The sequence below is a fragment of the Oryzias latipes genome, chromosome 24 (genome assembly GCF_002234675.1).
Source record: "Oryzias latipes chromosome 24, ASM223467v1".
Classification (NCBI taxonomy): Eukaryota; Metazoa; Chordata; class Actinopteri; order Beloniformes; family Adrianichthyidae; genus Oryzias; species Oryzias latipes.
In genome coordinates this window covers 15,484,913-15,557,001 of record NC_019882.2, presented here as the reverse complement: position 1 = coordinate 15,557,001, position 72,089 = coordinate 15,484,913, and the positions used below count along the sequence as shown (strand labels likewise).

Here is a 72,089-nt window from a genome sequence, read left to right as displayed (position 1 = left end):
TAGTAAAATGCAATTGCTGTATCATTGGTAATCTCCTCAAATTAAAAATTTCTAATATTTGATTGGAAACATCACGATAACATAGGACTCAGTTATCCCTTGTGCTATCCTAGGCACTTTAACATTGAGGGTCGGGTCATCTAGACCCTACAAGACAGTGCACTGAACCTTTTTTCTTCAATGATTTGTGATCTTCACTGGTGTCCATGGATTACATGAAATCCTCTTCACCTTTATCCACCTTTGTCATGGTAGGAATAGCACGTCAATGTAAGGGTGGGGTCATAGGATAGCACAAGGGTTAAGTCCGAATGCCATATATGTGATGCTTCTTTTTTTCCAGGAAAACAAGGACTTACTTTTAAAACCTGTTTTTAGTATTTGCACAAACCTCTCCAAACATTAACTGGTGTCTCTTGTCTTTTATATATTTTCTTGAACCTGAATAATAAAGCAATCAATGAAACAGTGGTTTAAAACTGGTGAAACTTTGGAATTAAGTTTTGAATTAAGTTTTTAGGATGATAAGTGGCATCTGGATAAATGAAAGGAACATTTGATGTTGAGTTGCCAAAATAATAGCCCCATGAGGGGGGGTGGGGGAAAATGTAATAATGAGGAATTACTTCTACGACATATATTCATAAAATATTTTTAAAAGACATCTGTTACTAAATATGTCCTGATAAAGAAATCACATTCATGGGATACCTTAATGTTCTCGTATCCAAGTTGGCAAAAGCTCACATAAAAAAGAATGCCAACGTCTAGATTCTGCATAAAAATGTTTATTTTTGTATTCCTGTTTCGTATCAGTTCATGAAAAATCATTGCATTACTGATCACATGTCTCAAAATAAATATATGCATTAGTCCATCCATCCATCCATCTGTGCAGGGTTGCAATGATTAAAATTGCACTTTTCACTTTTTACCACAAAACAGGTGCTGCTATGTTCCAAGTAGACTCTTACTGTTTTACATCTTTGAGAGTAATAGTACTTTAGCAAAATAAAAAATTAAAGTCTTTGAATGTTTATAAACTTTCATGCTTGCACAGGCTAATAAATCCTTATTTCTGATGTAGATCCATGCTACACTGTTGTTTCTGTACACATGCGTCACCCAGAGGCTTTACTAAAGGCATGCACTTTATGGCACGTAAAAATCATCACAACGTAGTTTGTTAAAAAATAAAACATTTAAACAAAAATATTTTATATGAAACTGTGTTGGCAAAAAGCAAGTCTTAGTTGCACTAGCTGTGTTGCATTTATGGACTAAATGTTTGTGGGAAATTCTGAACTATTAAAAAAAAACAGTGTAATGCTTATTGGTTGTTTATAGATTGTGATCTAACTCAAAAGTAAGAGCTTTGTGGTGGCCACTCCACTGCCTTAACTTTACTTTCAAAAAACTAACATAAAACAAAGTTGTAGGGTGGCCTTTGGTCACTGTTGCTTGAAGATGGTCTCTCCAATTGAAGAAGTTGAATCGTAGATATTTACACAACCACATTTTTCCTGAGTATTTTAATTTGGTGAAGTGCACCAATCACTCCTGTACAGTTCTTCCAAACATGATAATCCTTCCACCAGGCCTTACTCCTGAGTTTTTCTTCGGGCTATGAGCATCTTCTTTTAGATAAATTATGAAGAGTTATTGTTCTTGAGAAGGATATTAGTTGTCTTTAAAGTCTACACTATGTGAAATACTCACATTTTAAATATCAGCAGGTTTCTTGAAACTTCCTGACACACTTTATTAGTTTGTAAAGTCTGTTAAGACGTTCAGTAACACACTTCACATGTTTCACAGGGTCTATGTTAATAGGTTAGTGCTTTTCCTGGTTATGCAACCACTCTGATGGCCTAAATCCCTTGTTCCTATTTCCTTCTAAGTCTTTGATAAGGAAGTGGTCAGATTGCTTCCTCTTTTTTTCATCCCTGCAAGAGTGGCATAAAAAATGGTGGGAGGTTGGACAGGTATGTGTTACAGGACAATAGCTGGTAAATCTCTGCACGGCAACTACACCAGAGCTTTGAGTGTATGCTAGTAGAAAAAAGCTAATCAGCTTTTGGCAGATGGGCTAATGTCTTTACACTGGCTGAGAGAAGGACCTATATTTAGCGTCACACTCTCCCTCTTAACAAGGGATAACAGTTCTCCCCTCTGAGGCTACTTTGTCTCCCGTTTCATCTAGAAACCCACAGTGGCAGAGGTAACGAGAACATGCAAAGACAAACGATCTTGATTAGTACTAAAGATGCAATCTCAACAAAATTGGTAAATTATTGGTTAAAATATGTGGTGTAACCCTTGTGCTATCCTAGGCACTTTAACATTGAGGGTCGGGTCATCTAGACCCACTAGACAGTGCTCTGAACCTTTTTTCTTCAATGATTTGTGATCTTCACTGGTGTCTATGGATTACATGACATCTTTCCACCTTTATCCACCTTTGTCATGGTAGGGAGAACACGTCAATGTAAGGGTGGGGTCATCTAAAATAGCACAAGGGATAAGGTGGGACAAAGTCAAGAACATGATGGAGGCACAGACTCCATGAAGGGACAAGATTGAGAGAAACAGATTTAGTGGTTAAACTTTTTCTCAATGTCAGCAGGGAAAGTGCCATCTGGAGGCCAAGGCTTCAGGGCATTAGAGCCACGCAGACCTGGAGCCAATCCACTCAGCAAAATACCAATACTTCCAGGAGACCAAGGCTCTGCTGGACGTTCGGCCTGCGCGGATCCGTGACATCTACCTGCTGTTTGAGATTCATTCAAAGCTAATAGGGTTGGCAAACGACACTGTGACGCCTGCAGACGCTCTTCTGTGACGTCTTATGGAGGGGAAATCCTTCACGTTCAGCTGTCACTTGCTGGCAGAGAAAGGGCTGCCCACTGGGATTGTACGGTCATCCAAGAGCATTGACCGAGTATAGACTCCCTTTCTGTCAGGACTTACAAATTCTGACAAAAAAAGGCATTTTGGTTTTCAGTGTGACTGTTAGTCTAATCATTTGCAGCCAAAGATGACAAAAACTCTTTACTGATAATCTTTTGCTTTTTATTATCAAGTCAGTTCACTTGAAACAATTTTCTAACCTTTTTTTTATCTCACCAGGGAACAATCATTCAGTCTTATCAGAGCAACAGAAATCCACAAGAAACAGCTCAGAGCACAGATAGTGAACACAATAAACACTCAACATAGTTGATGCATCCACTTGCACTGCCAGTCATCATTATTAATAATATTAATAATAAAAAAAAACTATTTTGCAAATGCCACAAAAAGAAATCCACATACAGCTTTATAAATCTGCCAGCTAGCCGAGCTCGACACAACCTGTACAAAAATAAAGACTGAAATATAGAAAAATAGGATATTTGAAAGAGTAGAATCAGGGAGTTTACAACAGAAACCTGTCTTATTGCCGTTTGTGTATTCACAATATGTTCAACATTTCACACTCTAAATGATTTTCTCACTGAGAAATTACCTCAAAAGCTTTGTGGTTTGATGCAATAACTGTGATCCCCCCCCCCCCACACACACACACCATTTACTTCTTTAGTGCACTGCTCAATCAGATACGCAGATGTTTAAAGCTTTTATGGGTAAAACAGCAAATACATTTAATTAATTTTTGTATGCGTATTACTACTTTACAGCATACAGACAAATATCTGATTTATAAAAAAATAAAATAAAATCAAGGATACTTCAGAGATTGTGTGATTCTGGTCAGCAACCGACGTCCATTTAAGAAAAAAATGTTTTTGCTTTTTTTTCTAAAAACTCTTGATTGTCCTTTATTTGGATCCATTTTGAAATCATTTTTACCCTGACAGGCATTTTGACTTCAACTCTCCCTCCCCACCCCCATCTCAACCCACTTCTACTTGTAATGACATGGAGTCATTGCTTCCTCTTTGGTGGTCAACATGTGCTTGTGCAGCAGAGTTGCTGATAAAAACAGAGCCTTCAGCTAAACAACATTCAGCAGACCACTTGGTTCAGTTCCTGGCTCGGTGTAAGAGACCTTCCTCAGCACTGAGGGACTCCTATGTGCTTCATACATTCATTATTATCTTGGAAATTTTCAATGAGACATTAACTCTTGTCTAGGATAAAGAATCACAAATAGCTCTTCCCTTTAGGCTTAGTCTAGGCACTTCAAAGTTATTCCTGTATAGAAATAAATCATGCATTGTTTTGTTGTTTCTTGGTCTGCTTTCAGTTCAGAAAAACTTCAGTATCAAAAGCAATTGTTTGGACTTGTAAACAGTATTCAGTTCCCCTTTCTTTGCATTCTGTGAAAAGACTATGTTCAGTCTCTGACCCACACATACACATATTTAAGCATTAATACTATCAGGATCCTCTGCTACTCTTTAGCAGGAGTGTCAGCATTTTTTAAATAATCCTGGATTTTGCTCTGATTTGTTTGGTCAAATGGAAATTCTTGTGATACAAAATTCAGAACACTCATCTGAGATGGTAAAGCGCTGCAGCTCGGATGCAGTTTGAGCTACCAAAACGCCTCGTCAGTATCTCTCTGGCACAATGTGCTCAGCTCTTCCTGCTGTGGTACCAAAATCCAGGAAGGATCTTCCCTCAGTCTCACACTCCCTGATCCAGATTCTTTGTCTTGGCTATTTTTCCTCAGGAAACATTCCTTCATGTGGCCACGAGTTCCACCAGTTCCACAAAGGTGCATGGGCAGACAGATAATTTAGCTACAGGGCAACCAGGTGGCATACATGGGATGCTGCAATGTAGAAAGGTAGTGCTGAAAATGTGAAGGTGGGCATGAGTAGACAGGCTGTACCTGGGCTATGTAATAGTTGCTAAAGTTGCCATCTGAGACAAAAGGGGCTGGCTGGTAGAAGCAGGTGACATTAGCGGCATTGGGGATGGCATTCTGCTCCGCCAGGACACGAAGTGCCAAAGAGGAGATGAGGCTAAGCGTCTGCCGCCTCTCGTGTCCCATCAGGCACACAGTACTCTCTTGCACCACCTCGTACAGCGTTGCCAGATAGTCGTATTTTCTGTCCTCCAAGTCCACAAAATGGTTGTGAAGATATGACTCCAGCTTTCTCCTCTGCTCGTTGACGTCAGGGAAATCTATGAAGAAGCGCGAGCACATGTAGCGCTGCAAAAGTTTCATTTCAGTGTCCGACGCTGCGCGAAAACCTCGAACCAGCAGGTGGCAGTATTTCAGCAGACCGCCACCGCGAATCTCCTCTGGGCTGCGAGTACAGATGAGGCGCTTGCGCAGGTGATCTAAGGCGGTCGGAAAGTCACCGTAGACGCTTTCTCCGAGAATGGTTGGGTGGAACGTGGCTGCCATGGAGTGCTCAGAGCATTCGTAGAAGAGTAGAAGGGAGTCGAGACGGATCTGGAAAGAATCGACGCTGAACTCAAACTGCCGCCGAAGTGAGTCCACGAACTTTAGCTCTACGTTCTTGCCACGATTGTTGGAGAGCGAGATGAGACTCCAGCGGTCAGAGTCATTGCACACCTTCACCATTTTCTGCACGTAGGCCTCCTGTAGAGAAAAGATTGGGAGCATTTATAAGTGCATCCAGAAAGCTTCAATGAAGCCTTTAAACCATCATTCCTCCTAAAATCAGTCCCACACAAGACTCCTCCTCCTCCGCCTCTCCTGTAACAGCTGCACTATAAGGTCTGCATTGAAAAAAAAAAAAAAACAACATGACAAATATGTTCTACTCATCAGATAAGCTGAAACAAGGTTGAACCCTTTTGCAATGTCAGCCTACCTTTGTTTAGGGAAGCTCTGTATTCTTCCATTCACTCTAGATAAAATCATCATGAGGTCTGTTAGTTCTTAGGTTTTCTTGATCACATCTGTCATTGGTGGGTCATTTGTAGCCTGGATCGGCCTTGGTATCCAGGTAACTCAGAGCCAAATGATTAATGAGAATCTAGCTCGATTGGATTAGACAGAATCCTCTCTGAACTGAAAATCAACCTAATTTCTCAACATTTTTCATATCTTATCTTCATCTTTTACTTCCCCTTTTTGGATTCATTTGGAGGCTTACCGATGACATCTGAAAGTTTAAGGCATAGAAGTTTAGTTTCAGACTGTGTGTAACATATTTCTGCATTACCTTTAAGGTCACTGGTGTGATCTTTTCTTTATTCACCCCCTCAGGGAAGAAGTCCAGAAGTGAGTCAAGAACTAACTCCTTGACTATCTGAAACTCCATCTCTCCTTTGAGCTCAGCGCAGAATATTAGGTCCAGATCTTTCCATCCCAGACCGCTGTCCTCGTGCAGGACGTAGCTGGCCGCAGATCCGTTGAGTCGCACCTCCCGGACGTGGATCCGCTTCTCCTCCATGCGGCTCCGGACCACCTTGACGATATCCCGCGGTTTCACTTCCAGGGTCGGGAAGCTCCATCGCCCGTGGATGGGAATGGAGCTGGTCAGGATGGTGTCCAATCTCTGCACTTGCTCCCAGTTGAGAACGCTGAGGCTGATGCTGTCCCCGTCCGGCCCGCTGTCGGTCGAAGCGCATTCAACACTCTCGTCCATGATAAGAGGTAGACAGTGGGGTGTAAACGAGAATTAAGCGAAATTATTTCGGGGCATCAGAGAGCTGCAGCGCCCCGAAAAGTAACACTTTGGTGCACGCCGCTGAGATGCAGGACGCCAACGTCTCCAAGCATGACGACAGGATCTAGCAGGGCGGCGTTCGACTTCTTATATAAAGTCTGCACAGCAGAAAAAACAGCTCAAACGTTTGTCCCAAAACAGCAGTTTTCCAGTCTCTCACCGCATCCAGGACTTTGTTGCTCCTCAGTCCGCTTTAAAAAAAAAACCTTTGGCTCACTTTTACGCACAGGCTTGTGCGCGCCGCGCCGCGCAATTCACAACGCGAAGCATAGTTTTAAGGCTCCACTTGAACTTTTTTTTGCACACCTACTTTTTGGAAGCGGTGTATAGTCGCTTAGCCTTCACATTTTGGCCGAATTCTTGATTGCTGGTTCTGCGTCATACCGCAGACGACCCACTCCACAGCTGCCAGGGAGGCTGTGAACAACGCGCTTCCCGTCTGAGAAGGGTTGGGGCGGGTCAGTTTGACTGACAGCTCACAATTGCTAATAGCTTTCTAAAGCTTCTCTGAGTGGCTGGAAGCCTGAATATTAAGGCGGGTCGGAAAATTGATGAATAAATAAAGAATAAAGATCAAAATAATGTCTGAGTATAGGCATTTCTCCCCCCACAGTTTTTTTCTTTTCTCCTGCAGTGAACTTTATCAAAACCTACAAGAAAAGGCTGCTTTTGGCACGTTTTTATCATTTGTTAATATTTTATTTGGCTTCAGTTCTCATCTACTTAGCTTAATCAGCTGTGGAATAACTTTTTTCTAAAAGAAGTTGCTTAGAATGACGAAAAAAGATGTAATAGATGTTCTTTAAGTCTGTATTGATCATCACAACGATCAAATGCATAAGAACAGCCCTAATCTTCCTCTATTCAGTAAATATGTCATATATATTGCATAAATTATTAGTAGATACATTGAAATTCAATTTAAAAGTACATTTATTAAAGTTCCATATTTTCAACTAACATTTCTTGGACACGAGATGTAAGTTGGCATCCAATATGTGGAGTAAGGGCCATGGTTGTCATGGAGAATCTATCAGCTCAAAGCTTGGCGCCCATATCTGCGTCACTGCAGAGGAGCCCATTAACCAGCTTATCACAGATTACCCTCAATGAGCGCTGACACACATGCGTTGCTACATGGAGACTCACATGCATCCTCACAGTGTTAGAAGTGTGATTGTCTAAAGCTGATATTCTTTTGAAGTTTTTATGTCGAGCAGGGAAAAGACTCTCTAAAAACGTTTTTTTTATGTTCCTTTTGAAGGACTTTCTCAATGCAACTGTCAAAACCCTTATTAATTGAGTATAGAAGCTATAATAACACAAGTCATTTAATAATCCTTGTCATTTCTCAATACAGCTTAAACATTCAGGTTGTGTTTGCTGTGGATTGGTTAAATATCAGAAGCATTTATTTGTTCAGTCCTGGGTTCACCTCTTGGTTCTGCTTCTTTCTGAATTTCCAGTGAGCCGAACTCACGTTAGATGACAGCGAAGCTCTACACAGGACAGCGGGTCAGCCTCTCTGCTCATTCATCCACTGGCTCAGTGTCAGTGTTCCTGCCTAGGAGACTTACAACAAAGCAGCTCGTTATCTGACCTTTGACATGCCAAGTGGATGACACCAGCTTGGTTCTAGATGTCTCAGGACATCGGGATTAAGATTTCTGTCAAACCCCAGTGCAGTTGCCAGATAAACTATATTAAAAATGAATATGTCTCTATATAATTATTGCTTTTACTGTGTTGAACATCTCTCTAACTAACCATTTTTGGCCACCTGCTTTTTTCCCTGTGGACATGCAGTTTTAGTGCCCAAATGTGGTATTTTCCTTTCTAAATAAACAAGATTTACAAAGTGGCCATGTTCAGTTGTGCTTACATTTTTGCTTTTAGCCCTCCTTCCTTCTCATTTCACTTGTCTGCCTATTTATGCTCATCCTCTTTCCAACCCCGTTTCACTATCACTAGCCATGAAAGTTCATTAAGAGATTATTGTAAAACCCCTCAGGTGAAATATCTTCCATCCCTCCTTTTTTGTCTGACTTCCTCAGGACTCTACTTTAATCTGGATTCTAGTCAATATGAAGTTGCATTAACCCAGAACGGATCTGTCTGTTCTTCAATGAAGCTGCACTTTTCTTGCAGAACTAATTTCTAAAGCATGATGGTGCATGACTCGTAAGTGTACGTGGTATCTTAGTGCTGCAGATTTAAGTGGTTCTTTTTACTGCCAGGTGCAACTTAATATCCAGTGTTTTATAGGAAAAACAGTTTCCATTGTCAGCTCAGCATGTTTTTATGTACACGGTTCTCGAACTTTTTGTATCTGGAAAGACAAATTTAATTGGTTTCAAATTGTGGGGCTGATCTAATTTCAGATCACAAGAAAAGGTAAAGAACAGCTTTACTTAGAGGTTTAAGTACATCATTCATGTTTATAGTGGTTTGTAGATAGATGTAAAAGCAGCTCCATGTTTTTACTTAGGTAGCTCAATGGAGAAATTTGTGTTTTTCTTTACTGGAAGTACTACAGCCATGCATCTACTACAACCAATCTTAAAAAATGAATTATGACATTTAGATGATGCACCTTCTGGCCCATTTAAAAGGTGGCCCATTCTAAAGCTGGAAACAAAGCTTCAGTCATCTAGAAGGTTTCTTGATTTAGAACTCCAACTGCTATGCAGAACCAGGACATGGATCTGCTGCTCATTGAAAGAAAATCCAAGTTTACCGTGAAAGAAATGATCACAAATGTTAAACAAATGTTGCAAAAAGAAAGGGAACATGGCATTTAGGTGGACAGAAAGCAACACTCAACAGAATGTTTGGTGACGTGATCCTTTGAATAAAAATAAAATCAAGAAATGTAGAAATTTAGAACCACAACAAAAGCTGTAAAGGTATGCTTCATCATTTTGAAGAGTGTGTTGTTAATTTTGATACCAAGTCCAGAGCCAGATTTGATAAACAGAGCTTAAGTTTCACAGACGTTTTTCTACCCGACAGGTTCCCGCTGGCTTGTTACAAACACTTTAGCAACAACCGTTTGCTTTGCAAGACAGGAAGTGTTTGTTTTGGCTCGGAAATGGCACAGATGGTTTTTCAGGCCGGCTCAACTGGACACGTTGTTGCTGTTCCCCTTCAAAACCTGAGTGAAAGCTGATTTCTGCTTTTGCCCAATAAAAACAAATCAATTTGATCACCATCTCCTGCCATCCATCATCAGGCACAAGTTTCTTTAACCTTAAACCCAAATTTTACATCTAAAGACATAAAGCTTCCATTAACTATCATAAGCCTTTTAACGTTGACATAAAATCAGCTAAGAACTTGGATACATGTATTTGATTTGAGTTTAGGTTAACAAAAATGAAAATTAGCATTTTACAACAATAAATAAGCTAACTGCATATACTTTCTTGACATAAAGCAACTGACAAATAGATATTGGCAGTACCATGGCAAGGAAAATAGAAAACAGCCTAACAATTGGTTTTGGGGATTTTTTGGCCTCTCAAATTCCACTGGTGCATCCAGGCTGTGAGTTGTATTTGACCAGTGTGCATTAGATAATGTGGAGGGTAAAGTTAGGAGCAAAGACTGACCTCAGCAGTAATTCCAATCAGTTTTAACCTCAGTAGGTGACCTTCCGTTTGCCTTCGTTAACCTTGAAGACCACGCTCAGCACTGTAAGCCCCCAACTTACTGTGCCGCTAATGAGATTCCTCAATATGCTGAGCAGCGTAAGCCACGCCGCATCCATCCTGGAAAGTCCTGTGCCTGGAAGTACGCTATTCACATGTCAACCATAAAGTTGGAATACCATTCTTAAAAATTGCTCTAAGAACATTTCAGGACCAGCTAAATGCTTGCTATTGGTTACGCGTGCTACTTTGTGCATCACTTGTAGACAAAACTCATTTCTTTTGTAAAATGATGTACAATCAGTTGTAAAAGTGAATTTTAAAAACGTCTATGCCCACCATCATACATGTATGAAAAACATTTCCACTACTGTTCTGTTACTACTCTTTTTTGAGATGCTGAGAAACAAACTGCAATAGCAAAAATAAACAGGAAGTCAATCGCTCTATCTGTGAGTCAGTTTCCTGTGTGGTATTTTGGTGGGCCTTGTCAGTATCACCCTAATGACAGTTTTTGTCTGACAAACACAAGTGACTGTGCAGTTTGACATACGGAAAAACCATGCATCATTTTTGTAAAATGAAACATATGAAGGGATTTGCCTTGGCAGAACTGAAACGTTTCTTCACAACATGTTTTAAAGCAGAGCAGAACTTGATCTTGTATTTACAATCAATACTTTTGACAAGACGCTAGAGAGTAGACTTGAAATCTAAGGAATTTTGGACACTAATTGTGCTTTTCTTAAACTCTTTGCTGTATATAACTGAGTGAGAAGAGATTTTTAGGCCTAAGCTTGTACACATACAAAAAAATAAACCAACATTTTTTGGGGCAGTTGCTCCTTTATGCTCTTACTGCTTTTTTTTTAAATTATGGGCAGTTTAAAAAAAAGATTATTATGATTTTCCACATCCAAAAGATTTTCCATCTTTAGAGGTTTTGGGGTTTGCATATTTCATACATGAGTTGTGCACCGGGATTTTCTAATCCTATCTAATTCATCTATTTTTGACAGTAGTGGGTGGGGGCTTCCTTTGTGCTTTCATGCAGGTTACTAAACACTTTTTGTAATACCGTAATAAAAGTGATAATAATAGAAGGAATAAAATTAATATTAATTTTTTAATATCTTTTTATGAAACACTGAGTCTGTTTCTTGTCTTTTTTATATTATATAAATTTACTTCTTATGATTAATTACACGTTTTATATTATATGAGCTGTTTTAGCTTGTATGTACGTGTCATGTTAATTCTTAGTCCTTGGTTATTTTCTTCAAACACTTTAAAGGTCACGTCACTCAACTTTTATTAGTTTGCTCTGTCCTCAAATCTCCTTTTTTCTACTTTCATGGGGAAGCTGGAAAACCCCAGACAAGTGCCAGAGGAACTCTTCCTCTCACAGCATGAACGAGCTAAAGCGCCACCTGCTGACTCTCAGGGAACATGCCAGGGAAAAAAAAATAATATCAGAAAAAGGCTGTTTGAATCTGCAGGTGGCGCTCTCTTCAAATTGGTGGATTTCCAAAGACATCAGAATGCACTAAAATGTCAGCAAGTATTTGCACAGCTGGGGTGGGTAAACAATGAAATTCTAGAGCAGAGTTTGGTCATTTTATCTTCTTCTGGTGTATCACGATTCTGTTTTTAGAAGTGAATAAAAAAGCTCAAAGACATGCAAGTAAAGCCAAAGTCTGAGATCAATCTGTTTTCTCACAGTCTCAGTAGTTGGCACATGTTTTGAGTTAATATGCTTTAAGTTCTGCTGAAATTACAGATCATGTCAGTGTCTGCTGTGGGAAAACTGCTCTTGCTTTCAGCTCCTGCATCTCACTGAGTGATCCTCTTTCTCTGCAGTTTCCTGAACTTCGTTTCCGTCCCCCATGTCAGCATTGTTGTGCTGTAAGAGCTTCCAATGTGTATCTTCACTCTGTTAAACAGATGACTTAGTGCTGCAGAGGCAAATTCTTCAGCTCTGCTTCATTCTGCAAAATAATTTATGAGCACAGATGAGGTCAAAGTAGAAACAAATGCTTTCTGCACATCTGTCACCACTGCCTATTTGTGTGTTAATGAAAACATGTTTATAAGATACGGATTACCCCCCTTTTTTATTTTTTTTTATTTCCATGTGTCTTTTGTGACAGTTAGATAAGCAGCCTGATCCGTACCAAATTCTCCCATAAAATGTGAAAGCATGTAAAACAAACTTTTCAGAGAAAGGTTCAACATGTATAAAAAAGAAATTTCTTTATTGGATTTCTGAGAAATCATGGGTTAATTGGTGAAATCTTGAAGGAAATCCACTATCCTTCTGTAGCTAAAGGTGAATTTTTGGATGAAAAGGTCTATAGATCTGTAACATAACATTTTTGTTAAATTCATCTGGAATAAAAAAGTTCTTTCTTTGCTAAATAGAGGGGGAGGGATGTTCAAAGTGGGAGGTAAAAGCTGGTCTGGATGGAAAGTGAGAAAAAGGTGGGGGAAAACGATTATCAATAAGAGAGAGAAGATGTTTGTTTTTGAACAAAGTGTTAGGAGCAAAAGGTGGATAGACAATGACACCTCAGAGGTTCAGGTGCAACTTCCAGCACGTTTTTCCACATCCACGTTTTCACCACATTTAAACTCTCTCAGCGTTTGTATTTGAATTCTCATCCATGTGAATTACATGGCAACTTTGAGAAAATTGAAGCTGTCTTTTTTTTTTTTAATTAATTTTCCTTTATAGTTATGGTTACTCCCATACTTCTGAAATGAAATTGGTAAAAAAAAATGCATGTTTTATGTGTTAAAATGTAATAAAACCCTCTAACATCAATACTCTTGGGTTTTATTGTAATACTTTAAAGGAAGCTAACTGAACATATTTTTTTTTTTTTTTTTTTTTTTTTTTTTTTTTTTAACTTGTCCTGTCCAACAGCTAGGCAAACAGATGAGAGCTGAGGGCCTCTTGTGTTGGACATATTTTATTCTAACAAGAGGGGTTATTCATCTTCAGACAAACCAAAGGTATGTCTGAATAAACCCCTTTTGTAATTGAGGCCAAACTTTATTAATTTCAATCATGTTTGAAAATCTTTGGTGTTGGACCGGACGGAAAAGGAAAGAGGGGAACAAGAGAGAGGGACGTTAGAGAGAGGGGGGGGTAGGAGGGTGATAATAGGAGGGGAAGGGGGGTAAGACCATGAAGCAGCATAGAGCAGGCAGGTTTACTGGTTGTTTATCGTTACGGTACGGTTCAAATGTAGTACAAAAAGGGCGGGGCCTGTTCACACACACTCAAATATTATCAACACACCTGCTAGCCGCAGAAATGTCCACATGTCAACATGCACACAAAACAGATAGTGTTCACGAACGCATACTTATGCCTTTAAACCAACTAGTGTGAAATCTTTCATTCATTCAATCATGCAAACTATTAGTGCAAAGGTGAGCTAACACCTGTGCTCAGGTGAGTGTTTATGTTCTTCTAAAATGGATGGTGGAATGTGAAAAGAAGGAGGAGGAGCGCCCAGCCACCCCCACACCCATACCCCCGCCGCAGCAGCAGCGGCAGCCGGAATTCCCCCAGCGCCACACGGGAACAGGCAGGGAACAACCGCCCCCCGGGCGACCAAGACCGCCACCCAGGCCAGGGCCAGCAGGACCGCCGCGAGGCCCCCAGAGCCAGAGAGCAGGGAGGCGCAGAGGGAAAGAGAGCGCCGCCCCAGCCCAGCCAGGAAAGCAGCCCCCCGCCGCGCCGGAAGAGCCCAACGCAGGGCCCCACCGGAGAGGGACGCCCACAGCCCCAGACGAGCACCCCACCACCACCCAGGAGTTCCGGGCATCCCCCCGCCCCGACCCCAGGTACGAGCCAGGACCCCCCAAGGGAGACCCGCTCCGCACTCCAGGCAGCCACCCACCCGGCCCACGGTTGGTCCAGGTAGGAGCAAGGCAGGGGCCCGCCGCCCCCGCCCAGGAGGGGGGAACCCCGGGGAAAAAAGGGCGGCCCATAAGGGATGTTATAAATATGGCCCGACCAGGCTCGGCCATGTTGGAAGTTTGGCGGGGCCCAGCGTCCAGGGGCAAGGACCAGGACCCACCCCCCAGGGACACGAACACCCCCGGCTCAGGTGTAATATGAACCCCCCCACCGTGCGGAGAGAGCACCGCCGGGCCCAGGGAGCCGGCACCCAAGGGACACGGCCGCCATCGCCAAGGGGCCCACACCCCCCACCAGGGACGGGGTAGGGGACAGATGGACCCAGGTCCCACCTTCCTTGTAAAATGTGTGTGCGTGTATGGGTGTTTGAGAGGGTGTTTGTGTGCATGTGTGTGTGTTTATGTTTGAATGTATATATTGAAGGGGGAGGGGTGTGTGTACTAAGGGGGGTGCAGTTAAAATTGGCGAGTAGGGCACTAAGGGGACATCTCCTGATTACTCACAGTGATGTCCCCTCACCCTCCACACCAAGGGGCCCTAAATGTCTAAGGTGCGGTTAAAATTGGCGGGAAGGGTGCCAGGAGGACATCTGCTGCTTGCTGGCAGTGATGTCCAAGCACCCCCCTACCAAGGACCCTACGTGTCTAAGGTGCAAATAAAACCGAAAGAGGGGGGGCCCACTCCATACGGCAACCATAGGAGGGGGGCCACTCCCAAGTAGCCCCCCCCCAAGGCGCATCGCAGGCTAAACCCCCCACCCCCTCACCCTAATATGAGGTTATATAAGGAAGGGGGTAAGTTGGGGACAGCTGGTAGACTGTCCCCCGGTGGTCAAACAGCCGTCCCCCAGCCCACCCCCAGCAAAGGGGCCAGGGCCACCCAGCCCAGGGGCCCACCCCCTGAGGCGCCGACACCCCAGGCCCGGCACCACCCACCCCACACAGAGAGAGAGGAGCCAGAAAGCGTCGCCCCCCCCCGGAGCAAGCCCAGGCCCCCACCCCCAGACGCCGGCCCTAGAAGAGCTCTGGTCAGGCCTCGACGGGACCGAGGAGGCCAACCGGCCGAGGCAACCACTGATTGCCTCAGCGGAGACCCCGACCCGCTAGCCCCCCCGACCCGTACTAATAATGGGCCCCCCCTCCCCCCCAGAACGCCCCCCCACAGGACAGGGCCGACAAGCCCCCCACCCCACCCCACCCCAGACCCCGCAGCCGAAGCGGGTGACACCCAGAGCGACCGGGGGCCCCGAGAGGGTTGTCCCGTCCCGTCCCAGAGCCAGGGAAGGGCCGATCCCAGCCCCAGGTGCAGATGGGCAGCCCATCCGGCGCCGCTGGGCCCCCCCCACCCGAGCAGGGCCCCCCGCCAACCCCCCCCAGCACAGGCAAAGGGACCACCCCCCCAAGCCAAGCCAGACCACCACCCCACCCCCCCACCACGCACCCCCACACCCAAGCCCAGAGGACCACGCAGCGCCCCAGCCCGCCCCACCCAGGCACCGGACCCGACCCCCCGACCAACGGAGCCCCCCACCGCCCCCGCCAGGCACCGGAAGCCCCGACCCCCACCCCAAACCACGGCAGAAGGGCAAGGAGCAGCGACGACCAGGCCCTCCACCCCCTAAGTCATGGAGTCAACCACAGGAGACCAGAGAGACTGAATTCTTTCAAAGTTACTTGAGCTTTGGGCTCAACTGAACATATTTTTAAAAATGCAATGTTCAAGGTTGTGGTTTCAAATTAGGTTACTTTTAATTTTTTCCAGCGAAAGTCCTACCTGCTATCAGTGTCCTCAAGTTTTTCTCACAGCATTACTTCTAAAAGTACAGTGTCCTCATACTATTTGGTCTCAGCCTTTTATTGTGTACTGCAACTAAAAAACAAGGAGCAACTTTTATTCAAAACCAGAGTAAATGTGCAAAAAATCCAACAAACAAGTTGACTTGATAAGTGATTCAGTCACAGCCACAATTCACACACAATTTAAAGCCACAATTTAAAATTCTTACAAGCATAGAACAGATAACATTTCACTTTACATTTTAGACTATTACTGGTTGAAATTAGATAAAATCATTTTGATTTTCCACATTTTTGATATTTTTTATTTCTATTTTTAGCATGCTGGCGCAGTGGTTAGCACTCTTGTCTCACAGTGAGAATGTTTTGGTTTTGAATCCAGTAGCTAAATTGGCTGAAGCAATCAGTGACCCCGAGACTTCCGGTGTTATAGAAAATGGATGGAAAAATTAACTGCAGCTTAATCCAATGACAATATATTATCAAAAAGGTAGCGATAGAACACACTGAGTCTAGTGCACGGAGCACAGACAAAAGGGAATCCACAAAAATGTAAGTGTGGAATGAAGGACCAGCATGCAACATTGTGCACAAAGACAAATTATTGTAGAAACTTTAAAAAAACGACTTTCTATTCTTAACCTACAAACCAATTTAATCCTTGTGCTATCCTATGACCCCATCCTTACATATTGATGTGTTATCTATACCATGACAAAGGTGGATAAAGGTGAAGATCACAAATCATTGGAGAAAAAAGGTTCAGAGCACTGTCTAGTGGGTCTAGATGACCCAACTCCCAATGTTAAAGTGCCTAGAATAGCAGAAGGGTTACGGCAGGATCACTTCCCCTCTATGCCCGCCAACTCTTCCCTGTCTGATAAAAATCACATCAATGAACAAAAATAGGATGATTACACTGAATTCCCAAGTTCCTTCTGCACTGAATGTTGAAATTCCTTCAGTTGATCTTTTTTATACATTTGTGCAGTGATCCTATAAAATTCTCATCTTAACTCCAAAACATGCTTCATAGGTTAATTGGCAACTCTAAATTGTCCCTAGGTGTGAGTGCGGGAGTGAATGGGTGTGTGAGTGAGGACATTCTACCCTGCAACAAACTGGCGACTTGTTCAGGGTGTCCCCCCTGCCTTCGCCCACAAGTGGCCGGGATAGGCTCCGGCAGCCCCGTGACCCCGAAAGGGATAAAACGGTTAAGAAAATGAATGAATGAATGAATGAATGAATGAATGAATGAATGAATGAATGAATAACTCCAAAATTAAGGTTTTTAAATGTCTCCCTTAGGCATAAATGGAGGGGAAGCAGTCTTTGCTTACCTTAATAATATGCAGTTTAGAGGTGCCTACTGCACAAAATGAAGACACAAACTCTATATGATTTGCTGACTATCAGGGAATACAAGGGGTCTTATGGACCAGAATGCCAAACACACTGAAACAAAGTCTAAAGCAAGTCTGTATCACCTCCCACATTAACAAGCCTGCACAGACACACATCTGTTCTGATTTGGAATGAGGGAAAAACAAAATCCCCCTCTTCCTCCTGCTGGAGTGATAACACGAGTTAGCCACCTCACAGACATCAGCTTTGTTTATCAGGGGTTTTCTCAGTACAGCAAAAAGACGGGAATGCTTCACTTGTGTGGTCAACGTCAACTTTTTGAGCCAAAAGCAAACATTTTGAGCATTTATTTTCTTCACATCACTGTTTCTTTTTTACTGCCAATTCCTTCATCCAGATGAAGGAAAACTGTTTGGGAAGAGTTTTTCCTCCATCTGCAGCCAGCAGATGTATCTATTTGCACTGATATAGTCTAATACCTGAGTGTAACCTGCCTTTTTCCAAATTTGAGCTGGGTTGTATACATTATTCATAAACCAGCCCAATATTTCACTGAATCTAACTTCATTTGTCAGTTAATACTAAAGGTTGTTTATTTTTAGCTTTATGTCTTAAATCTTGACTAAATCATGTTAATAAAGTAGTTATAACAGTGACTAACCAGGTCGCAAGTTCTAAACAAAAGGAAGGGTCTCAGGATGCTTTATTGATGTTGGAATAACGATTAAAAAATGTTTTAAAGTGGTAAGCCAAGACAAACCCTCTCCTCCTCCTCCACTGTTTTTCCCACCCTCATCTTTACACTGTATCTGGTTCCTCAGAGAGCTGCTGCAGCCAGGTTCTTGTCAGCAGAAAGGAAATGGTTGTTTGTATTTTTGCTGATTGTAGAAAAAATAGCAAAGGAGGAAGAAAAAAAACAGGATTTGATGAAAGGACAGAAAGTGTTTTGGAAATCCAATATTCGTGAGAAGCCAGGATTGAACAGAAAAGGATCAACCTTCTTGAAGCAGTAACAGTGTTATCTGCTACTCTCCAAAGACCAAAAAAGTATATTTTTATTATGTTACGTATTATTCTCCTTATAATTCTAAAGGAACCAGGAGGTCATAATGAAGCCCGGAAATGAAAAGGAACAAAAAAGCTTTTTGTGGGCTCATTTCTTCCAAAGCCTTTATATTGATTGTGACAGAGACTTTGTTTTTCTCAATTTTATGTTTTGTCATACTGCATTGTGTGCAAATTGGTCAAGAACAAATGTAACTGCAAAATTTACTGAACGCTACTATGGCCTCATTATATTTGCATTTAAACTTGGAGGATTTGCTGACATTCAGAACATTTTGATCTCTTTGGATTTTTGACTTCATGTCTGGAGAGTTTTTTATTTCCGCACAGTCAACTTGACAGTCTTTAGAAAATGAAGCGATCACTAATCTTTGTTTATGTATATTAGCAAGCCAATTAACTGCAGACAGAAGTGGCAGGACTGCAACAAAATAGTTTAAATAAAACAAGTAAAAAAAGGGAATGTACAAAAAGTCAAAAAGGAAATGATTTAGTCAAATTTTTAAAAGGAAAAACAAGTCAAACTTAACTCTAAAGTTTAAAAAATAACTTAAGAATCTAGTTTGAGATGCATAAAGTTACAGACCTCTAATAAATGTGGTTAGGGTTAGGCTGAGATGTATTTAAAGACAATAAGATGTTAATTTGCAAAAGAGATGAACTCAGAACTTTTAGGCCTATTTAACTGGTTTTCTAGGCTTTCTAATTAATTTATTATCTATTATGATCATCGCTCCAGCAGTCAAAACAAATGTTTCCCTTTCCCCTGACTCTGAAAGTGCAATTTTTAAGGAAGAACCAAATTTCCGCCCCAACAGTTTAGTTTTTCTGCACACTTCCAATAGCTACAGGACGTACAAGAGTGGATTCAGGCTGCTTTTCAAAACGACGAGTGTTCCAACAATGTGTGGAGTTGTTGCAAAACTCCACTTTGGTATAGAGAAACCCTTGTACCCATGTCACCTGTCTCTAATATCCCTTTCTCTCTCTCTCTTTAGTCTTGTCTGAAAAGAGATGTATGCAAATGTAATACTGCATAAATAAAGTTTAGTTTAAAATGCCAAAGAGGTTTATACAAATATATACCTGGTACGTCCAAAGATTCATGACCACCTTATGGAACTGTAACATCTGTGCAACCCAAGAGGCCTTCAGCTTTCATTCCTTTGCACAGCTGCTGGATAGGGCAAATGTAAACAAATATACCAATAAATAAATAGTAACTGGTGAATTTCATGTGAAGCTTTGGTTATGCAGACCCAGACACTCATAAACAAAAGCAAGTGGAACTTTCAGTAAGGCTACCAAAAAAAAAACAAAAGCTAGGCTTTAAAAGCTTTAAAATTACTTCTTAAAATATAAAATTGTGAAAAAAATAAATACCGTAAAATTCATGACTACAAGAGCACTGGCTACAGCATGCTTCCTCGTCATGTGAGCAAAAGCTCTTTTTCTTGGGCTGGTTCAAACTCGTGGACAGATTTTTTTTTTTTTTTTTGTCTGTGTGAAGATGCAGCTGTGCTTCTCTGAAGAACATCCACGCAGCCTCTTGTAAGAGTTTGTTCCACCTAGTTTTTTTGTTTGTTTGTCTGTTTACCCTGGGAACTGTAACATTCAAGTTTTTTTAAGAGGATGAACATTTACTAAAGGCTTGAAAGTCTCCCTGAGTGCAGGTAGGTTTTTCTTTTTTTTTAAACTTAATTCATTTATTCTTTTTTTCCTTAAGGCAGGGCTAGAAAAACATAAAGTTAACAGTATTTTCATTTCTATTTCTTTCTGGATTCTTCAGAATTTGTCAATTGTGAAGTAGAAATAAGAATTACACATATTTTAAATAATTATATTAATTATATTGTTTTTGTTATCATATTTAAGTAGCATTCTTCTTGTTTGTTTACGTTAATTGGCATTATTAAAAAATCAAAAATATGTAATTTGTTGTTTCATCATTTAAGTGTTTTAAGTATTCTATGGATTATTAAATAATTGGCCAAAGAAATCTGCTAATTGTCAGTAGATATTCTCCTTATAACTTTTAACAATATTATGGAATTAAAAAAAAATTTTTTTCCTGCTTTTTAGTTCTGGTTTTGGTTGTTAGGCGAGCTTGTGCGCCCTCTGCTGGTCATTGTCAGTCTCTGCATCCCTGAGAATTTAACTTCTCATGTTTCTGTCTCCATAGGATGGACCTTGAACATTTGATGATTATGCTGCTCTGTGCAGCTGCTATGACAGTTTCTGCAGATTTAATGATGAACGAGAGCAGCCAAGCCAGCATGTGGAGCAGACAGAACCTGCCAAAGCTGCTTTTGACACAAACTAAACACTTAAGCACACCTTTGTTTAAAGGGAGGCAGGCAAATGAAAGCAGTGGGGGGTCTGAGGTGTTTTGTGGAATTGAGTGTCAGAGCACCTTACCACCATTAGACCAAACCACTCAGGAGAGGATTCTGGGATATGAGACTCTGCATGAAAGTGGTACTTGCACACATACTGATGTCAGTCTGCAGTGGATCAAAACGACTTTTGCACAACCAATGACTCCCTTGCCTGCTCACACTCGCAAAAAGCGGCAAGTTTACGGGGAGGATGGACGATTTGTTATCTCGGATTCTCAGTTTATCACCACCTACCCTTTCTCCACCGCTGTTCGCATCTCTGCAGGTTGTTCTGGAGTCCTGGTTTCCCCAAAACATGTGTTGACAGCAGCACATTGCATCCATGATGGTATGGACTATTTAGAAGGAGCCAGAAAGCTTAAAGTTGGGCTGTTAAAGCTCAAGAAAAAGAGGGGGAAAAGAAAAAGAAGAGGGGGACGACGGAGGTATGGGAAACATGTAGAGAGCATGAGAGTTGAGTTGAATGGGAAGAATAAACACTTTGAAAAGATCAAGAGAAGGAGGGATGAAAGCAGAAGCCACAGAGGAAGAAAACGTGCTGGAAGGAGGGCAGCTGATGGACCAAGGAATAGTTTTGCAAACAGAGAAAAAGGGAACCAAAATGGTTTTAACCGTGTGCCACGCAGTGTAGGATCCAGATCACGACTGCAGCCTGTTTTCCGTTGGACTCCCATAGAAAAAATCCACATCCCTCAGGGGTGGATTCACACCAACAGCTCCCCAGTTTTTGTCTTCTCTGACTATGATTACGCTCTCCTGGAGCTGAAACGGCCAGTCAAGCAGAAGCACATGGAGCTTGGAGTGGCACCCTCTTCTGCATCTCTGGGACGAATCCACTTCTCCAGCCACGACATCGACAAAAGCCTCCTGGACGGATTCGGAGAGAAGAACGTGGTTTATCGTTTTTGCTCAGTGACAAAGGAGTCGGATGATTTGATATATCAACACTGTGATGCTCAGCTAGGAGCCACAGGAGCAGGGATTTACATCCGCCTGAGACAAGAAGAGGATGGAAATGGAAGGAAAGCTAAGTGGCAGAGGAGGGTGATCGGGGTGTTTTCAGGCCATCGGTGGGTGCAGGTGGAGGAAGGTAAGAATAGGGATTACAATGTGGCAGTGAGGATTACACCTCTCAAATATGCCCAGATCTGCCTCTGGATTCATGGAGATTCAAGTTTTTGTCAAAATATTTAAACCAAGGAGATGAAAGAAGGAAAATATAAACATTTGTGGAAACGTTAAGTAATTCTTTATAAACTCGAGTCAACGTTGAGCATTTAGTAAAAAGGGAATTTTTTGTAAAACTATATTTCCATTTTTTTTATCATGAATGATTTTTTTAGGTGGATTATCTTCTATCCTCATCAACAAAAGAGAAAAGTATGTATTATCCCTTAAAGTACAATAATAGTAATGTTGTTTGATGTTAGATATGATGGAACATGTTTTTATTGCAACACATACATTTCATGTTCTGTACGCCATTTGCATGCTTGTAAAATCTTTTCATATCTTCAAAATAAAGTCTCTCTATTGAAAAAGAGTCTGACCCCTTATGGAATAAAAAAATAATGATTTCCCACAATGAACCTTTGTTAGAAACATCTTTAAAGTTTAGGGCAGTTGTGCTGATACATCACCATATGTGAGCATTTGCCCACACAAGTCAGTCACAAGGATGAACTGGAGTGAGATTGAGACCCGGATGAGAACAATGAGTATGCAGATGAGACCTCCTGAGACGATTTCTGACAGTATGTGCAGAAATTCTTTAGCTATGCAAACTGAATGTTTCAGCAGCTGTCAGAGTGGCTGTTCTCAGACCATCTTAGAGGTGAACATACTGGATGTGAAGGTCCTGGGATGATGTGGTTGCATGTGCCCTACAGTTCTAAGACTGACTGAAAATACTGGAAAATTCTCTGAAACGCCTTTGGAGACGGCTTATGGTAGAGTAACGAACATTCAGTTCATGAGCAACAGCTGTAGTGGACATTCCTGCTGTCAGCATGCCAATTGCACACCACAGATTTGTGAACATAATTGAGCAAAATTATTGTGGGTTAGTTTTGTAGAAAATATTTCAATCTTTGAGTTCATTTCATAAAAGATGGGAGCAAAAGCTCAAGTGTTGCATATATTTATAATTCAGTCAGACAACTCGTGCAGTAAAATATTTATTTTCCAAATTATTTTAAGGCTCAGTTCAGATACAATAAAACCAAGATCTCCATAGAAAACTTTGGGTATTAAACTACCCCCCCAAAACCAAATGGAGATTAGCATGAGTTTGATGAGAATGTGACAATGTTAAGATTATCATTAATGTGCGTTTAAGTCTGATGAAGTATGTTTTGAAGCTGCTTGTTTTTGGAGCCATTCTATATTTGACAGACTTACCCAGTAGAACTGCTATGTGTGACCCGGCACCATTGACTGTAGGGCCGCTCCCGTTCGAGCACAGCGCCACGTAGGGAACACATAATCTAATGGAAGAGTTATGTGTGCCAGGTATAATTGAACATAGAGCCGATCCAGTTCGAGACTGCGCCACAAAGGAAATATATATATAAAACCGCCATGAAACAAGACCTGTAAGAATGACACAAAGCTTAACATCCATAAATTTGAGGCTTCCACCTGGCATAATATAATATTAAAACATTCATAATGCAAGAAATTATTTTCCTTTGTGCTGCTAACATGTTGGTCGGTTTAATTGTGATGCCTCTTTGGAACGCGGAGGAGGGCCACTGCCCCCATCACTGTCAGTGCAGAAATTGTGCAGCCGTCGTTGCGGCACCAATTCTCAAGGAGTGCAGGGGGCGTGATCTGCAGGGAAGCCGCAGGACAAGCAGAGACTTTGTAACTTGGAAGCCAGCCAACCCCCTGTCAAGGAGAAACAGAAACAGAGGTGCTAACCATGGAGGGGTCGCAGGCTCAGGAATCAATGCATGGATAAAAGGCAAAAAGAAGTATCAGTCTTGGCAATGAATATCTAATGAATATCTAATATCTAATATCTTGAAGCACTGATCAGTTTTTATTTTTACAATGCTTGAAATCAAGGGAATAAATGTGCTTGTTAACCCTTGTGCTAACTCAGATGACCCCAACCTTACATTGACTAGTTATTCCTACCATGACAAAGGTGGATAAAGGTGGAAAGATTTCATGTAATCCATGGACACCAGTGAAGATCACAAATCATTGAAGAAAAAAGGTTCAGCGCACTAATGGGTCTAGATGACCCAACTCCCAATGTTGAAGTGCCTAGGATAGCACAAGGGTTAAACAAAAAATTGGAGAAAGTGAAATCCAGTAGTAAGTTGAAAGAGAGGGTTCTATTTGTGTATTCACCCCATCTTAGAAAGCCATCAGAAGCACGGCTTCCAACAGAGAATCGACATAGTGAGATTTGAAACCTGCAAGTAATATTAGCACCAATGTTATGCACCAATGGCGAAAGAGGTAAACTTTTCTCATTTCCAGAGGGACGCACCTTTAGAAGGTCATGGAGGAGCAGGTGAATAGAAGGATGTCCAAGGAGATTCGCAAATTAGGAAGTTCGACATCTCAAGCAGAACTGGATGCTGGGTTTTATTTTTATGCTTTGTACTTGATATCGGCGGTTCTCAAATAGGTGGACAACAAAAGCGCAGGCAAAGGGGTGACTGGATACTGGCAAAGGGAAAACCATAGGAGATCCATGAGGGATCATAATTTTTGATAATATTTTAGCTGGGACAAACCTCATGTATCTAGAGGCTGACAACAACAAATCTTTAATAGGAGATGCTCTTAGTCCAGTGTGATCTGCCTGAATGCAGGGCAGACTGTGAGGATTGACGGGGGACACAAAATTAACTCTTGGAATTTGAAGCTAGAGAGTGTCAGCGATATTATTTCTACGGCCAGGGATAAAAGTTGCTCGTAGTATAAAGTTCTTAAATCACTAAACCATGTCAACCGCTGCATTAAACTATTGATCATCGCACTTCTTTAACAATCTTTGTTAATAATCACCACTGTGGTTGTATTATCGAAGTACACCATATTCCGTTAGTGGTCCATTAGCCCCCCCCCCCCACACACACACACACACACACACACATAAGCACAACCAACGCAGGGCACAGAATCAGTAAACAAGTGGAGGAGGACGAAGACTTGAAGTGGTCATTGCAATAACTTAACACCACTCCAACCATCGGGAACGAGAGACACAGGACAGAGGGACAACTTCATCCAGAACAACAGGATCTCGGAGGTCAATGAATGAACTAGCCAGAAGGACAAGACAAAAAAAGGAACAAACGACCATGGGGAATAATGCACATAGCAAATTCAGGTGGCCCAACAGGGACAAAATCGCCTTCGTCAAACGTCCTACAGATTGGAAAGATGACACGCGGCACAAACACGAGGGAAATTATCATTGGGCAGAGGCTTGCATAAATTAACCATCAAGAGTTATGGCTAAAAGAAAATTCTAGTGAGTGGAAGGACCACACGTCTTTCCTAGATGAAGCGGAACACCAGGTTCAAAAACAGAGATGTGACCGTAGGGATGCAACAACCGGGGGATGAAGAAGGAAAATCGACCACCAAATATTAACAAGAAGATGCAAAACAAAGGGAAGCCCACAGGATACATACAAAGTCCATTACAGGGCTTCTGACTAAGTCAAAAAACACGAGGACTACCACGACAGCCAAAAGGTAACCGGACAAAGAGAAAAAAATACTTTGAGTGCCAACTGAAGCCAAAAAAGATGCCACTGGGAGGGATGGAGAAGCAGAACGGCAAAAGCATCTGTGATATCCGTCCTGTGGGAATAATCATGGGGATAGTCAGCAGAAGTGCAAAAAAGATTGACAAAAAGTCCAAATTTGCAGCTAATCCATTTCAAAACTCTTCACAGAATTTACTGTACTGGACAGAGGATGTTAAAGATGGGTCTCAGTAACTCAGACATTTGTCAGCACTGTGACAGTAATCTACCCGACAGTTACATGCATGCACTGTGGTTCTGCACGCCTGTCCAGGCTCTCTGGCGGCAGGTATGTGCCGATCTATCAGTCAGGCTTAAGGTTTCAATCACGGCTTCACCGTTAATTTGCGTGCTTGTTGACATGAGTGCCATCGATATAGAAGGAGGAGTGGCATCTATCATTTTCATAACTCTTTGTATTGCTAAAAAAACTATTTTAATAAACTGGAAAAACAAGAAAAATATGAATGTAAGTCAATAAAGAAATCTGTTGTTTGAATTCAGTCTCTCTGGTCTCCCATAGCTAACTCCAGGACTTAGGGGGTGGGATGGCTAGGGTGCTGCGTGGTCTTCCAGGCTCGAGTGTGGGGGGGTACAGTGGTGGTCTGGCTTGACTTGGGGGAGGGTTCTTCTTGCCAGTACTGGGGGGGTTGGTGGGGGACCTTGCTAAGGGGGTGGTCCAGCTTCACTAGATGAGCTACCCATCTGCACCTTGGGGTGGGATCACTCCGTCTGTGGCTCTGTGATGGGGCAGGGCAACCCTCTTGGTGCCAGCGGTCGCTCTAGGTGACACCCCCTTCCATGGTTGCCGTGTGAATTAGCCCCCCCCCCCCCCCCCCCCCTCTGTTTTAATTGCACCTTAGACATGTCAGAGCCTTGGTAGGGGGGTTGCTTGGACATCACTGTGTGTAATCAGGAGATGTCCTCTCAGTGCCCCACCCACCAATTTTAGCTGCACCCCCTTAGTACACACACCCTTTAATCCTCAAAATATACACTTCAATACAAACACACATACATGCACACACACACGGCGGTCCTGCTGGCATGGGGGGCGGATGTTCTCTATCCGCTACTGTGCCGGCGTTGGGGGGGTTATAGCTGCCACTGCGGTGGGGGTCTTGGTGTGGGGATGACTGGGCACTCTCCCTCTTTCTTTTTACATTCCATCATCCATTTAGGTGTTAGATCACCTTTGCACAAATACTTTGCATGATTGAATGAAATATTTTACAGTAGTTGGTTTGAATGCATAGGTATGCATGTGGGAACATTATTTGTATTGTGTACATGTTGACATGTGAACGTTTTTGGAGCCAACAGGTATGTTTATAACATTTGAGTGTGTGTGTGGAGAGGCCCCGCCCATGTAGACTTGTATTACATCTGAACCTCACTGTAATGATTATAACCATCCAGAAACTTGTTGCTTAATGCTGTTTCATGGTTTTACCCCCCCCCCCCCTTCTATAATCACCCTCCTATCCCCCCCTCTCTAACATCCCTCTCTCTTCTTCCCTCCTTTCCTTTTCCGTCTGGTCCAACACAAATGATTTTCAAATATGATTAAAATGAATAAAATCTGGCCTCTATTACAAAATGGGTTTATTCAGAAATACCTTTGGTTTGTCAGAAGATTCATAACCCCTGTTGTTAAAGTAAAATATGTCCAACACAAGAGGCCTTCCTCTGTCGTCTATAACGAGCTGCTTCAAACATTAACACTTCCGAGTGGCCACCCCTAGGGGCTGACCCAAAAATGGGAAACAGAGCCCTGGAAAAGGGCCCATCATATGGCCCTTACGAACCTCCTCAGCCAATTACCGCTGACAACTTGTTCATAACTATCTCCAGAAAACTACATTTATCTTTGAGCCTAGACTGTTTTTTACCTGTATCAGTAAAAACTGTCAGGGCCCAAAGCTGAGAAAAAGACTAAGTTCAAAATGCATATTAAGGTGACGGTCCTAACTGTCTTCTGATTTATCAAAAAAAGGGGTAAATATTATTAGTGTGCAATAAAAGAAGAACACAGAAAGGGAAAACAAAAGAAATTCAATGATTTATGCAAAAAAGACTGTTAACATTTTTATCATGAATAACATGCAGTTTTTCTTATTGCATCATCCAAACACTTTAAGCTTCATCCTACACTGATGGATTTATTTGATGAAGAATTATCACCACACTTATACAGAGAACAGACATTCAGTGGACATTCAGTGAGCATTCACTTCAAATGCAAGGCAGTTAATTTACACAATGTGAATAAAAAATTACATTAAAATAAGACTCAACTCTCAGTGACTTTTCTCACATGAACAGTCACTGAGACTCAACTCTCAGTGACTGTTCATGTGAGAAAAGTCTGGCTGTGGAACATTCTGTTTGAAATTTTATTCTAAAAATAACCTTTTCTTTAATCTCAAATCATACATGTGTGTTTAATCTATTACTGCCATGAATATAAAATATGTTAGCATTAATTACTTTTACATTTGTTACTAATTTATCTATTGTTACAAGCTAAATGCAAATAATGTTTGCAAGTAGTACTATTTACATAGAATTTAAAAAAAAAAAGTTAATCCAACTACTAGAACTTTGGTTGAATGACACGGTTTAGATGAATAAGCTCAGTTACAACATCGTATCCAGCTTTCTGGGACAAAGCAAATATAACCTGATGGAAAGAGTCCTCTTCAGTTGCATCCAGACAAAGTACTTATCTCACTGTTTTAAAATCAGCAGTGACACTTTGTGGAAGTTAGAAACATCCACCTCATTGGTTTAGATGGTTCACACATTTACAAATGTGAGAAGTGAATCCATACAGGAGTGGATTCAGACTACTGTTCATAAATATCAGTGGTATAACAATGTCCCGCAACTCTGCAAAATGTTTTTCAAGTCTTTCATCGTGTAAAGCAGTAGCTCCAACTCTCAATACATTCATAGTGTGGTATGGAATCCACAAGACAAAAAACACTATAATGATACTGGTAACCAGTCTGGATGTCTGAGGGTTGTTAAAAAATGCTGCTCGATTCACCTTCCTGTAAAGCTGAATGTATGAAAATGCTACAATAAAACATGAAGCAAATCCTACCAGAGTCTCTGTCAGCAGCACAGCTAACTTCTGGGTTCTGGAGGAGAATTGTTGTCTGCAGCGTACCCACTCCTGATCAGGGGTCAACTGATGAACCATCAAAGCAGGGATGGAGAGAATCATTACTACCAGCCAAAACAAAACAAACAGCAATCTTATTTTTTTCTGACTGTGAAACTGCTGGTGCACTACGAGCATGTAACGCTGGAAGCTCAACAAAACTATAGTTAGCACACTTCCATTAACACTACAACACATGAGATATGCTAGGATTTTACAGGCCAGCAGACCAAAGATCCAGTTGTAGAGCAGACTGTAAATCCACAGTGGGAGAGTCAGCAGACAGAGCAGGTCTGACACGGCCAGATTCAGCATCAAACTCTGGCTCATGCTGGACAGCTGCTGAAAATTTGGCTTCAGAATGATGACAGCAATGTTTCCAGGGACTCCCAGGAGAAAGAAGAGAGACAGAATCACTGCAGGCAGCACACCTCTGGAGTCCATGGAAGGAGAAGGGAGAAGTTCAGAAGAGGAGGAGATGTTTGAAGTTACTGCAGTCAAGTTGAGTTGCTCCATGACGCCCAACACTAAACAAATGATGGACCTAAGAGACACAAAATAATCAGGAATTTAGAAGTTTCACACTATGATAATATATCTGACCTAAAGTCAATGATCATTTCTGAAGTGGGACAAGGCAGGAAAAGATTTGACCACAAACATGCCTGATGGACAGAAGTCTGTTTACAGTTACAAGAACAAATCCAAGGAATAAAAAAAAGGAATGACTTTAAATTTAGGATTGACTGTAAACAGTGTTCACTATATTTTGTGTTACAAGCATTTATCCCAAAATAAAGAATCAACAAGATCAATATTGAAGCAAAAGGAGGAAAAGACTTTTGAATTCTTGTGATCTGATTATTTTTTAGCTACAGGTTCTTTAGGCCTAAAAAAGTTGATTTTTGTCTATTCTGATGGCATTTAATCATAAAAAACTGATACTATTTGATTTTTGTTTCTTTATTACTGTACATCAATGTGCTAAAATGTAAAACAGAAGGTAACTAAAGCCGTATAAAACTAAGATTTTTTTACATTGATATATAGACTTCATATCAAAGTATTCAGAAAAGAAAAAATCAAGTCAAAGTCAAATCATTTTCATTAGAGAGATTCAAACATTTAACACACCGGGTTACTACATTTTATTATTTCATGAATGCAAACTGATATAAAAGCTCTTTTAATTTCTCATCTGTTTCAGTATCAACATAGTTGACTAGTAAATTAGTTTAACAGGCTAACCAGTACTTTTAAGAAGTCAAACAAATATACATCTATACAGACATTTGTAAAGCATGGCATAATTAGTCACGAATTGATGGTAAAAATCTAAAAATAATTTCCATACCTAATAATTTTCAATCAAAACATGAAAAAGCAACACCAGTGTTTACTTTCAAATTGATTGAAAACAAATTTCTCCCTTTTTCTTTTCCTTTTTAATATTTTTTTTCCGTGGTGGCTCATGCAGCCACAGTGAGGGACATTATAAAAATGGATTCTACAATTGTCTTGTGTGGGGTAAATGTATTAAGATGTATTTGTAAGGAGAGTATAAGTTGCAAATATTCATGAAATATTGCATCTGTTACGAGGGTTTCAAAAAACAGCAAAGTCCCTTGACATGCCTGCGTCTCACCAATACTTACTCTTACCCTTTTGTTTGTTAACAAAAAGTCTCTTAAACGTCTCCAACTGGTCCAGAAATCTGCTGCAAGGATTTTAACTGGAACCAATAAGCTCACTCATACCGATCCCTCTGCTTTTATCTCTACATTGCCTTCCTGTTAAATTTAGAATAGATTTTACGATTTTGATTTTAGCTTTTAGAGCCTTGCACAGACAAACCCTGATCTAAATTTCTGACCTTTTAACTTTCTACGCTCCTACACGTTCTTTGAGGTCCACTGATAAAAATCTTTTATGTGTTCCAAAAACTTATTTTAAAACTAGGGAGAGACCTCGCCTTTCAGGCAGTCGCTCCCCGACTTTGGAACGACCTCTCCCTGTCTCTGCGCCAGATTGACTCAGTCGAGTGTTATAAAGCTCAAGTTAAGACGCTTTTATTTAGGAGAGCTTTTAGCTGACTTTTACTTGTGTTCACTTCTGCCTGTTTGTTTGTGTACTTCTATGCCTGTGTGTGTTCTATGGGGTATCGCTACTGATTTTATATTGTTTTAAAATCGTGAAGCACTTTGTGAGTCACTCTCAGTAAAAAAATGCTACATAAATAAAGATTTACTTTACTTACTTTACTTTGTGTTTGTAACAGGTTGTCAGCGGCAACAGTCTCATAGATTAAAATGTGCAGGAACATTTTTGGACTATGGGTTTTCTGAACATTCTGCAACTTAAATGATTGTGTGGGTCACCTGCGTACAGGTTTTTTACCCACAGAAACCTTGTATCCACCCGTGAAAACAGTTGAGACTAAGGCATAAGACTCTTCACTTGTCATGTTAAGTGTGCAACAACCTGGAGCTCAGATCATTGTGAAGTATTTTTGCAACATAATCAAGAAGACATAAATGCATACAAGAATGGATTCATGCAGCTGTTCACAAAATGCAATGTAAAAATGCAAAATACAATGTAAATTACATTTAAATGAAAACTTTAAAAGGTCCTAGCTGTGTAAGACAGCAACTGCAGCACTGAGCGAATTGAAAAATAATAAAGAACCCAGAAAGTAAAAAGAATACTGATTAACAGTGTGGTTGTCTGTGAGTTGCAGAAAAATGCTGCCTTCTTTGAATAAATATCAACCACTAAATGGAGGGAAACAACCTACCAGGTCCTCAGCAGTCCTGCAATCCGACCTTTGGAAAATATGAAGACTCAGTGTGTTAGTTTCGTTCTGATCAGTGGTCACTCGTCAAGACAGCAGGTGTGACTGTGCAGCTTCCTGTTTCTGACTTAAATCCAAAAAAAAACAAAAAAACATTTCCTTTGTTCCTGTCTCATTTTTGTGAGTTCCGTGTAACCCCACCAGCAAAATAAAAGATGTTAGGGTTGTTTTCCTTATTTATTGTGTTGATGAACATATGGAAAATATATTGATGGGTTGTGATGTTCACAAGTAAACTTATTCATGGAACCAACTAGCTTTTTTTTGGGTAAAACTCTAAATGTTATAGTTTATTTTCAAAGCCTCCTTTCATCTCAGATACCACATCATTTCCTGACAGAACAAAAATAGCTGGACCAAGATAAAATTATGAGCTGCCGAGTAGGACATTATTCAGAATTAGCATTCATAAACACATATCTCTCACACACACTAGTGAAATGCTTGTATACATACAACTGAAAATATATTCATTCACATACACATGTGAAATCTCTCACATGTGAAATGTTCACATACACATGTGAAAATGCTCTCACACACACCACTGAAAATGCTCTCACACACACTACTGAAAATGCTCTCACACACACTACTGAAAATGCTCTCACACACACTACTGAAAATGCTCTCACACACACTACCAAAATCCTCTCACACATACTACTGAAAATTTCGATAGAAACGGAAGGCATTTCAGTAGAAACGGAAGTTGGCTGATTATCGCGAGATTTAACGAGAGTCAAAAGCGTTGCTATGTTGATGTGTATCGGCAGCCTGAACTAGAAATTTCCCAGAAGTCTCTACAAAAAACCCAGTGTGGATCGATGTAGAGGGCTGCAAATCTCGCGGGATTAGGCGGTTTGAATTGTGCTGCGGGCGGGCGGCAGAAAGAAAACCCGCGGGATTAGTGTTGCCATGAATATCTCATGAATATATATTAGCGGACTACGTTAGGCTGTGCGGCTGTTGGAGTCTTAGGTACTGAGGCTCCGTGAAGGCACCAGGTAGAGGCGCCTAATGGCCACTGTCATCTAACCTGTTGTTGGGGGTGTGCAACGCCCCGCCTCTTAGAAATTGTGTTCTTTAAAGCCTGATACTGCGGTCACGTGTGGGCGGAGCTACCAGCTAGAGGTTATGGTCTGATCGCTACATGGAGCGATGTGTGCATTAATGCATGCTAGACGCGAAGAATGTGGTGAGATCAGGTTTATTATTTTGAAAAGTTCTACTTAGTAATCATGTTTCCATCTGTGAGTTCATAAAATCATCACAGAGAAAGTCTCTGCTTCAACTCCTGCAGTGAAAGCTGCGTCTGAATCTGACGCCCGTGTTTTCATCTCTCTAACAGAGTTTAAAGCCAAAGCCCCTCCTCCGCCTCTTTACCTGCTTTTCCTCTCTACCTGTTCACCTGTTCATATCCTCTGTAGCTGAGAGTTGTTTTTCCCTGCACTCCCAGTGCTACGGTCATCGTAGGTTGACACGATAGTCGGGGCAGCAGAAGGATGAAAGATCTGTGACTCTATCTGGCAACACTGCGCTGGATGAGGAAGGAAGGAGCAGGTTTCCTGGCAGGGACATGATGTCAATTGATGAAGCAGAAAAGAACCTCAAACGAAGTTCATCGTGAGACACGCATGGTGTTCAGATCTGCGTGCCGATGCCCCACTGAGGTGCAAAACAGCAAAAACGGGAAAAGGCTGAAGCTAAAAAAAAAAGTATTCTTCCGTCAGGGAAAAATTAATTTATAGATTTTCAGCTCTATTGAACCATTAATGTTACTTTTCCTCCATAAATTCAAATGACTTTGACCTGCATCTTTACCAGCTGGTTCAGCGCGCTTCAGGCCGTCTGTCTGCACGCGAACACGCACACTTTTAACCGAACAGGATTTGTGAGAATATATTTAATAATTAAGTTGCACATTACACTAAAGAGGAATGCATGACAAGATGAGGCTGGAGGAGGGACATGAATCTCTTTAATAATATCAATACCAATGCGTGTTTTTTTTCCTGCGGGACGGGAGACGATATAAAATGATCTCACGAAAAACGGTTGAATTATTGCCAGAACCACGGACAGATTCATATTCAAAGCCATTTACAGTAAGCTGTAAGAAAACTACAGAAAAAAATGCCTCCTCGCAAGAGCCCGTTAATCGTTCAGCGGCACAAAAACAAAAAATAAATATTGGCAAGAACAAATAACTTGGGGGTTTATTTATGAACAAATACATTAAATCAACACCAAAGTGTTTGTAATTTAAGTATTTATAAATCAGCCACGTTTTCCATTATCAGAACACAGCAGATTTGTAAATAGTCTTTGTAAAATAAATGTATTAAGATGTATTTGTAAGGACAGTATAAGTTGCAAATATTCATGAAATATTGTACCTGTTACGAGGGGTTTAAAAAACTGAAAAATCCCTTTGACATGCCTGCGTCTCACCCTTAACTTTGTGTTTGTAACAGGTTGTCACCGGCAAAATGCCCATAGATTAAAATGTGCAGGAACATTCTCGCACTATGGGTTTTTGAACAGTCTGCAAACTTAAATGATTGTGTGGGTCACTTGCGTACAGGTTTTTTACCCACAGAAACCTTGTTTCCACCTGTAAAATAGTTGAGAATAAGGCATAAGACTCTTCACTTGTCATGTTAAGTGTGCAACAACCTGGAGCTCAGATCTTTGTAAAGTATTTTTGCAACATAATCAATAAGAGATATATGCATACAAGACTGGATTCATGCAGCTGTTCACAAAATGCAATGTTAATTACATTTAAATGAAAAATTTAAAAGCTACTCGATGTGTAAGACAGCACAGCAACACTGACCGCACCGAAAAATGAAAAAGAACCCAGAAAGTACAAAAGAATATTGATTTACAGCGTGGTTGTCTGTGAGTTGTGGAAAAATGCTGCCTGCATGCTTTACCTTCTTCTGGAGGCAAGTGAATCAAAATGCTACCACCAAAAATAGTAAAAAAACCTATCAGGTCCTTAGCAGCACTGTGATCCACTGAACGTCTGTCAAATATTAAGACTTGTTTTGTTCTGATCAGTGGTCACTCATCAAAAGCTTGCTGTTCCTGACTTAAGAAAACAACATTTCCTTTGTTTTTGTCTCATTCTTGTCGTGATCGTCATAGACGAGACAAATCCAGTTGCTGAAACCCAGAAAAAACTCACGACCAAGAATAGTTTGCAAGAGATTTATTTTCTCCAGGGGGATTTTGCAGAGTTTCTTGGAGAACTGAGTTGGAGTAATCTTCGGGGGGAAGATCTGAAGTTCTAGGAGCACGGTGAACCGTGGATCCTGAGGAGCGTGGCGTGGACGCAGAGGACGACGGAGCGGCTTGAGGCGTGGACGCAGAGGACGACGGAGCGGCTTGAGGCGAGGCGTGGACGCCAAGGATGGTGGAGTGACGTGAGGCGTGGACGCAGAACGCGGCGGAGTTGCTTGAGGCGAAGCATGGACGCCGAGGACAGTGGGACCAGCTTGAGATGAGGCGTGGGCGCCGAGGACGGCGGAATCAGCTTGGAGTGTGGAGAGAGGCTCTGAACAGAGGAACCAGCGTGACCAGTGGTGGAAGAACCTGAAGGTGAGCACAAGGCGAGGTAAGTAAAGTAACTTAACTTGATTAGCAGATACTAAAAGGCCAGACATAAGCACCGGAGAGGGTATAACAAACTGGCGCTGGATACTGGAGAGGAGAACCCTTAAGAAGGCAGGCAGGAGATGAGGAGATGCAGGACAGCTGGTTCCAATCAGCAGAGAAGGAGTAGGAGCGCTGGGAGGGGGAGGTGGCTGACACAGGCACCGTGACAATTCTTGTGAGTTCTGTGTAACAATGCCAGCAAAATAAAAGATGATACGGTTATTTTCTTTTTTTTTTAATATCTTGTTGATGCACATTTGAAAAAAGATGTTCACAGGTAAATTTATCCATGGAACCACTAACCTTGTTTTGGTTAAAAGTCTAAATGTTAAATTTTATGTGCAACACCTCCTTAACTACATCATCTCAGAAACCACATAATTTCCTCACAGGACAAATATAACTGGACCAAGATAAAATCCTCCTCAGTTTTCTCTAGATAAATGACTCATCTCACTGTTTTAAAAGCAGCAGTGTCCGTGTTTGTGGTAGTTAAGAGCATTGACATCAGTGGTTTCTCACAATTACAAATTAACACCTTCTTTAAATAATTGCCTAAGTCATTTTTTTTTTAGATTTTTCAAGAAATGCAAAAAACTTAACAGTTTTTTGAATATACCATAGTTACTAACAATTTTAATTGAAATAGCTTTGACAACAGATGCCTGTTGACATACTAAAAACAAAGTCACTCAAACATGGAACATGGGAGAATTTAATGACTTAGGCAAATTTTTGAACATGTCTGTGATTTTGGTATGTTCTATTCTATTAGGAATAAAACATTACTAACACACTAACAAAGCATAATGCTCAGGAGGAATGTGCATGTCTTCACTTATCTTTTCAGCTCTTCTTTGTAGGGTTCATGTCTAATGCCTATCAGTGTGGGATATTGTAAAAGGAGTGATGGACTTCTGGACTGGAGGTTCTGGAACTTTCTTCTTGAGAGGGACAGTCTGAATGGACCTTGAACCACTGCTTATCTGAAGAGCCTGCAAATAATGCACAGTTGGATATCAAGCTTTTTTGCCTGGTCTGATGCTGAAGAAGAAAAATCTATGAAGTTTCAGGAACCCATAGTGCTTAAGCATTTTCACATGTTAAGGGCCTTATACTTGCAATCTGAAGTATTATGACACAGTCTCTTGGGGTGAAAATATCTGCTAACTATTATTTGTTTAATAGTAGAATGAATGCTGTTACATTTCATTAAGACCTGCAACAAGGTATTTCTGAGCTATTAGTACCCCATATTTCCTTGCAAGGTCAGAGTTTGCATTCGGATTCTGATAACGGCAATCATCACTTCACACTATGATCTCCTTAAGTTCTGGATAGCCATGGATCAGACATTCAAAACGACAATACTAAAGATGAGCAAACACCTCACTACACACGTCACCTTCCGATTTGTCCCAAATGCAGCAGTAGCTTTCTTTGAACCCAAGTTGAAAAGGGTAAAGGTTTAGACCTGCAGTTTAGTTTTGCAATATGGACTGCTGGCTTGGGTTTTTGGACAGAGTAGCACAGCTTGCAAGTCCATTGTCCAAAGAGAGTTCTCTTCATTGGTAGAATTCTTGTCCTGAGACTTCCCTTGCCTCGCTTCATCTTCTTGGAGACACATGAGTCAAATAAATCCCTATTAATAGTCCTTTTCCAAAAGTTTTTTTCAGGATGACCAAGAGAAGCTCACTTTGCACACTTTAACACTTTTTTCCATCTTTGAGCTTCAGTTGGTAAAAAAAACTGAATTGCAGCAGGATCCCTCTGCAACTTTGTTTGTTTTATGTTAATTATTGTGACCAAAGTGGTGACGTACGACTGGCCATGTGACTTTTCAAAAATGTGTGGTTACCCTGAGATACATTATTTTGCGGTCTATTTCATAAAGCTACATTTAGGATTCCCAGTTTTGCAAGTTGCCTTTAGATATGGCAGAACAACATACCATTCCCCCAGCCAAATCATAAAAAAATAAAATTGCCTGAATCACACTCTTGACATGGGCAATTATACTTATGAGTAGAATGACAGTTTCTGTTTCACTGAGGATGTAGGCGATTTTACCAGAGATGGCCAGCATCATGAGGAGAAGATTTATGCTAAAGAATTTATACATTTTTGTCAAAAAAATGACTTAGGCAATTATTTTAAGAAGGTGACAAATTGTGACATTTATAAACAGCTGTCTGAACCCACTTCAGTATGCATTTAATTCTCACATTTATGAGAAGTGATTGCATACTGGAGTGGATTCAGACAGCTGTTTATAAATGTCACTGATCCAACAGTAGACTGTACGTCTTTTTAAACGAATCTTGCATTATTTTGTGCATCATCTCATGAAAATGTACAAGCCACAAGTGTCTGCATTGGCTAAAAATAATAATCTTTAAAGACTAAAATGTATAATTCATGGAATATATCAACCCAGATTATGATACAGATTTAAAATATGAATATGTTTAGGCTTTAAAATAATTGTATCATTCTTAAAACATTATTTTAAACATTATTTAAAACATTAGTTATTTTTAAAAATAATGCCTGATAGCAGTAGTTCATGACAAAAACTACTTACGACACTAGCAAGTATTGTATGGTGATAAAGAACCGAGGAAAGCCATTGTGGTGGATGTGGCAGTGCCAAGCAATGGGAACATGAGGAAGAAGGAACATGAGAAACTGGAAAAACACAAGGGACTCATAGAAGAACCGGAGAAAGCCTGGAAGGTAAAGGTAACAGTGGTGCCGGTGGTAATTGGAGCACTCAGGGCAGTAACCCCCAAGCTGGAGGAGTGGCTATAGCAGATCCCTGAAAAGACCAAAGACATCCTAGTCCAGAAAAGCGCAGAGCTAGGAACAGCTAAGAGACTGCGCAGGACCCTCAAGCGCCAGGCCTCTGGTAGAGGACCCAAACTTGTGTATGATACCACCCACATAAGGTAAAGAGAAGCCCAACACTTTAGCATCTTTCAGGGGATAGAGGCTTAATTGTTGGTGCAGTAATAGATTACACTGCACCATTGCATTTGTCCGAAAGGGCCATTCTCAGTCCCTGTGCATGGGGGGAGCTGCGCTAGGCGCGCTGCGATAGGGGACGTCGTAGTGGATGTGATGCTGACAGGCAGGGTGCTTAACGGGTATAATAGCTTCAGTCCCGGAGTTCAGACATTAGAGCTAGCGACCGTGCTTCAGCAAAAAGTAGCAAACCCCACGGGGTCAGTCAAACCAGGAACTCCTGATCCTGCATCCATGTTAGGCAAACTATTCTGTCACAAGAACAGGCAGACGGCTGGTTCCAAATGCAGCAGGTTTATTAGCTCATCCACTGAGCTTTTGTCAAGTATTAAGACTCAGTTTCTTAGTTTTGTTCTGTTCAGTGGTCGGCAGTTCTCACTGTGCAGTTTCCTGTTTCTGACCACATTCTAACAGGAACATTTCAATTCTTCCTATTTCTGTGAATCGAGTGTAACAAAAGCAGTGATATGCAGTAATAGATGTAAGGGTTGTTTACCTTATTTACCCTGTTGCTGTACAGATGAACAAAGATGTTAGCAGGTAGAACAATTAAAAAAAGCATGTTGAACTAACTAAATGTCAGAGTTTATTTGAAAAACATCAGCTACCACATCATCTGCAGCTTTCTGTTTCAGAGCAAAGATACCCTGACCAAGAAGAGCCTCTACTGTTTTCTACGAAAAAGTGACTCAGCAGTAAGAGAGTTTGTGAAAGCATCACAGGTTTAGTAGTTTCACACATTTTTTTGATTTGAAGTGGTTTAATTCAAGCAATTGTGGCAACACGAACGGTTAGGCACACCAAACAAAACTGAGGACTCAACCAGGTGGAGACGTGGTTCTGGCTTAAAAAATAGTTTTAATATCAATAATTAAAAAACAGGGTAAAACCAGATAAGAGTAAGAGCCTCATATAAATAATTAAAACAGAGTAAAACAAATAACATTAAGGGCCTCAAGCCCACCTGTTGACAGCACAGGTACACCATCAACACTGGAACAGAACAAACAACAGTAACATGCAGGGGTATAGGTGTAAACAAGCAAAACACAGCAAACCAGTGAAGTCCCAGTTTGTGTACCCGAGTCCTTTTGTTACAGGTGGTCAGGAAGCGGCAGGTGTACACACACACACGTCACTACCGGCCTCCAACTCCCAGGAGCCACGTGGTTGGCCGTAGACGAAGTGGGAGGGGGGAGCAGACGCCGCCGTTAGCGTCTCCCTCGTTGGACCACCCAAGCGGATGGGGGGGGGGAGGAGGCCGTGTAGAGAACACCTACGGACACTTCCACCAAAAGGACCAAAACTCTGTACAGCAGCAGCGGGTTCCACCAAACACCCTGTGGAGGCAAACCAAAAAACAGGCAGCAGGGCATTACCTCTGCAACCAGAGGACATGCAGGGTGAAGAGGCACACATCACACACATACCAGTCAGTGGGGGATATCACAAGGAACCGGAGCAATGCGCTCCGTTCCCATTTCGCCTCCAGCCCAGTCACACGCCCACCAGCTGTATGACCTAGAGTGGTGACATCCACAGCACTGCACTTCCAGGTGCAGGAACCCAGGGAGGCAGTCTCAGGCAGGAATGAGCAGAAGCCAGCTCAGTCCCGGCATATAGGTGGCCTGGTGCTAATTAGCAGCACCAGGACTGGAGTGCCTACACCTGGGAGCCCAATTAACTCATCCTGTTACACTTACTTAGCAGAACTGCTATGTGTGACCCAGCACCATTGACCATAGGGCCACTTCGGTTTGAATACAGAGCCACGTAGGGAACACATAATCTAGTGGAGCAGCGGTAACCTTTTGTCATTCCCGGAGGGACGAACCTTTAGAAGGTCATTGAGGAGCAGGCGAATAAAAGGGTGTCCAAGGAGATTCTCAAATGAGGAAGTTCGACATCTCAAGCAGAACTGGACTGCAGCTCAGCTGGATTTGATATCGGCGGTTCTCAAATAGGTGAACAACAAAAGCGCTGGCAAAAGGGATGACTGGATACTTGCAAAGATAAAACCATAGGCGATCCATGAGGGATCATAATTTTAAATAGTATTTTAGCTGGGTTGAGCCTCATGTATCTAGAGGCGGACAACAACAAGTCTCTGGGAGATGCTTTTAGTCGAGTGTGATCTACTTGAAAAGAAGGGCAGACTGTGAGGATTGGCTTGCAGACACAAAATTAACTCTAGGAATTTGAAGCTAGAGAGCGTCAGCAATATTATTTCTACGGCCAGGGATAAAAGTTGCTCATAGTATAAAGGGGTCGCTCTAGGTGACACCCCCTCCCATGGTTGCCGTATGGTTTTAATTGCACCTTAGACATGTAGGACCCTTGGTAGGGGGGGTGCTTGAACATCACTGCCAGCAAGCAGGAGATGTCCTCTCAGTGTCCCACCCACCAATTTAACTGCACCCCCTTAGTACACACACCCTTTAACCCTCAAAATATACACTCCAATTCAAACACACATACATGCACACACACGGCAGTCCTGCCCTGGTCTGGGTGGAGGATGTGATCGCGGTTTTTCTCTATTCGCTGCCGTGCGGGCCGTTGGGGGGATTCTAGCTGCTGCTGTGGTGGGGGTCTTGGTGCGGGGATGACTGGGCACTGTCCCTCCTTCTTTTTACATGCCATCATCCATTTTAGAAGAACATGAACAATTATTCAAGCACAGATGTTAGATCACCTTTGCACAAATACTTTGCATGATTGAATGAAATATTTCACACTAGTTGGTTCAAATGCATAGGTATGCATGTGGGAACATTATTTGTATTGTGTACGTTTTTGGAGCCAACAGGTATGTTTGTGGCATTTGAGTGTGTGTGTGGACAGGCCCGCTCTTATGGACATGTATTGCATCTGAACCTCACCGTAATGATTATACCCATCCAGAAACTTGTTGCTTTATGCTGCTTCATGGTTTTACCCCCCCCCCTCCCTTCTATAATCACCCTTCTATCCCCCCTTTTCTAACATCCCTCTCTCTTCTTCCCTCCTTTCCTTTTCCGTACGGTCCAACACACAAGATTTTAAAATATGATTAAAATTAATAAAGTTTGACCTCGATTACAAAAGGGGTTTATTCAGACATACCTCTGGTTTGTCAGAACATTCATAACCTCTGTTGTTAAAGTAAAATATGTCCAACACAAGAGGCCTTCAGCTCTCATCTGTTTGCCCGGCTGTTTGACAGAACAAGTTAAAAAAGTGCAAAACAGAAAAACAGAGAAAGGGTCACGAGGAATTAGGCTGCTGAATGCAGGAATGGCGAGGCATAGACAGGTCTACTATAAGACGCTTCAAACATTAACACTTCTGAGAGGCCACCCCTGGGGGCTGACCCAAAAATGGGAAACGGAGCCCTGGAAAAGGGCCCATCATATGGCCCTCACGAACATCCTCGGCCAATCACCGCCGACGACTTGTTCAAAAAAAACTCCAGAAAACTACATTTATCTTTGAGCCTAGACTGTTTTTACCCATATCAGAAAAAGCTGTCAGGGCCCAAAACTGAGATAAAAACGAAAAAGATTAAATTCGAAATGCATATTAAGGTGCTGGTCCTGACTGTCTTCTGATTGATCAAAAAAAAAGTGGGTAAATATTATTAGTGTGCAATAAAATAAGAACAAAAAAAAGGAACAACAAAAGAAATTCAATGATTTATTCAAAAAGCAAAAAAGACTCCTAACAATTTTGTCATAAAGAACATACAGCCTTACCTTTTGCATCATCCAAACACTTTAAGCTTCATCCTACACTGATGGATTCATTTAATGAAGATTTATAACCAAATACACACTTATAAACAGAACAGACATACAGTGAACATTCACTTTTTTTATTTTTTATTTACACAATGTGACTAAAAAATTATATTAAAAAACGTTTCCAACTCTCAGTGACTGTTCATGTGAGAAAGTCTGACTGTGGAACATTCTGCTCAATACTTAATTCTAGGAATAACATTTTCTTTATTCTTGAATCATATTTGTGTGTCAAATCTAATAATGCCATGAATGTAAAATATGTTAGGATTATTTCCTTTACCTTTGTACCTCATTAATCTTTTGTTGCAGGCTAAATGCAAATGATGTTTGCAAGTAGTACTATTTAAATAAAACAAAACAAAAAACAGTTAAACCAACTACTAGAACTTTGGTTGAATGACACGGTTTAGATGAATAAGCTCAGTTACAACATCGTATCCAGCTTTCTGGGACAAAGTGAATATAACCTGATGGAAAAAATCCTCTTCAGTTGCATCCAGACAAAGTACTTCTCACCGTTTTCAAATCAGCAGTGACAAAGTTAGTGGAAGTTAGAAACATCCACCTCATTGGTTCAGACATTTACAAATGTGAGAAGTGAATCCATACAGGAGTGGATTCAGACAGCTGTTTATAAATGTCAGTCCTACAGCAAAGTCCCGCAACTTTGTGAGACGTTTTTCAAGTCTCTCATCGTGTAAAGCAGTAGCTCCAACTCTCATTACATTTACAGCGTGGTATGGAATCCACAGAACAAAAAACACTATAATGATACTGGTAACCAGTCTGGATGTCTGAGGGTTGTTAAAAAATGCTGCTCGATTCACCTTCCTGTAAAGCTGAATGTATGAAAATGCTACAATAAAACATGAAGCAAATCCTACCAGAGTCTCTGTCAGCAGCACAGCTAACTTCTGGGTTCTGGAGGAGAAGTGTTGTCTGCAGCGTACCCACTCCTGATCAGGGGTCAACTGATGAACCACCAAAGCAGGGATGGAGAGAATCATTACTACCAGCCAAAACAAAACAAACAGCAATCTTATTTTTTTCTGATTGTAAAACTGCTGGTGCACTACGAGCATGTAACGCTGAAAGCTCAACAAAACTGTAATCAGCACACTTCCAAAAAGACTGCAACTTAAGAGATATGCTAGGATTTTACAGGCCAGCAGACCAAAGATCCAGCTGTAGAGCAGACTGTAAATCCACAGTGGGAGAGTCAGCAGACAGAGCAGGTCTGACACGGCCAGATTCAGCATCAAACTCTGGGTCATGCTGGACAGCTGCTGAAAATTTGGCCTCAGAATGATGACAGCAATGTTTCCAGGGACTCCCAGGAGAAAGAAGAGAGACAGAATCACTGCACCCCGCACACCTCTGGAGTCCATGGAAGGAGAAGGGAGAAGTTCAGAAGAGGAGGAGATGTTTGAAGTTACTGCAGTCAAGTTGAGTTGCTCCATGACGCCCAACACTAAACAAATGATGGACCTAAGAGACACAAAATAATCAGGAATTTAGAAGTTTCACACTATGATAATATATCTGACCTAAAGTCAATGATCATTTCTGAAGTGGGACAAACCAAAAAAAGATTTGACCACAAACATGCCTGATGGACAGAAGTCTGTTTACAGTTACAAGAACAAAGTTGCCCGGAAATAAAGGAATGACTTTAAATTTAGGATTGGCTGGAAACAGTGTCCACTATATTTTGTGCTACAGGCATTTATCCCAAAATAAAGAATCATCAGCATTAAAATTGAAGCAAAAGAAGGAAAAGCGTTTTGAATTCTTGTAATCTGATTACCTTTTAAGCTACAGGTTCTTTAGACCTAAAAAAAGGAGATTTTTGTCCATTCTGATGGCATTAAATCATAAAAAACTGATACTATTTTTGACATGAATATATAAATTTCACATCAAAGTATACAGAAAAGAAGAAAAAAAATCAAGCAATTGATGTCAAAGGGAATTTAAAAAAAATCATTTTCATAAGAGAGATTAAAATATTTACAGTCTGGATTACTACATTTTATTACCTTTCATGAATGGAACTGATATAAAAGCTCTTTTAATTTCTCGTCTGTTTCAGTATCAACATAGTTGACTTGAAATTGGTTTATCAGGCTATCAAAAAACAACGCTTTTAAAGAAGTCAAACAAATATACATCTATACACACATTCATAAAGCATGGCATAGTTACGTATTGATGGCAAATATCTAAAAATGATTTCCAAAACCTAATAATTTTCCAATTAAAACATGAAAAAGCGACACCAGTGTTTACTTTCAAATTGATAAAACAAATTTCTCATTTTTCTTTTCCTTTTTAATGTTTTTTTTTCCCCTTGTGGTTCGTGCAGCCACCGTAAGGGACATCATAAAAATGGATTCTATCATTGTCTTGTGTGGGGTAAATGTATTAAGATGTATTTGTAAGGACAACATAAGGTGCATATATACATGAAAAATTGTACCTGTTACGAAGGGTTTAAAAAAACTGAAAAGTCCCTTTAACATGCCTACGTCTCACCCCTACTTACTCGTACCCTTTACTTTGTGTTTGTAACAGATTGTCACCGGCAACATGCCCATAGATTAAGATATGCAGGAACATTCTCACACTACGGGTTCTCTGAACAGTCTGCAAACTTAAATGATTGTGTGGGTCACCTGCCTACAGGTTTTTTACCCACAGAAACCGTGTATCCACCCGTGAAAACAGTTGAGACTAAGACATAAGACTCTCCACTTGTCATGTTAAGTGTGCAACAACCTGGAGCTCAGATCTTTGTAAAGTATTTTTGCAATATAATCAATGAGAGATAAATGCATACAAGAGTGGATTCATGCAGCTGTTCCCAAAATGCAAAATACAGTGTAAATTTAAAAAATGAAAAAAAAATTTAAAAGGTCCTGTAAGAAAGCAACTGCAGCACTGAGCGCATCGAAAAATGAAAAAGAACCCAGAAAATACATAAGAATACTGATTAACAGTGTGGTTGTCTGTGAGTTGCAGAAAAATGCTGCCTTCTTTGAATAAATATCAACCACTAAATGGAGGGAAACAACCTACCAGATCCTTAGCAGTCCTGCGATCCGACCTTTGGCAAATATTAAGATTCAGTGTGTTAGTCTTGTTCTGATCAGTGGTCACTCGTCAAGACAGCAGGTGTGACTTTGCAGCTTCCTGTTTCTGACTTAAAAACCAAAAAATATTTCCTTTGTTCCTGTCTCATTTTTGTGAGTTCCGTGTAACCGCACCAGCAAAATAAAATATGTTAGGTTGTTTTCCTTATTCATTGTGTTAATGAACATATGAAAAAAGATATTCATGTGTTGTGATGTTCACAAGTAAACCTGTTCATGAAACTAACTAGCCTTGTTTTGGGTAAAAGTCTAAATGTTATAGTTTATTTGCAAAGCCTCCTTTCATCTCAGATACCACATCATTTCCTGACAGAACAAAAATAGCTGGACCAAGATAAAATCCTCTTCAGTTTTCTCCAGAAAAATGACTCATCTCACTGTTTTAAAATTAAAAATGACAGAATTTGTGGAAGTTAAGGGTGTTAACCTCAGTGGTTCACCCGTCTCTCACATTTACAAATAAGTGAATGCTTACTGGAGTGGATGATTAAAACACCAGAAGTTGAAGTTGTAAAAATACCAGAAAAGGTTACTGAGGGTCAAAATAAATGTGTGCTAAGTACATCTGTATACTTTAATTTGTTTACGTTTACAGTGTATATGAATAACTTATACACAAAAAGAGTGTTCTATATTGAAGCATTTCTTGTCATGTTTCGTCAAGTTCCTGTCTGACATTTGTGTCCTCGTGTGTCGCTTCCTGTTTTCTTTTGAAAGTTCCTTCCACCTTTCCTGTCCATGTCTGTTTTCCCCACAGCTGTCTACCTAATCATCCCTGATCGTTCCCACCTGTGCTGTCCCTCCTCATATGTATTTATGGTCGGTGTCTCCCTCTGTCCTGTGCCTGATTGTCATGTGTAGTTGCTTACCAAAACCTATGCCTATCTCAGGTTCTCAAGATTAAAAGTTTTTCCCAAGAACTCTGCATCTGAGTCCTTGCCATTCTGTGGTCCTTGTCATTTCTGTAACATTATTAAAAAATAAAAGTTAATAACAGAAATGCTTTTTCATTTTCAAAAGGAAGCTGCCTTTGCTGACCCAAAATGAAAAAACGAAAACACAATCCTACAAAATGCTTTTTATTTTTCTTAAACACCGCTCACTCTGTCACTTAAATAAAATGATAAAGAAAATGGTATTTGACATTTCATTTTCAAAAAGTTCTTTAGTAAATGTGTAGCAAAATTCAATTAGAAATAGCTAAGACAAGAAGAGGGAGGAAATGGAAGGAAAGCAAAGTGGCAGAGGAGGGTGATTGGGGTGTTTTCAGGCCATCAGTGGGTGCAGGTGGAGGAAGGTAAGAATAGGGATTACAATGTGGGAGTCAGGATTACACCTCTAAAATATGTCCAAATATGTCTGCTTCTGGATTCATGGAGATTCAAGTTTCTGTCAAAGCAATTAAACCAAGGAGTCGAAAGAAGGAAAATATAAACGTTATCATGAATGATTTTTGGGTGGATTATCTTCTATCCTCTGTGAATCAACAAAATATATAACTGTATCTTTTCCCTTAAAATACAGTCACAGTATTGCTGTTTGATGTTAAATATGACAGAAAATGCTTTTATTGCAACATATACATATTTCATGTTCTGTAACCCATTTGCATGCTTATATATATTTTTAACTTCACAATAAAGTAAATCTTTTGAAAAGAGAGTGACCCCTAATGGAATCAAAATTAATAATTTCCCACAATGCTTTGTTTGCAACATCTTTAAAGTTTAGGGCAGTTGTGCTAATACATCACCATAAAGTTATACACGGTGAACTAATAAAGCATTGCAAAAAATAATGATCCCAGTAAAAAATATTCATGGAATATAATAAATAATAAAAAATAAGGAATATTAAAGCAACTAAAGCTTATTTTTAACAAAGCTCAACACATGACATCAAAGTAAATTTGTTTTTCAAAAACATTTGAGACATAGAAACATTAACGGTGCATCAAATGTGATTCTTTGTAAGTAAGTTGTAAGTAACTTGGTGGTAGAATATGAAGTGCCGTGTAGGACATTATTCAGAATTAGCATTCATAAACACATATCAAATCTCTCACACACTAGTGAAATGCTTGTATACATACAACTGAAAATATATTCATTCACACACATGTGAAATCTCTCACATACACATGTGAAAATGCTCTCACACACACTATCGAAAATGCTCTCACACACACTATCGAAAATGCTCTCACACACTACCAAAATCCTCACACATATACTACTGTAAATTTCGATAGAAACGGAAGGCATTTCAGTAGAAACGGAAGTTGGGTGATTATCGCGAGATTTAACGGCAGTCAAAAGCGTTGCTATGGTGATGTGTATCGGCAGCCTGCACTAGAAATTTCCCAGAAGTCTCTACGAAAAAAAACCAGTGTGGATAGATGCACACTCGATTGGCGAATATTTCTGCCGGAGTTTGTATTTATGTCTTTGAAAAGTTTAATAAAAATAAAAAAAAAAAGATTGGCGAATATTGACCAGAATGTAATGCGTATGAGCCACAATGCAATGCATTTAAATTATTCGAAAATGGGAGCCGGTTGCGCAAGGAAAACCACTGAAACGTGTAAGTATGTTAAAAAATATCTAGTATCTGTTGTAAAATCTATTTGTAAATACGTAAGATGATGTGTTTAATATGTTATATTCCTCAATCGACAGAGCGTGTTCTGGAGTGGTTCTGGTTGTAACGGGTTGCAATGGCATTCCTCATGGGTTCCCTGTAGGGCAGGGGTGTCAAACATCCGGCCCGCGGGCCTTATCCGGCCCGCCAGGTGGTTTAGTCCGGCCCACACATGAAGAGTAAAAATCATAAGGATGATTAAAAAAGAAAGCAAGTTTCTAGTCCATTCCTGTGGCGAGTTAGGATTTTTTAAAGAAATAACCGAAATGTGCAATTCCGCCACTAGGGGGAGCAAACGAAAGGAAAAACAGTTGAAACAGCAAATATCTGCATGTGCCAAAATCGAAACACAACAGCTCTGCGTCTGGGTAGGATGCACCTTGGTTCCCTATGAGCCTTACCGCTGTTATCTTGCTATAAGGATGATCATTAGCGACACCCTAATGACCAAAATGTTGTCAAACGTGAAGTGGAGTGAAGAGCCTTCCAGGAAAAAAGTTTTTTTCTTTCTTTCACAAAGCTGAATGCAAAACCCAAATGCTTTGTATGTCATCAACATCGCAGTGCTCAAAGAATATGACATTCAGCACCACTAAGAGACTTACCATAAAGAAAAGTTTCTGCATTGTTTCAGTGTCAGATGTAAAATATTCAGTCTGTATTAATTTGAATAATAAATAAAATTAATTTTATTTGAGATCCATTGGCCCCAAGTGATTAGGCTACTATGTTGATTGAGGCATTTTTTTCAACTGAGTAAAAAAACTAAGCTGTTATTTTGCTTTTATGTTACTGGTCCGGCCCACTTGAGATCAGACGGGTTAAATGTGGCCCCCGAACCAAAATGAGTTTGACACCCCTGCTGTAGGGTGTCAGCAGCATGATGGGATGTGCAATGCAGGGATGCCCATCATCACCCAAAAGCAGGGGTCGGGAACCTTTTTGGCCAAGAGAGCCATAAACGCCACATATTTTTAAATGTAATTTCGAAAGAGCCATACATTAATGTAGTGTCCCTTTACCACACTGACACACGGAGACTTAACCTCTTTTAAGGTTCTTTATTCTGGTTACTGCAGACCCCTAACAAACGCCGTACAATTAACTCAGCAACTCCTAAGTCTCTCCCGCCGAGACGAGAGCGCGTCTCCCAACTTTATATTCACCTGCTCCCGCTCCAGCCCTCCCATTTCCCTTATTCGGCCCATAGCTGAACCCCATTGGTCCAAACTCCCTAACAACAGGCTGAGCGACAGATCTGAGGGCCAATCAGATCTCTGCTTGATCGATGCGTTCCATGAACTCCAGAACTTTTAACGCGGCCCAACAGCCAAGTTAAACTCAGTCCGCGACAATATGTTTAAAACTAAATATACAAGTGAATGTGTGCATTTGATGTAATTTCAACACTTTTAAAGTACAATAAGTCTGTGGATTCTTTTTAATAACATTGTTATGCTGTTGCTAATAAATGATGAGTATTTCTCGTAGTAGTTTTGCTGATAGTCTAGTCTGGTTGATACGTGGTGAGTTTCTGCTTCATGCAGGCGTTGAGACTTTAAACGTGATCTTAGGTTGATCTGAATGTTCTGTAGATGTGAGACAGACATGGAAGCAAACACACACTCACACACTGCAGTGAGTGACGGGCAGCAGGTTTTACGTTTTTACAATCCCTGCGCGATTCACCTGCTGCCGGTCCCCACAACCCCCCCCCCCCCCCCCCCCGACCCTCTGCCTTCTTCCTCGCACATCCCGTCTCCGCAACTGCGCGCTCTTTCTCAGAGACGGGAGCGCGCAGTTTTAGGCACGGCAGTTCACAGGTTTCCGGCTGGTACAAACTCTGTGAAATAATAAATAATAGTAAACTGAGAGTGCTGGCGCAGATTTTTCTCTCCAAGCACCGCTACTACTGCGCGCCTCTGGGATCGCATCGCGCCCGAGAAGGACTGGTCTAATGAAAAAAAAAAAGGATAATTAAAGATTTGTCTGCGAGCCACATGTGACCATCAAAAGAGCCACATATGGCTCGCGAGCCATATGTTCCCGACCCCTGCCCAAAAGGATCCTTCAGGTGGGTAATGTTTGATTTACATAAATTGGGCTTTTACGTAGAACCTGTGATATATAGACTGATCCTTGATTCCCAACAAAAATATCTATAAATTTGGCATTAGAGTCACATACAGGCTGCATTTAATGGAATAAAAAAGCTTCCTGTTAAAACAACAAGCTGCATTTTCTTTTAGGGCCTTTATTCTTATGTGGCAGCCATCTATGCTCACCACGAACTTTTGGAAGGTGGAAGACCAAGCGAGCTGCCAAAATCCAGAGGCGACTTATGGTAGTTCATTCTGACTGGGAAGCCGGATGACCCTGCTCATCAGCTGGAGGATGCGGTCTGCCGTCCTGTGGACAATGTCCCTCACAGTGGACCGTGTCATGTCAAAGACCCTGGCTACCACACTGTAAGACAGGGGTCGGGAACCTATGGCTCGCGAGCCATATATGGCTCTTTTGATGGTCACATGTGGCTCGCAGACAAATCTTTAATTATACTTTTTTTTTTTCATTAGACCAGTCCTTCTCGGGCGCGATGCGATGCCAGAGGCGCGCAGTAGTAGCAGTGCTTAGAGAGAGAAATCTGCGCCAGCGCTATCAGTTACTATTATCTATTATTTCACAGAGTTTGTACCAGCCGGAAACCTGTGAATTGACGTGCCTAAAACTGCGCGCTCCCGTCTCTGAGAAAGAGCGCGCAGATGCGGGGACGGGATGTGTGAGGGAGAAAGCAGAGGGGGGGGCTGAGGTGTTGTGGGGACAGGCAGCAGGTGAATCGCGCAGGGATTGTAAAAACGTAAACCCCGCTGCCCGTCACCCACTGCAGCGTGAGTGTGTGTTTGGCTCCAGGTCTGCATGTGATCAGTCTTTCTCACATCTACAGAACATTCAGACCAACCTAAGATCACGTTTAAAGTCTCAACGCCTGCATGAAGCAGAAACTCACCACGTATAAACCAGACTAGACCATCAGCAAAACCACCACGAGAAATACTCATCATTTATTAGCAACAGCATAACAATGTTATTAAAAAGAATCCAGAGACTTATTGTACTTTAAAAATGTTGAAATTAAATCAAATGCACACATTCATTTGTATATTTAGTTTTAAACAAATTGTCGCGGACTGAGTTGGATGGCTGTTGGGCCGCGTTAAAAGTTCTGGAGTTCATTGAACGCGTCAAGCAGAGATCTGATTGGCCCTCAGTTCTGTCGCTCAGCCTGTTGTTAGGTAGTTTGGACCAATGGGGTTCAGCTATGGGCCGAATAAGGGAAATGGGAGGGCTGCAGCGGGAGCAGGGGAATATAAAGTTGGGAGAAGCGCTCTCGTCTCGGCGGGAGAGATTCAGGAGTTGCTGAATTAATTGAACGGCGTTTGTTGCGGTCTGCAGTAATCGGAATAAAGAAATTTAAAAGAGGTTAAGTCTCCGTGCCTCAGTGTGGGGAAGGGACACTACATTATTGTATGGCTCTTTCGAAATTACATTTCAAAATATGTGGCATTTATGGCTCTCTTGGCCAAAAAGGTTCCCGACCCCTGCTGTAAGATGTGCCACACGCTAGCCAGAAAAGAAACACCAGGATGTCAGTCTCCTGTGACCCCCCCCCCACCCCCCAGAGTGTGAGGAACCCAAAGCTGCACCACCAGATGCTCGATGGTCCTGCGGATCAACCGAAAATCCGGTCTTGTGTCGGACTGACTGTAAGCGTAAAGGGCCAGGACAGAAACCTAAATGTTGGCAAAGCAGTAGAGACGTGGAAAACTCTGGAGATAGAACATTATTTCATTGAGGAAATTAAATCTGATTTTTTGAATGTTTCTATTTATTTTGATGTCTTACATTTTAGTTTATGAAATATTTATGAATGCTGGAAAATCTCGTGGTTTTTTTTTTGGCTGGGTTTTTGGATTTTCATTAAAATTTTTAAAATTGAAAGTATTTTTGTATAAAACAAGTGATATGGTTTGACTCTAAATAATAAATTCTAAACTTTGAACTCACAAGTGTTTCATGTAATTAGACTATACAACTCATAATCCAATGTTGGAAAAAGAATGTTAAACTCTTACCCAGCAGACTGTGTACCTTGAGCACGATTAGTAACAAAGTTTAAGTTAAAGTTTAAGTTTAACTAAAAAAAAAACTTTAAGTTTAACTCACAAGTTGTTCATGTCTGGCCAGGGCATCCAGAGGAAATCTTCTGAGACGTCTGCTTCTCCTTGCCGCCCTGTGATGCTGCATATATTCTCCCAAGCGCGATTTCGGCTGCAGCTCACCGCTCCCCAAGGGGATGGGTCAAATGCGGAGAAAGAATTTCCCTTCGTGGGATAAAATACAGTGTATATAAAAATATATATATATATCTGCTCGTTTTCGGTTTGATCTCACGAAAAACGGTTGAATTATTGCCAGGAACACGGACAGATTAATATTCAAAGCCATTTTCAGTAAGGTGTAAGAAAACTACAGATAAAAATGCCTCCTCGCAAAAGCCTGTTAATCGTTCAGCGGCACAAAAACAAAAAATAAATAAATATTGGCATGAACAAATACTGGGGGTTTATTTATGAACAAATACATTACATCAACACCAAAGTGTTTGTAATTTAATTATTTATAAATCAGCAACGTTTTCCATGATCAGAACACAGCAGATTTGTAAATAGTCTTTGTAAAATGTTCATATTTATTATGGTTTTACTCTGACAAATAGGTGTCATACTCTGCGTTAAATAGGAGTAGTTCACCTCCAGACCAGGTGGTGGCGGTAATGCGCCACTTTGTTCTCATGTCATGCGCCTTATGAACAACACCCCAAAGAAAAAAGTAGTGAGCATGGGTGTGCGAATTGCTTTTAAAATTCAGAGAACTATATAGAGAACTATATAGTGCTGCACTATATAGGGTTTTAGTAGTTAGGGATCAGGTTGGTTTCCACTGAAATGCCTTCTGTCGACCAACTTCGTTTCTAACAATAAAGTTTTTTAAAAAAACTTTGTTTCTACTGAAATGCCTTCCGTTTCTATCACAAATTTCAGTAGTGTGTGTGTGAGGATTTTACGGAGCCCCTAAAGGGCCATTGATAGGAAAAAAAATGGAGGAAAAAAAATTTTTTTTTGAAGTAAAACATTTTTTTTGAAGTAAAAAAAAAAAAAAAAAAAAAAAAAAAAACTAACTGGTGCGCACCAGTTAGTATCAGGTGCGCACCAGTTAGTATCAGAAGATATCAGAGAGTTGACCTACTTGCTCATTGTGCACCAAGTAGCTACAGTTGTCTTGAGAATGGCTAAAGTTGAGGATATGGACCTTGTAAACTTTCTGAAAACAAGAAATATTACTGACAATGTCATAATGTCACCTGAAACTAATTGGTGCGCACCTGAAACTAACTGGTGCGCACCTGAAACTAACTGGTGTGCACCTGAAACTAACTGGTGCGCACCTGATACTAACTGGTGCGCACCAATAATTTTTTTTTTTCCTTTTTACTTCAAAAAAAATATTTTACTCCCAAAAAATCTTTTTTTACTTGAAAAAAAAATTTTTTTCCTCCAGTTTTTTTTTTTTTTTTTTCATCAATGGCCCTTTAGGGGCTCCGTAGGATTTTGGTAGTGTGTGTGAGAGCATTTTCAGTAGTGTGTGTGAGAGCATTTCACTAGTGTGTGTGAGAGATTTGATATGTGTTTATGAATGCTAATTCTGAATAATGTCCTACACGGCACCTCATAGTAGAAGCTGCTGCTTCACTCAGAGGGGTTTTTCTACATTATAACAAACTTTTAATTCAACACTTCATGAACATTATGGTTGATTGATCCTTTAACAACCTGCTCTTTGCCCTGATTGCAGTACAGATTTGTAAAGTTTCCCCAAACCATAATGTTTGTGATTTGTGCATTAATTTTTGCGGTGGTGCGCCTTAGACTGCCCACAGTAAAAGGTTACTCTGAAACATGCCATTTTGTTACATTGGGGTGTTTGGGGACTCAGAAAACCAGTCAGTATCTGGTGTAACCACCATCTGCCTCATGCAGTGCAGCTCATCTCCTCAATAGAGTTGGTCAGGTTGTAGATTGTGGACTGTGGCCTGTTGGTCCACTCTTCTTCAATGGCTGTGCTGAGTTGCTGGATATTGGGAGAAACTGGAACACGCCGTCTACACGGAAAGGAAAAACAAAAGACGTCCAAGATTTATTCAAAAAGCAAAAAAGAACATCATCCTAACACTTTAAGGTTCATCCTACACTGATGGATTCATTTAATGAAGAATTATAACCAAAAACCAAATTATTAACAGAACAGACATTCAGTGGGGAAAAAAAAGATATTTGTTTTAATTTTTTTTTTTTTTTATTCAAAATGGTTTATTTTAAGCAATCAAAGCAAGGATAATGCACAAAACAATACAATCAGCAGTTATACATTTATACAGAGATGTATCAAATTTAGGATATTTAGACATTATGTCAAAAATTGTGTGAAGGGGAGTGAAAGGATTTGAACTCATACAATCCCACCCCTGTTCCACTGTGCTATTTTCAGTACATGATTTATCATTATGGGGTTCATAATATTTTATCAGACAGAATTTAGATTCCTTAACTATCAATAAATCACATGACAAATAATAACAATAATGGATTGGATTTATCTGTGCTTTTCAAGACACTCAAAGCGCTTACATTGTGTCCATTATTCATTCACTCCTCATTCATACTTGGTGATGGTAGCTATGGTTGTAGCCACAGCTGCCCTGGGGCAGACTGACAGAGGCGTTGCTGCCAGTTCGCGCCTACGGCCCCTCTGACCATCACCGGGATCATTAATACACATTCACACACCAGTGGAAACACACGGGAGGCAAGGAGGGTGAAGTGTCTTGCCCAAGGACACAACGACATTTTTTGGCTGGTGGGAGCAGGGATCAAACCGCCAACCCTTCGATCATTGGACGACCCGCTCAACCACCTGAGCCACTGTCGCCCCTTCAAAGATGAATTAATTAGTTATTATGTAAATATAGACATAATTCTATTTTAAAAATTAAAATATTACATGCAGATTTATCTAAAATATGTGCAGATTATTTTCATTATTCAAAAATCCTAAGAATGATTAAAAATAACACTATATTAGAAAAAATAGACATAACTCTGTTACAGAAATCTTCATAGCACATGCAGATCAAGCATAAAATATGGTCCTTGCAGTCAGTAACCGCAGCTGCGGGCCATAAAAATGTGCATTTTCATTTTCATTAGAACAATCATGAATATAATTAGACATAACACTTAGTAAGTAGGCATTCACTTCAAAAACAAGGTAGTTTATTGACACAATCTGATTAAAAACGTTAAAATAAGACTCACTTCTCATGCATGTATTCATGTGAGAAAGGTCTGACTGTGGAGCTTCCTGTTTCAAACCTTAATCTAAAAATAAAATGTCCTTTATTCTTAAATCATTTTTTTACCATGAATATAAAAGATGCTAGCGCAATTTACTTTTACCTTTGTACAGTACCTTATTTATCTTTTGTTTCAGGTTAAATGCAAATGATGTTTGCAAAAAGAACTATTTACAGAAACTAAACAAAACAGTTATTCCAACTACAAGACCCTTGGTTGAATGACACGGTTTAGTTGAATAATAACCTTAGTTGCAACACCATCTGCAGATTTCTGGGACAAAGTGAATATAACCTGATGGATAAGATTCTCTTCAGTGACATCCAGTGAAATGACTTATCTCAAAGATTTAAAATCGGCGGTGCCGTAGTTTGTGGAAGTTAGAAACATCCACCTCATCGGTTTAGATCATTCACACATTTACAAATGTGAGAAGTGAATGCATACAGGAGTGGATTCAGACAGCTGTTTATAAATGTCAGTGGTAGAACAATGTACCGCAACTCTGCGAGATGTTTGTCAAGTCTCTCATTGTGAAAAGCAGAAGCTCCAACACGCAATACATTCATAGTGTGATATGGAATCCACAGTACAAAAAACACTATAATGATACTGGTAACCATTCTGGATGTCTGAGGGTTGTTAAAAAATGCTGCTCGAGTCACCTTCCTGTAAAGCTGAATGTATGAAAATGCTACAATAAAACATGAAGCAAATCCCACCAGAGTCTCTGTCAGCAGCGTAGCTAACTTCTGGGTTCTGGACGAGAACACGTATCCACAGCGCAGCCGGTTCTTATCAGGGATTTCCTTTTGAATCACCAAAACAGGGATGTAAAGAATCAGTGAAACCGGCCAAAGCAAAACCAGACACCATCTCATTTTTGTCAGAAACTGCTGGTGCACTACGAGCATGTAGCGCTGGAAGCTCAACAAAACTATAGTTAGCACACTTCCATAAAGACTGCAAGACCCGAGATATACTAGGATTTTACAGGCCAGAAGACTGAAGATCCAGTTGTAGAGCAGACTGTAAATCCACAGTGGGAGAGTCAGCAGACAGAGCAGGTCTGACACGGCCAGATTCAGCATCAAACTCTGGGGTTTTCACCGGCAACATTCCCATACATTAAAATGTGCAACAACATTTTCACTCTACGTGAAAACAGTTGAGACTAAGCCATAAGACTCTTCACTTGTCATGTTAAGTGTGCAACAACCTGGAGCTCAGATCTTTGTGAAGTATTTTTGCAACATAATCAATAAGAGATAAATGCATACAAGAGTGGATTCATGCAGCTGTTCACAAAATGCAATGTCAATGACATTTAAATGAAAACTTTAAAAGCTACTCGCTGTGTAAGACAGCAACTGCAACACTGACCGCACCGAAAAATGAAAAAGAACCCAGAAAGCACAAAGAATACTGATCACCTGCGTTGTGGAAAAATGCTGCCTGCATGTTTTACCTTCTTCTGGAGGCAAGTGAATAAAAATGCTACCACTAAAAAGAGAGAAACAACCTATCAGGTCCTTAGCAGCACTGGGATCCACTGAACTTCTGTTAAAAAATTAGGACTCAATGTGTTAGTTTTTTTCTAATTAATGGTCACTCATGAAAAGCTTCCTGTTTCTAACTTAAAAAACAAACAAAATTTCCTTTGTTTTTGTCTCATTTTTGTGAGTTCTGTGTAACAAACAGCAAAATAAAAGATGATAAGGTTATTTTCATTTTTTTATTTATTTATTGTTGATTCCCTTTGAAAAAATATGTTGACAAGTAAACTTATTCATGGAACAACCTTGTTTTGGTTAAAAGTCTAAATGTTAAATTTTATGTGCAACACCTCCTTAACTACATCATCTCAGAAACCACATGATTTCCTGACAGGACAAATATAACTGGACCAAGATAAAATCCTCCTCAGTTTTCTCTAGATAAATGACTCATTTGACTGTTTTAAAAGCAGCAGTGACAGTTTGTGGAAGTTCAGAGCATTGACATCAGTGGTTTCTCATAATTACAAATCGACACCTTTTTTAAATAATTGCCTAAGTCATTTGTTTTTTATTTTTCAAGAAATGCAAAAAACTTAACAGTTTTTTGAAAATACGATAGTTACTAACAATTTCAATAAAAATAGCTATGACAACAGATGCCTGTTGACATACTAAAAACAAAGTCACTCAAACATGGAACATGGGAGAATTTAATGACTTAGGCAAATTTTTGAACATGCCTTTGTGATTTAGGCAATTTTACGCCTACTATTCTATTAGGAATAAAACATTACTAACAAACTAACTGAACATATTGCTCAGGAGGAATGTGCATTTCTTCACTTATCTTTCCACATCTTCTTTGTAGGGTTAATGTCTATTGCCTACCAGTGTGGAAAATTATAAAGGAGTGATGGACTTCTGGGGCCTCATTTATAAACGTTGCGTACGCACAAAAGAAGGCGTACGCCACTCTCTACGCAATAGTTGAGATTTATAAAAAGCAAACTTGACGGGAAAATGTGCGGTCCTCCACGCAAGCTCTGACCCAGGCGTACGCACAAAAACGGGTGAAATGAGAAACGGCGACACCGTCGGCAGATGGAAGAAACACGTGAAAGTGACAGTGTGTGCCAAATCGTGCTGGCATGTGCTGTGCTACACAATGTGGCACAGCTTAAAAACGTGCCTCTACCCCCTGGCGCTGATTGCTGTGTTGGCCCCGACCCTGAACCCCATCCCCACGCATTTGAGCCATTTGCTGCTGCTGTGCGCCAGCGTTTGGAAGTGATGCGTCGCTTGTAAAGAAAAAGAGGTGTGGAAAATATTATTTATTTAAGAATTCCCTCATCGTGCAGTTTATTTCAGTCAGGGCGATCTTGATTTCGCCCAACTCCTTGGCCACCTCTCTGATTGAACTACTGACTTCCCTCTGCATTTAAGGACTGCATTGGTGAGGACACGTCCACTGCTGGAGGGTTGAGAGCCGCGTGCCGTGGAGACGCTGGGGCCAGACGGCTGCTCAGCTGCAGCGTCGTAACCACTGGCCCCGCTGGAACACCCAGCAACTAAAATAAAATTGTTCTATATTAATAATCTGTAATTGTGTAGCCTGCATACATGTGACTTGACTGCATTCATTTGAATTATTTCTCTTACCTGTGTCAGCCTGACCCTGGCGCGTCGGCGTCCCCTCCGTCTCAGTCAGGTGACTGAGGCGGAGGAGGACGCCGATAAGGGGGACTTAATAGGGATTCCCCAATAATAGCGGTCAGTTTCTCATCAAGAGGGGTCAGCTCCGGTCCCCCACCCCCCCACCCCCCACGTGGCGGACACACTCTGCCGATGCAGCACTAAACGTTTTTTTGCCTCGACTTTGATGTCCGATCATTTCTTTTATTTCTTTTTCATTTCGGCCACGGTCCCAGGTTGTGAGGCTACAGCATTTTCGGCGTCTGCCACCGTTTGCCGCTCACGTGCCTTTTTGGCATTAGTAATGCCCACACTGGGCCCTCCAAACAACATTTTTCTCCTCTTTTCCACCTCGCCAACGATAACTTTTACTTCACATTGAGTGAAGTTACGTTTTTTTGATTTCCCCTCTGTGTTTGCCATGATTTAGCAAGCCATGAATATTAATTTGTGGGCGTTTCACGGACTATTTATGGGCAACTATGGGCGTGTCATGTAGCCGCAAAAGCTGCGCTGCATTTAGAATCGGTTGTGATTTATAAAGGGAAAGATGCGTAGGATGTGCGTGCGCACGGTTTAATAAATCCGAACATTTCTGTGCGTACGCACGTCCTATGTTTCATCCGTACGCCACTTCTGACGCAAATCCTACGCAAAGTTTTATAAATGAGGCCCCTGGACTGGAGGTTCTGAAACTTTCTTCTTGATTGTCAAAGCACATGGAAACAATCTTTTCCATACCACTGGCCCATTTGACATCTGTACCCTTTATGACAGTTCTTTCAATACAGAGGCTTCTGAGAGGGACAGTCTGAATGAACCTTGAACCACTGCTTAACTAAAGAGCCTGCAAATAATGCACAGTTGGATATCAAGCTTTTTTGCCTGGTCTGATGCTGAAGAAGAAAAATCTATGAGGTTTCAGGAACCCATTGTGCTTAAGCATTTTCACGTGTTAACGGGATAGCCTTATACTTGCAATCTGAAGTACAGTATAATGACACAGTCTCTTGGGGTGAAAATATCTGCTAACTATTATTTGTTCAATAGTAGAATGAATGCTGTTACACTTCATTAGTAAGACCTGCAACAAAGTATTTCTGAGTTATTAGTATACCCATATTTCCTTGCAAGCTCAGAGTTTGCATTCGCCACACATGCATTGGGATTCTGATTATGGCAACCATAACTTCAACCATCACTATCATCTCCTTGAGTTCTGGATTGCCTTGGATCAGACCTTTAGATATTGCAGAACAGCATACTATTCCCCCTGCCAAATCATAAAAAAATAAAATTGCCTAAATCACATTGACTCGTGACTTAGGCAAAATTAAACTGCCTAAGTCACACTCTTGACATGGGCAATTATACTTATGAGTAGAAGTACAGTTTCTGTTTCACTGAGGATGTAGGCAATTTTACCAGAGGTGGCCAGCATCATGAGGAGAAGATCTATGCAGAAGAAAATCCAGAAGAATATATCAACCCAGATTATGATACAGCTTTAAAATATGAATATGTTTAGGCTTTAAAATAATTGTATCATTCTTAAAACATTATTTTAAACATTATTTAAAACATTAATTATTTTTAAAAATAATGCCTGATAGCAGTAGTTCATGACAAAAACTACTTACGACATTTAGCAAAATCACTGAAATCTGACTTCTGTAAATGCTAAGCAACAACAGGTATGGTAGAGCAGGGGTGACTGTTTTGACTCTGAGAGTCAAAGAGCCACACCACATACAGGCCTGCCAAGACGTACACACACAAACATGCAATTAAGGCCGTGTTATTTTCCATAACACACTCCTCTCCCTACAATACAACAGCAAGTATTGTACTTGTGTGTATTTCAAGGAAAGTGTCCACTCTCAATACACACATCAAATGCAGCTTAGCCAGGGTTAACACAGCAACTACCCTGGAGGTCAAATACCCCCTCCACAGACTCAGGCACCTCTCTCTCATCTTATTCTCACACACAAACACACACACCCACCCACACACACACACAAACACACCCACACAGTCTCTCTCGCTCTCACTCTTTTCTCTGCCTCTCTCTGACACACACAACTACTCAGTGACGTGCAGTGAGGTTGATGGCTGGTGAGTATGGAGTTAATTCAGTTTCAATAATCAGAAATGCACACAACCTGTTTAAACAAATGCACACGCTCCGATTCACAAATGTCATTTTATGCAAACGTGAAAAATAAATTCGGAAATACACACCCTGTGTTTCACAAACACACAGATTGTGTTTCACACATGCACACTAAATGTTTTACAAATGCACAATAAGTGTTTCTCACAAATGTGCACACTGTGTTTCACAAAAAACATTTTAGAAATTCACAATAAATGTATCAGAAATACACAGTAGGTGCTTCACAAACATGATTTTTAGGTACGCATGTGATGTGAACTCACAGATCATTCGAACTGCAGAATGTGCATTCAAAATCCCATTCTCGTTTGTGAATCTCCCCGTGTGTGTGAGAGATTTTTCTACGGTGAATATTGAGACTCATCTGACGGAGCAGGTCAACTAATGTTACCATTGGCTAGTGAATCTGTCAATCAAGCTCATCAGGAACGCAGGCGGGTACGCTTTTAGCCAATCGAATGGCCCCTTACACTTTCTCTACGCTTTCTGCAGGTGGCAAAAGCCCCGCCCATGTTTGATTCTGTACCAGTCGGTCGTTAGCGTGTTAGCCTTAGCATGGCTTGTCGGTTTATTGCCTTCGGTTGTCAAAAATTAATGGCTTGTGCAACTTTTCAGTGGACCTGGAAGCAAGGCAACAGTGGTTGAATGCAGTTGACATTGAATCCATCGAACTCTGTACTGGTCATGAGATTTACAATGAATGTTTCACTCGGGATTGTTTGTACGTTATCCTTCTCTTAGCTTTCATGCTAGCGTCATTTCAACACTCAGACACGGTTTTGATCATATGAAGGTGGAGGAGAAAAATCTTCAACTTCCACAGAAGGTTTTGTGGAGAAACTGGCATCACTTTGCTCCGTACCACGCAGTGGGACTACATTACCTCAGGCTCATCTCACTGTCAATCACAGATACCCAATACACCTCCCCTGCTCAGCCCGAAGTCACATTGCTGGACATTAATTTTACTTTTTTAATAACTCAAATGTCATTGATTTTATATTGTAACCATATTTCTGCTTCTAACCTCTTGGCCAGGTCACCCTTGCAAAAAAGATCCTCATCTCTCTGGGTTTTATAACTGGTTAAATACTACACAACAAAAGATGGTCATAGAACAACAAAGTCGTGCAAACATTCACCCTTTATTGCAGAGTAAAATTCAGTGAAACATGGACAGATTAAAACATCAAAATTTAAGCAGATGCAGGGGATCTCTACTGATTTGAATTTTATTTAAACTGGGACTAATTTTCATAACATCCTTACATGCAATGAAGTCCCTTGAACAATACAGCGGTATTGATTTGAACTTTGTCTTCCTCCCCTGAGTCTCTCTTCTTCTGATGATAAATTAACTTCTAAAAAAACGGGACAGTAAAGATATAGGTCCACTCCCAAACAGTCTGAATTCCACAATGGGTTGATGTCGTCTTGCAGTTCCAACATTTGTGGACCCAAAAGAGGACTGTCCCATACCAGGACATTGATCCCAGGATGAGGTTCAGTCATGGATCCACTCTCCTCCCATTCAATCTCTGGAACCAGCATACCCTGGCAAAAAAAAAAAAAAAAAAAAAACTGTTTATGAACAGCGCTGTTTTTTTTGTGTTTTAGATTATGTAGGAACAGTGACCGACTAATAATGACTTATATTGTTGCTGGCAGGCAGACCTCATATCTCCATAACTGTTTATAATTTGCAAATAAGTGAACCTTAACAAAGTAGTGACATTAGTACATCTGATAGCTCATAATGCCATGCATTGTGATGCATTTTGAACTTGCAGATGTGCTATTATTCCTACAAACAAACAATTTAGGGGAAATTGTTTGCACCACACAACAATGATCCTTTTCATTCATTTTCGATGAAAATTCACTGTAGTCATTATGATTTCATGATACTCTTCTTGATACTTTCCACTTTAGTCAAACTGCACACAAATCAGTTGTCCAGTACAGTGAGATTAAATAAAGCACTTACCCGGGGATCAGAAACAGGGTTCTGGGTCAAGCCCAACTGCCACAGCTGATTTGGTGTCATGCTTTGCTCCGTCCTGATTGGATGGCTGTCCCACGCGTCACTAAAGACATCCAAACTGGCCTGAATGTGTGGTAGGAAAATATAGTGGCAGAATAAGTGATGTTACTGATATTGAGCAAGTCTTGGTCCTCAGGAGAGTGCAGGATGTTGTAATATAAACCAGTAACAGTCATGAAGACATCACACAAGAGGGGCTCAATCCTGTATTTGGAAAAAAGCAAAAAGAAATATTATATTGTCAGATTTATTTTTAATACATCATTCACTTAACAAAACTAGGTTCAACTCACCGTTGATTGTGTGTACACTTTTGCTGTAATGAAGCTGTTTGTGTCAGTTCTACGTACTGTGAGCATTAACTCTGCTATGCCCGCATGTTCTCTTCCGTGATCGCCTCTCACCCTGACGATAACATGAAAATCATGTCTCAAACACATAATTACAAATGCATCGCCAATACGGTACACATCAGTTTAAAATGTAATGTTCTTATGTAAGTTGCCAATAAGTAGAATTTCTAGGTTAAATAAATTGCAGGAGTGGGTTACATGTATCACTGGGGAAAAAAATTGAGGTGTTAACAGAGAGACTGTTAAGGGGGGGTAAAATGTTATTCATGAGGGGAAAGAGTTCTAGAGTTGCCTTTTTTTTCAGAGAGGAGTCTAAAAAAGTTATTTTATTTTTGTACAAATAACCAAGTACTTATACTGCCTGATATGTGAATAAAATATTTCTTTATGAATAACATGAATACCTCAGAGGAAAGCCATACACGTTCACAGCGTCACTGAAGAAGGCCAAGTCTGCATAGTTGTTGTCTGCCATCTTCAGGTACAAGATCTATGGAATACAAGTACAAATACTTTCAACTGACAGATATGTACAGGGGCAAAAATGCTAAATTCCCAATTGACAGGTAAATCAGTTATACAATAGGATGATAAAATATGAAATAGAATAGAATAGAAGGGTATTTAATAATCCCTGAGGATTTTTTTTTAAAATGGCCATCTTAAAAAAACACATAAACACACATGCATTACAAATAGAAATATCACAAAATAAAAAGATTGATTAAAAAAAGGTAAATAATTGGAAAATCAGTGGGTAAAATTAAAAGAAATTACTTGTAAGATGCCCTGCCAGAGAGTTGTATTGCCTGATGTCACGAGGAACAAAAGATTAATAGAATAGAGAGTATAGAGAATAAATAAAAACACGACAAACATGGATTAGAGAATTTAGCTGTCTGAGATTAAATTACATAATTTTCAAATATTTGAAAGGGAAATTTTTTTAAAACACTCTTGCTATGATAACTTGAGCTTGTAGTAAAGAACACCTTTAAAATAAAATCTGAGACAAGACACTGATCACAGGAAGCCTGTGTGTAATATTTACAGTAACTTCTACTCTAATCACTGTTGACAGCTGATTTCTCCCATCCACCCTTGCTGTGACTACTTGTCGACTACAAAACAGCCTAAAAACATAATGTTTGGGATTCTTGTCATTACGTCATTGGAAGTAAAGATACAGGGATTTTAGTGGCTGTCACTGACACAATCTCACAGGGCTTGTCAGCACAATACGGGTTCTAACGTTAGAAACATAAAGAGGCTTCTTTCATTCAACAGTGGATTCACGTCTGTTATATTTAAAAAAATGCCGTTTTCATGAATGTCATATGAATTAACTTTGTTGCACATATCCACCCCATCTCAAAGTCTGGGTTGTGAAAATACTGTTTACATAAAGACAGCACACGGAACAGCTAACTAGCTAGTTAGCATAGCAGCATAACATCAGTGTTTAAACAAATCGCCGTCTCCAAATCAATACTTTTTATTAAACTTTCTTTGCTGCTGTAAATCCGGCATGCTTTTCCCCTTAGTTCTATCTGAATCATGTTAAGAACCTACAGATCATTGGCTAGAGACGCTAGCTTGAACCGACACCGGCTTGAACTCACAGGCAGACACAACTTGAGTTGAAAGCCGGCTAGTTTCGAGGCCCCTGGTTGGTTTTACTTACTCGTGTTGTGTGAAGAGCTGGTATGCCAAGTATAAAACTTGACAAAACCATCATAAGTCCTCCCCCGCTTTCATAAAAAATGTGACCGCACAGGCTAAGCTAAGCTAAGCTAATTTGCGGTGGGGGTACTCTGCAAACGACTCGGCTGAAGTGTTCATAAAGCATTCACACATGTCACTTGGCAAAGGAAAACGCTTCAACTTAGTATTCAATAACACTACAGGACGTACAACGAGGGAATGATCAAATAAATGCATTACTTACGGGCTGAGACTGATCCCGTTCGGAAGACCTCTCCGCCATGTTTGCCGCCCGCGTCCTCTCAACTGCTGTACTGAACAGCTCCCTCCCTCGTCAATTTGAAAGTGAGGAGTGTAAGGGGCCATTCGATTGGCTAAAAGCGTACCCGCCTGGGTTCCTGATGAGTTTGATTGACAGATTCACTAGCCAATGGTAACATTAGTTGACCTGCTCCATCAGATGAGTCTCAATATTCACCGTAGAAAAATCTCTCACACACACGGGGAGATTCACAAACGAGAATGGGATTTTGAATGCACATTCTGCAGTTCGAATGATCTGTGAGTACACATCACATGTGTACCTAAAAATCATGTTTGTGAAGCACCTACTGTGTATTTCTGATACATTTATTGTGAATTTCTAAAATGTTTTTTGTGAAACACAGTGTGCACATTTGTGATAAACACTTATTGTGCATTTGTAAAACATTTAGTGTGCATGTGTGAAACACAATCTGTGTGTTTGTGAAACACAGGGTGTGTATTTCCGAATTTATTTTTCACGTTTGCATAAAATGACATTTGTGAATCGGACATTTGTAAAACAGGTTGTGTGCATTTCTGATTATTGAGACTGAATTGACTCCATAGATGAGCCACTGACTTCTCTGAAGTCAGAATTACGATGATAAAAACTGAATATTTCACCGTTCACCCAATAGCATTTAACTGGTAATTCTTTGTATCTCAATATTCCTTTTTCAATGACCCTTACACCAACAAATACACAAACATCTGGACAGAGCGTCCTTCTGGAGTCTGAATAATTCATACGCACAATAAACACATTACACACATTGACATTTCAGATGTGTGTAGCATAAATTAAGTTTGACCTTCAGTAAAAAAAAAATAACATTTTTCTTTTAAATTTAATGATTGACTTTTAGCATTAAGAGCTGGTAATTGATAAAGTGTGAAAATATTATAATGACTCAACTTATTTATCACTGTAGCGGGGAATTGCCTACTAACTGTATGTGCTAGCAAGCTGTCTGTGACCCTCCCCTTAAGTTGTTAAGTCCAGTACTTAGAACACACACACAAACAGTGAAACAGCATGCAGCTCATTTCTGCTCGGAGCCCCCTCACTCATGGTTTTACACCCAAAATTCCACACTTCCCATGAGTCTTAGGGGCTGAAGGCAGGGCCAACCCCCCGGTCACCACACTATTCACACAAGCATGCTCAATCACGTGTGTGTGCACTTTGAAAAACTTCAACTTGTTAATAAAGGAGACAATTTGTGTCAGATCAGGAAGAGTTTTTATACAGATATTGTAGTGGTGATAAAGAACAGAGGAAAGCCGTTGTGGTGGAAGTGGCAGTGCTAAGCAATGGGAACATCAGGAATAAGGAACATGAGAAACTGGAAAAACACCAGGGACTCATAGAAGAACTGGAGAAAGCCTAGAAGGTAAAGGTAACAGTGGTGCCGGTGGTTATTGGAGCACTCGGGGCAGTAACCCCCAAGCTGGAGGAGTGGCTGTGGCAGATCCCTGAACAGACCAAAGACACACTAGTCCAGAAAAGCGCAGAGCTAGGAACAGCTAAGATACTGCGTAGGACCCTCAAGCGCCAGGCCTCTGGTAGAGGACCAGAACTTGTGTATGATACCACCCACATAGGGTAAAGAGAAGCTCAACACTTTAGCATCTTTCAGGGAATAGAGGCTTAATTGTTGGTGCAGAAATAGGTTACACTGCATAAAGTACCTCACGCATTGCTCGGGGTCACCATTGCATTTGTCCGAAAGGGCCATTCTCAGTCCCTGTGCATGGGGGGAGTTGCACTAGGCGCGCTGCCTTTGGCAGTTGTTGAAGATGAATGAACGTCCGGGGAAGTCGTAGTGGATGTGATGCTAACAGGCGGGGTGCTTAGCAGGTATGATATAATAGCTTCAGCACCGGAGTTCAAACATTAGAGCTGGCGACCGTGCTTAAGCAACAAGGTAGCAAACCCCACCGGGTCCGTCACACTAGGAACTCCTGGTCCTGCATCCATGTTTGGCAAAGTATTCTGTCACAAGAACAGGCAGACGGCTGGTTCCAAATGCAGCAGGTTTATCAGCTCAGCTTAAAGTCCTCGATAATGAAGGCAGAGTGGCACAAACAATACTTCGTACTGAGAGTAGCTCAGTACAGTGCTAAAGCACTCAGAAACTGGACGCTGGGATTGCTGGGAGATGAAATGCATTCAGTACTCTAGAGATTGCCCTGATGGGGACCAGAGGGGAAGACAGAGATCTGTCTTTTGACTGCCTACAGTTTCTTTCAGAGCAGGTGGTAAATGGTAAATGGCGTATACTTATATAGCGCTTTTCTACCTTCTTCAAGGCCCAAAGCACTTTACAGTCACAGTCTCATTCACCCAGTCACACACACTGGCGGCGCTGGCGGTAGTCTGCTCCCGCACTTACAGTTTTTCTCAGTCGCTTGAGTAAAATTCTCAGATCAGAATTGAAGTTTGCAAATACGTTTGTGCATTTCTCAAAACAATTTGTACAAACAGCAAAACACTATGGATTTCTTGCAAAAGCCTGTAACTTGCTCAAAATCTTTAGTTCATCTCTCAAAACTAAGTCCTTATGTCATTGAACATGTCAGTGCCATCAGAATGTCAAGTCCTTGTTTCATTGTCTACGAACAAGACAGTCAAATTACTTAGTCATGTTGTCAATATAACTGTGTACTTTAGAGGGAAGACCAAGTTATACCAACATAGAAAAAACCTACTGCAAACAGTAACACAAAGGCAAAAAAAAGATAGGACAATATTCTGTACAACAGTACAGGCAGTGCAGTAGGGATTGGTGTGGTCTTCCTACACCTCTTGTCGTTCCTGTATGTTAGACCAGTGTTTTTCAACCTTTTTTGAGCCACGGCACACTTTAACCTTGACAAAAATCCCGCGGCACACCAGCATCCAAAAAAATAGATAAATTAATGTAAACTGCAGCTGTTTTTTTCTAAAAGATGTATTAAAAATTAAGTCAAAAGATTCAAAAAACTGTTTGATGTGTGTTCGTTGTTTTAAGACGTTAAGAGGAGAGACTCATTGTGCGCTAAGACAGTCACTTTACTGCATCATGGGAGATGTAGTGCCCGTAATCCGCCGACCGCAGAAAGACCAGCGTCTTTGAGCTTCATGGTTTTGTTCACTTGTTCCAGTCTGATACTAGATTATGTGGAAAGCTACACCGCTAAAGACGAGCTTTAGCTGGTATTTTTGTTAGAACAGAGAGACTTTTTTGCGCTAAATCGAAACAAGGAAGTGAATACTTTAACCACTTCTGATTGGTCAGACTGATGACATGTGATTAAGCCTTCAAGAATGATTGGTGGAGACAGTTAAACGGGTGGAACTTTTCGTTACACAGTTATAGCTGCAGCTAAATCGCGGTATCCCGTTATGCTTATCAAAATGTCTTTAATAGAATCATATATACACAAAGAAAAAATAATTTTATGATATTTCATATTCTTAACTTCTCAGTGTTTTATCAGGGCCTGTTTGGATGAACAAAGAGCTGATTTCCTGGAGATGGTAATAATTGCTTTTAGATCAGTTAATGAGGGCAATTTCCCACGGCACACTTGACCATCTCCCACGGCACACTAGTGTGCCGCGGCACACTGGTTGAAAAACACTGTGTTAGGCCACAAATTCTCATCCACATCACAGCGAATATCCTCTCTTGCAATGCAGCGAAATATGTTTGTCACATTATGGCAACTTGGTCAACCATTTTGCAGTTAATGACTTATACGATGAACTAATGACTAGGTGTTTTGAGGAGTAAGACTATTGCACAGTGAACTATATAATACATTTTGATCAACATGACATAAACAATTGATAATGTAGCAAAGAGCAGAGAATTTTACATAATCATTTGCATGGATGTACCAAATCAATTGCAACTTGTTCAAAGAAGTGAGAAACTGCTTATATGATGTGCACAAGTGACATCACGATGTGAAGATTAAACAAATAGTTTTGGGAATTTCATTCTGATTTGAGAATTGTACTAAAGCGACTGAGAAAATCTGTAATTAGTCAAGTGGACTGGTGGAGGCGGACTTACAGCTTTGTGTTTGATGTGTGGGAGACTTAGGTCTGCGATCTATCTCGCAGCTCTAGGTGAACGAGCTACCGAACACATGAGAACCGGGTCTAAAAGTGTGTGTCCGGGCAGAGTTCGGACCGACAGCACACACAGTGACTTTGTTTGGGGCAGTGAGTGTGTGAGCTTTTCAAGCAGAAATGTCGCTCAGTCCTTAGAAACCGTTCAATCACGTGGATTTGTGTTTCCAGCCGTGTCCCGACAAAATAAAGGCTGATGTTATTCCCACATATTTACGTGCAGCCAAGATGCAGATTACAGAATTTCCAGCATGGATTTTATGTCCATTCAAAGCTAATGTTCTTAGCCCGTGTTAGCATACTGCTAGTCCTGACTTCTTTCCGGCTCCGTTCTTCCACAGAAAAAGCTCTGACCACACAGATTAAAAATAAAATGATGAGCGAACAGGCGCTTCATAATAACCGTTACATTAATAAAAGCACGTTTAGAAGATCATCTCGTATATTACCGAGCTGCCATATCTATGTATATAGCTGCTAGGCGGAACTCATTTCCTCTTCCTGTATTTCAAACACTGCTGCGCATGTGCGAATGATTTATTCCGACCGAGAGTGTGACCCCATGTGAATGTTTAATATTATCTTGAAAACATTTTTCTGTGCCCATGTACACGGTTGCATTCTAATCCGACAATTGATCCGATCAAGATACTTTGCAGATGTAATCGCGGCTTATGGTGTCGACTCGCAGCGTGGCGGGGGTGTGGCATCACAATGGTGTCTCTCCATCGTGAGGTCAGTCACCCATCGTCCATCAGTGCAACCCTAGTTCAGTGGCTACGTGTTTTGTACATAGAGCCCAAAAACGGTTTTAAAAATGTGCAGAGCTACACATGAATGCAAGCGGTTTGAACATAAAAGCTTAAAACGCACATTTACACATGTTTACAGAAAGTAATAACTTGAACTCGAATCTAGCCACAGGGGTTGCAAGCCAGTTGCCTCTGTGCCAGTCCCAAGCCCGGATAAATAGAGAGGGTTGCGTCAGGAAGGGCATCCGGCGTAAAAATTGCCAAAATAACCATGCGAATCATCCACAACACTTTAGACATACCGGATCGGTCGAGGCCCGGGTTAACAACGACCGCCACCGATGCTGTTAACCTACAGGGTGTCGGTGGAAATTTGACTACTGTTGGTCGAAGAAAGAGGGGAGGCAGAAGGGTCCGTGGCCAGAGACAGAAGGGAAAAGGCAGGAACATAGGTTTGAGAATAGGGACTCTTAACGTTGGCACAATGACAGGGAAAGGCAGAGAGCTGGCAGACATGATGGAGAGAAGGAAGGTAGATGTACTGTGTGTGCAGGAGACAAGGTGGAAGGGCAGCAAGGCACGTAGTATTGGAGGAGGATACAAACTGTTCTATCATGGTGTTGATAGGAAGAGAAACGGGGTAGGTGTGATTCTGAAGGGGGAGTTTGTAAACAGTGTTCTAGAGGTGAAAAGAGTCTCAGACAGGATGATGAGCTTAAAGTTAGAAATCGAAGGGGTGATGGTGAATGTAGTCAGTGGGTATGCGCCACAGGTTGGCTGTGAGTTAGAAGTGAAGGAGAGATTCTGGAGTGAGTTGGATGAGGTCATAGAGAGTTTCCCCAGAGGAGAGAGAGTTGTTATTGGAGCAGACTTTAATGGGCATGTTGGTGAGGGCAATAGAGGTGATGAGGAGGTGATGGGCAGGTTTGGTGTGAAGGAAAGGAATCTGGAGGGACAGATGGTGGTGGACTTTGCGAAGAGGATGGAAATGGCTGTAGTCAACACTTACTTCCAGAAGAGAGAGGAACATAGAGTGACATACAGAAGTGGAGGTAGGAGTACCCAGGTGGACTACATCCTATGTAGACGAGGTCATTTGAGAGAGGTTATTGACTGCAAAGTGGTGGTAGGAGAGAGTGTAGCCAGACAGCACCGCATGGTGGTGTGTAAGATGACTCTGGAGGTCAGGAAGGAGAAGAGAGGGAAAACAGAAAAGAAGACCAAGTGGTGGAAGCTACAGAATGAAGAAACTTGTGAGGAATTTAGGCAGAAATTGAGACAGGTCCTGGGTGGTCAGGATGAGCTTCCAGATGACTGGGAAACTACAGCAGAAATTATCAGGGAAACAGTAGTATCCACAGATAGTGGATATATTGGTAGAAGGATGTTGGAGATGGAGCTGCCTGGCAGGAGGGCAAGAGGACGGCCAAAGAGGAGATACATGGATGTCTTAACAGAGGACATGAAGTTGGCTAATGTTAGGGTAGAAGATGTCCACGATAGAGTGAGGTGGAAAAGGATGATTCGCTGTGGCGACCCCTGATGGGAAAAGCCGAAAGAGAAAGAAGATATTATTCAATATATTTCATTTTGCTTTAAAAACCTGTTCATTATTTTAAAACAGCATTTTAAAATATTCATTTTATTCATGTGGGATATTATTATAATTCTACGTCTTTTTTCAGAACCTTGGATTTCAAAATCAATATTTTCCAAAGTAGCTTTGTTTTTATTTCATGTTGCTGTTTTTCACAATGGCTTATTTATTTCATGAAGAGCTTTTTCAGGAGAATGAGTCTGTCAATCAAGTGAAAGTGGGCGGGATCTAAACGCTCATTGGCTCATCCATGGAAATCGACTCATATTCCTCGATACCCGCTCAGCGCTGTGCCAGTCAGAGAGATTACATGTTTCAGCGATGTCTGCACGGCTTTGCTAACATTAGAGATCAAAAAGAGACAAACAATCTGTCTGCTGCAGCAAACATGGATGACTCTGTTTTTGTAGTTTGAGGGTTTGTGTGAACCAAACCACAGAGGAG

At 40.9% G+C, this 72,089-nt stretch overlaps 3 protein-coding genes and 2 long non-coding RNA genes across 5 annotated transcripts; 1 reads left to right on the top strand and 4 right to left on the bottom strand.

The window, feature by feature from the left end:
* Positions 1-3,050: 3,050 nt before the first annotated feature.
* LOC101158158 (putative nucleotidyltransferase FAM46A) lies at positions 3,051-7,214 on the bottom strand. Its single transcript, XM_004083727.4, has 2 exons — positions 6,150-7,214; positions 3,051-5,560 (listed from the first exon to the last, which is right to left on the bottom strand). The coding sequence occupies exons 1-2, from the start codon at positions 6,573-6,575 to the stop codon at positions 4,745-4,747; spliced, it is 1,242 nt and encodes a 413-aa protein (XP_004083775.1). The 5' UTR covers positions 6,576-7,214; the 3' UTR covers positions 3,051-4,744.
* Positions 7,215-19,958: 12,744 nt separating this feature from the next.
* On the top strand, positions 19,959-22,405 carry LOC101168911 (inactive serine protease 35). The gene is made up of 2 exons (XM_011491851.2): positions 19,959-20,136; positions 20,646-22,405. The coding sequence occupies exon 2, from the start codon at positions 20,647-20,649 to the stop codon at positions 22,054-22,056; it is 1,410 nt and encodes a 469-aa protein (XP_011490153.1). The 5' UTR covers positions 19,959-20,136; position 20,646; the 3' UTR covers positions 22,057-22,405.
* A 5,354-nt stretch (positions 22,406-27,759) lies between these two features.
* Positions 27,760-32,061, bottom strand: LOC110017773 (leukotriene B4 receptor 1-like). The gene is made up of 2 exons (XM_023953125.1): positions 31,604-32,061; positions 27,760-29,350 (listed from the first exon to the last, which is right to left on the bottom strand). Exon 2 carries the CDS (start codon positions 29,320-29,322, stop codon positions 28,420-28,422), a length of 903 nt encoding a protein of 300 aa, XP_023808893.1. The 5' UTR covers positions 29,323-29,350; positions 31,604-32,061; the 3' UTR covers positions 27,760-28,419.
* A 10,152-nt stretch (positions 32,062-42,213) lies between these two features.
* LOC110017779 lies at positions 42,214-46,155 on the bottom strand. The gene is made up of 2 exons (XR_002872931.1): positions 45,211-46,155; positions 42,214-43,620 (listed from the first exon to the last, which is right to left on the bottom strand). It is a non-coding gene; the product is annotated as an uncharacterized LOC110017779 (long non-coding RNA).
* Positions 46,156-63,102: 16,947 nt separating this feature from the next.
* On the bottom strand, positions 63,103-63,982 carry LOC110017741. Its single transcript, XR_002872917.1, has 3 exons — positions 63,941-63,982; positions 63,568-63,653; positions 63,103-63,215 (listed from the first exon to the last, which is right to left on the bottom strand). It is a non-coding gene; the product is annotated as an uncharacterized LOC110017741 (long non-coding RNA).
* Positions 63,983-72,089: the final 8,107 nt, after the last annotated feature.

Coding starts and splice junctions, on each gene's coding strand:
- LOC110017773 (XM_023953125.1), bottom strand. CDS start 29,322: ATGGAGCAACTCAACTTGACTGCAGTAACTTCAAACATCTCCTCCTCT.
- LOC101168911 (XM_011491851.2), top strand. CDS start 20,647: ATGGACCTTGAACATTTGATGATTATGCTGCTCTGTGCAGCTGCTATG.
- LOC101158158 (XM_004083727.4), bottom strand. CDS start 6,575: ATGGACGAGAGTGTTGAATGCGCTTCGACCGACAGCGGGCCGGACGGG. Junction 5,561..6,149: donor TCACACCAGTGACCTTAAAG/GTAATGCAGAAA, acceptor TTTTCTCTACAG/GAGGCCTACGTGCAGAAAAT.